This window comes from Gossypium hirsutum, chromosome A13, assembly GCF_007990345.1.
Source record: "Gossypium hirsutum isolate 1008001.06 chromosome A13, Gossypium_hirsutum_v2.1, whole genome shotgun sequence".
Taxonomy (NCBI): Eukaryota; Viridiplantae; Streptophyta; class Magnoliopsida; order Malvales; family Malvaceae; genus Gossypium; species Gossypium hirsutum.
In genome coordinates, this window is record NC_053436.1 from 98,213,198 (window position 1) to 98,285,286 (window position 72,089).

The window sequence follows — 72,089 nt, forward strand, 5'->3', positions numbered from 1 at the left end:
AATAGCCAAGATGATGAAATGATGCCAGCTCTAGTAAAAGGAAAGAGACCTATGAGCCCTGACGTTGTGCAACCACAGTCAAGGGTTAACCTCGATCAGGATCCGCCCTATCCTCTAGGATTTACTCCACCGCATGCCCACGCAACACAAAGAGGGTACGCTCAATGGGAACCTACAGGCCTGGAGCAACGACCTGCGCCACCTACCAATCTGGGGCAAGAAATATTTGTATCAAACCCGAGTGCTAGTCCTGTTGATTCACTCGTTCCATATTTGGACGATCCAGTAGAGATAGCCAGGTTGAAAATGGATGATCATGATTTTCAGAATAAATATAGGAGTTTGGAAGAAAGACTCAAAGCAATAGAAGGTACAGAAGCCTTCTCTGCACTGAGTGCCAAAGAGCTCAACTTGGCGCCCAATCTGGTTCTGCCTCCGAAATTCAAAGTACTAGATTTCAAAAAATACGATGGCACGAGATGTCCAAAGGCGCACCTTGTAATGTTTTGCCGGAAGATGACTGGTTACGTGAATGAAGATAAATTGTTAATACACTATTTTTAGTACAGCTTAGTCGGATCGGCCCTTCGATGGTATAATCAACTTAGTAGAGAAAGAATCTAATCATGGAAAGACTTGGCATCTGCATTTTATGAACAATACAAGCATGTCTCCGACATGGTGCCTGATCAACTAACTCTGCAGATGATGGAAAAGAAGTCAACGGAGACTTTTAGGCAGTACGCGCAAAGATAGAGAGATATCTCGGCCCAAGTGGAGCCTCCACTGACTAAGACTGAGATAACGGTCCTTTCCATCAACACGTTGAAAGCGTTATTCTATGACAAGTTGGTAGGAAGTGCCACAAAGGACTTTGCGAATATTGTGATATCCAGGGAACTTATTGAAAATGCCATAAAAAGTGGAAGGATGGAAGGTTCTGACAGTTTAAGAAGGGCAGCACCCGTAAAGAAAAGAGAGTCAGAAACCCATATGGTAGGAGCTGGAAGCCATTACACTCCAAACTCATATCCAAACCAACCCCGACCTCGAAATTATCCACCTCCGAATTTCTATTATCCTCCTCAAAACCCTTACTACCAAGCACCACCTCCTTCCTATCCCGTATATGCTATGAACAACCAAAGACCCGTCGCCATATTCCCACAAAGCAATGTACCCATTCAAAGCCAACCCAGAAACGAACAAAGGCCAGCAAGACCCAATCCTGAGAAACCGCAATTTACTCCTATTCCTGTGTCGTATGAGGAACTGTACCTAAAACTCTTGGAGAAGCAATTAATATCTCCCCATTACATGGCACCCCTTAAGCCTCCATACCCGAAATGGTACGATCCAAACGCTAGTTGTGCATACCATGCTGGGAACCAGGGGCACTCTACGGAAAACTACCTTGCCTTCAACAGAAGAGTTCAAGGACTCATCGATGCGGGTATTCTGCGATTTGATGGTACTGGTGGTACGGACGGAAACCCATTCCCAAACCACACCGAAAGGAATATGAGCGCAGTGGGAGAGGAGGACAAACGGCAAAATAGAAGATGGGTTTCTGAAATAAGAACACCTCTGCAAAAAATCTGGGAGGTACTAGTTGAAAAGGGGCTGCTCTGTCATCTCAACAGAGTTTTCGAAGGAAGAAATACAAAAAGTCAAAGTTTTTGCAAATTCCATGGTATTGAAGGGCACGACATTCAGTCCTGCGAGGAGTTCAGGAGATTACTGCAAAATATGATGGATAATAAGGAGATAGGGATTTTTTACAAAGGCGAAGAGGCAGATAAATGAGAAATATGCGCCTCTGACAATCAATCGTCAGGTTTCTCGTATAGCGCCAATCGACCGTTAATAATTTATTACGACGCGAAGAAAGAGCCGGTAAAACCAAAGATGATCATTGAAGTACCATCTCTTTTCCCTTACAAGGCCGACAAGACGGTACCGTGGAAATACGATATCAACATCGTCACACCTGAAGGTGAAAAATTCGAAACCACTACTGAAAACGTTGGAGAAGTAGGTCATTTCACTCGCAGTGGGAGATGTTATTCGAAAGATGTCGAACCAGTGAAGAAGAATAGTGATTTGAAATAAAAAAGAAAGGCACCAATGTACGAGGCTGAAGTCGAGCAGGAAACTCCTTCCGTGCAAGAAGCTAAAAAGCCCGTGGATGATGAGGAAGTACAGGAATTCTTGAAATTTATCAAGCACAGTGAATACAATGTGGTGGAACAATTGAATAAGCAACCAGTACAAATCTCGGTTTTATCTCTACTATTAAATTCAGAGGCACACCAGAACGCTTTACTGAAGGTGTTAAATCAAGCTTACGTAGCAAACAACATATCTGTTGAGAAGCTTGATAGGTGGGTGAATAATTTGAACGCAGACAATTTCATCTCTTTTAGTGATGACGAGATACCACCAAACGGTAGAGGCTCAATGAAAGCACTGCATATTACGACTCACTGTAAGGGCTACATAATATCAAACGTGCTCATCGATAATGGGTCGGCACTCAACGTCATGCCTTTGGCCATGCTTTCTAGAATTTTGATGGATCTGTCCTATTTAAGGCTCTGTCATTCCACAGTAAGGGCATTTTATGGGACAAGATGTGAAGTCATAAGAAAGATTGAGATCCCTTTAGAAGTGGGTCCTTACATATATGATGTCGAGTTTCAAGTCATGGACATTACACCCTCATATAACTGCCTTTTGGGAAGACCCTGGATCCATTCTGCTAGAGCAGTCCCATCATCCCTCCATCAAAAGGTGAAAGTTATCATGGATGACTGTTTGGTCACTGTCGAGGGAGAAAAAGACATTGTAGCATCTGTTTCTACCGACGCACCATACATTTAAGTGAGTAAAGATGCTATGGAATGTTCCTTCCGATCCCTTAAATTTGTCAATGCCACATTCGTTGCTGAGGGAAACAGAATTCCCGTGCCAAAAATGTCAAAAAAATACCAGGATAGGTATCAAGATGACTGTGGAAAGAGGAGCCCGAACAAGGAAAGGTTTGGAAAGGTACCTGCAAAGAATAGTCAGGGCTTTAAAGCCAGTACATCACAAAGCTCGATACGGTTTAAGGTTCCAACCAGATGTGCGTCAAAGAAGAAAACAATGGAAGAAATATCAAGAAAGAAAGATCGCGAGAACTTTGGGCTGATAATTGGAATGGGAGCCCATAACGTACCCTCCTTTGTCAAAAACATTTACATCTGCAGGAATGATATACCCCGGGCAAGATAATCCACGAAGCACGATGTTATTAATTAAAAGGGGTCTTCGGAATATTAGTATAAATGTCATTGACAAAGGGGCTGATGCGATTAAAAACATTTCGAGGATACGCCCTTGTCCTCCAGGTTTCAAGTTGAACAATTGGACTGTTGAGGACCTTCTTGTAGTTTATAAGTCTTTAGAGTAATGCTCAAATGTTAACCCTCTATTGTGTCCTTAGATATAATAGAATTCTTTTGTAAGAGCTTGCATTCGCTCTTTATCATTGAAATGAATATCAATGAAGATGCATTTTGTCACGATCTTTCGCATTATCACTAATTTCATAATCATTTTCTCATTTCATAGCCTATCCTTACATTTGCCTCATACCATGCCATAACATTTCGTTTGTTGGTTCCAATACTTGGATGCCCCTCTATAGTTTCCTTTTCCATTCAACTTTCAGGTGCTCAGATATCAACAGCATGAACAAACCCGTTACGAGTCCTGAAATCGATTTTGAGAAGGTTGTTTGTTTAGGAGAATTCGAAGCCGAAAAAAATGCCAAAGACTATGTCTCGTCTCCTGACTTGCTAAGAATAGTGGAACAAGAGGATAAACAGATTTTACCTCATCAAGAATCTGTTGAAACAATAAATTTGGGAACTGAAGAAAGGAAGCAAGATGTGAAGATTGGGACCTCTATTTCGAGGGCACTAGGCATAATTTGATTACTTTGCTCCGCGAGTTCAAAGATGTATTCGCATGGTTATATCAGGACATACCAGGATTGGATGAAGATGTAGTGGTCCATAAGCTCCCATTAAAGCCAGAATGCAAACCCATTCAACAAAAGCTAAGACGGATAATACTTGAGATGTTGTTGAAAATAAAAGAGGAAGTCAATAAACAATTTGATGCTGGCTTCCTACAAGCCTCCAAATATCCAGAATGGGTGGCTAACATAGTCCCGGTACCAAAGAAAGGCGACAAAGTACGAATGTGCGTGGATTATTGTGACCTGAATCAAGCAAGTCCTAAAGATAATTTTCCCTTACCACACATTGATACATTGGTGGATAACACAACAAAACATTCATTGTTTTACTTCATGGATGGATTCTCGGGGTATAATCAGATCAAGATGGCCCCTGAGGATATGGAGAAAACTACATTCGTAACAATGTGGGGAACATTCTGCTACAAGGTGATGCCATTTAGGTTAAAGAATGTTGGGGCAACATATCAGAGGGCTATGGTGACGTTATTTTATGACATGATGCATAAAGAAATAGAGGTCTACATCGACGATATGATTGCTAAATCCCGAGGGGAAGAAGAGCATGTAGTGAACCTCAAGAAGTTGTTCGGAAGGCTGAGAAAGTTTCAACTAAAGCTTAATCCAGCCAAATGTACGTTTGGGGTTACCTCGGGAAAGTTGCTAGGCTTCATTGTCAGTGAAAGAGGTATCGAGGTTGATCCAGATAAAATAAAAGCCATTCAAGAGTTACCACATCCACGCATGTAAAAGGAAGTCAGAGGATTTTTAGGGAGGTTAAATTACATCGCCCGATTCATTGCTCAACTTACCAACCAATGCGACCCAATCTTTCGGCTTCTTCGAAAACATAACCCGGGAGAATGGAATGAGGAATGCCAGGTGGCCTTTGATAAGATAAAACAATATTTGTCTAGTCTTCCAGTGCTAGTACCGCCAACTCCGGGAAGACCATTGATATTGTATTTGACTGTGTTCGAAAATTCAATAGGTTGCGTACTGGGGCAACACGACGAGTCAGGAAAGAAAGAAAAGGCGATATATGTTGTATCATACGATATATGTTGTATCATACGACATGTTCAATAAATATGAGGCAAATTATTCGTCCATTGAAAAATACTGTTGCGCTCTGGTTTGGGTAGCTCAGAGACTCAACCAATATATGTTGTATCATACGACATGGTTAATTTTAAAGCTGGATCCAATAAAGTACATGATGGAATCACCTGCACTCTCAGGAAGAATGGCACGATGGCAGATCCTGCTATCAGAATACGACATTGTCTACGTGAGCCAAAAGTCGATAAAAAGAAGCGCAATAGCTGACTTCTTAGCAACTCGAACAATGGATGAATACGAACCATTGAGATTTGATTTTCTGGATGAAGACTTAATGTGCATTACAGAAAAATAGTGTGAGTTACCAAAAGAGAAGTCATGGAAGATGAGCTTTGATGGTGCATCGAACGCATTGGGGCATGGGATTGGAGCAGTCTTAGTATCGCCAGAGGGGAACCATTATCCACTCACTGCCAGATTAAACTTCTTCTGTACTAATAACATAGCAGAATATGAGGCCTGTATCATGGGACTTCGTGCAGCTATTGAACGAAATGTCAAAATCTTAGAGGTGTACGGGGACTCAGCGTTGGTGATATACCAAATTCGTGGAGATTGGGAAGTGAGAGATTCGAAATTAGTCAAATACAACGACCTAGTGGCAGGACTGATTAAAGAATTCAAAGAAATAACTTTTAATTACTTCCCACGAGAAGAAAACCAATTGGCTGATGCCCTGGCCACTTTGGCTTCAATGTTCAAAGCAAACAGAGAAACAAAAATAATGTCTCTTCAAATGAGCATATATGAAGTCCCTGCATATTGTTTCAGCATTGAAAAGAGCCAGATGGACGGCCATGGTTCCATGATGTCTTAGAATATATCAAGAATCAAAGGTATCCCGAACAAGGAAATGAGAACGACAAAAGAACAATCAGAAGAATGGCAGTGGGATTTGTTCTTGATGGGGACATCCGTACAAAAGAGGAAAAGATCAGGTGCTTTTGAGATGCGTGGATGCTGTTGAAGCCAGAAAAATACTTGAAGGTGTCCATGAGGGAATCTGTGGGACACATGCCAATGGTTTCACTATGGCCAGGAAGATTATGAGACTCGGTTATTACTGGCTGACGATGGAAAGTGACTGCATTAGTTATGCAAGAAAATGCCACAAATGTCAAATTTATGGCGATAAAATTCATGTAGCCCCTTCGCCCCTTTATGTCATGACTTCTCATTGGCCTTTTTCTATGTGGGGCATGGATGTTATAGGACCAATTTCCCCAAAAGCTTCTAATGGACACCGGTTCATTTTTGTGGTTATTGATTACTTTGCAAAATGGATAGAAGCCGCTTCGTTTGCCAATGTGACGAAGACTGCAATTTGTAGGTTTTTGAAAAAGGAAATCATTTGTCGATATGGTTTGCCTGAAAGAATCATTTCAGATAACGGTATAAATCTGAACAACAAGATGATGAAAGAGGTATGTGAACAATTTCAAATAAATCATCATAACTCATCACCCTATCGCCCGAAAATGAACGGGGCTGTTGAAGCGGCCAACAAGAATATTAAGAAGATTATTGGGAAAATGACCGAGACATATAAAGACTGGCACGAGAAGCTACCATTTGCTTTGTATGCATATCGCACATCTGTGCGGACATCTACGGGAGTAACTCCTTTCTCTCTGGTCTATGGAATGGAAGTTGTGTTACCCATCGAAGTTGAGATCCCTTCTCTACGAGTCTTAATGGAGTCGAAATTAGAGGAAGCAGAATGGGTTCGATCTCGATATGACCAGTTAAACCTCATCGAAGAAAAACGTCTAAAGGCAATTTGTCACGGACAGATGTACTAGAAGAGAATGATCGCAGTCCATGACAAGAAAGTATGGCCAAGAGAATTCCACGAAGGAGAACTCGTGCTGAGAAAGATTCTCCCAATACAAAAAGACTTTCGAGGAAAATGGGCACCAAATTGGGAAGGACCATATGTCATAAAGAAGGCATTCTCGGGTGGAGCTTTGATTCTCACTGAAATGGATGGGAAGGAGTTACCTAATCCAGTGAATTCAGATGCTGTGAAGAAATATTATGCCTAAAAAAAAAGAGAGATCAAGGTGAAAACCCGAAAAGGGCGTCTTGATTAACACAAATGATTAAGATGAAAACCCGAAAGGGCGTTCTAACGAAGCAAACCGGGGCTTAAAAAGCAAGGTGTTTTGAACGGTGGGTCAAACAGAGAGGCTACAGTATTTGAAGCATTTCTGAAAGCTCAAAATCTTCTACGCAAGAAGCCATGCTCGAAAAGATTCTTGATTGAGGAACGTGGAAGAGTGCATGCATTGAATATCTAGAGCATTTGTATCCATTGAATGCGATCCATTTTCTCTTTATGACATTTTTTTACTATCATTAGTTAACTTTCTTTGTTTGCTACATTTGAAATAAATAAATATGAGGTACCCCTTTTGTCCCTACCTGACCATTTTCATACATCTCATTATGTGATTTATTTACATGATAAAGAGTGAAATGACATACTCTAAACAAAAGAAATGTTAAGCATTACCTGGATAAGAATTCGATAAGTACAAGAGTCTCAACGCAAGGACAAAGTGCAACCAGGGGCAAAAGAGTGATATTTGAGAAACGTAGATTGTTTGTGAAGCTTGAAGAAGGGTATAAAGCCTGAAGAGAAAGTCAAGAGTCAAAGCAATGAACGCGATCATCAAAAATCGTGACGAAAAAGGACAAACGACAAACATGCCTAAGGCGCATAGCATAATCATGTAGGCATAAAAACATTTAAGACAAACATGTGCATATCATGATAATATCATGCATGGCATATACAGGTACTCCAGTAGAGCAAGAGGATGTGATGATAGTTGTACTGAATCAAAGGAAAAGACACCTGAGTTCCACCAGATGACATGTTTTGGTACTCTGATGTTTGAATTTATGTTTTTCAAAAAATCAACTCATATTGCGAGAGGTGAGTTGAGCCTCAGGACACGCTGAGGTATTTTCAATTTCTATTTTTCAAAAATCAACTCATATTGCGAGAGGTGAGTTGAGCCTCAGGACACGCTGAGGTATTTTCAATTTCTGTTTTTCAATTTATGTTTTTCAAAAATCAATTCATATTGCTAGAGGTAAGTTGAGCGTTGGGTCACATGCCGAGGTATTTTCAATTAATGTTTCAAAAATCAACTCATATTGCGAGAGGTGAGTTAAGCCTCAGGACACACGCTGAGGTATTTTTAATTCCTGTTTTCTAAAAAAAAAAGTCAACTCGTATTGCGAGAGGCGAGTTGAGCCTCGCCTCAGGGCACGCCAAGGTATTTTCAATTTCTGCTTTTCAAAAAAATCAATTCATATTGCGAGAGGTGAGTTGAGCCTCAGGACACGCCGAGGTATTTTCAATTTCTGCTTTTCAAAAAAAATCAACTCATATTGCGAGAGGTGAGTTCAGCCTCAGGACACGCTGAGGTATTTTCAATTTCTATTTTTCAATTTATATTTTTCAAAAATCAACTCATATTGCGAGAGGTGAGTTGAGCCTCGGGTCACATGTCGAGGTATTTTCAAAATCTGCTTTTCAAATTAAGTTTCAAAAAAAAAACAACTCATATTGTGAGAGGTGAGTTGAGCCTTGGCTCACGTGCTGAGCTATTTTCAATTTCTGTTTTTAATGTCTGTTTTTAAAGAGTAAATTCATATTGCGAGAAATGAGTTGAGCTCAGAATCACATACCGAGTAAAGGATAAAGATTGGAGTTAATCGAAAACATAGATTTTGCCTCCTTGAAATTGCAATGAAGCAGGTTGAAGGTACAAGTCTTATCACCCTGAAGTTGTAGCAGAGCCCTAAAGTTACATTGGAGCTGATCGAAGTTGCAGTGTAGCACATTGAAGCTACAGATTTTGCCTTTCTAAAGTTGCAGAAGAAAAGACCACAAACCTTATCTGATTAAAGTGATAGAAGAGTAGATCGAAGCTACAAGGCATATATCAGAAGATGCAGCGGATTGAACCAAAGCTACAAGATGCGGTGAATTAGAATGAGGTTACCTGAAGAAAAGAAGGGCACCAAAGAAGTCAAGACCCAGCAAGACCGGGCAAATTTGGTCTCCCTTAAAAGTCTTTACTCTATTCTCGTTACACGACAATGAGCAAAAAGGGGCAGCTGTATAGCCCAAAAATTTGCCCCGGTTTAAACCCATTTCTATACCCAAAATTTAAACCCCATTTTACAAAACCCACTTTAGACCCAACATGCATCAAACCCATCTACAGTAAATCCACCTAAACTACCAACACAATACAATCAAACCCAATACCCATTAGCCCAAGACCCAACACAGCAAACCCAATACCCAGTAACCCAATACCAAATCCTAAAACAGAAAAAATAAAAAACCCTAATCACCCCACTTGTGCTGCCACTGTCACTAAAGCCTGCAGCACCGCCTCACCGCCCTCGTGCCTCAAGTGGTACCTGCAAGCAATAAATAGGAAAAGACAGTAAAAACAATAGAAACAACTTGAAGACAGGCTATAAAAGCTGAATGTACAAACAATGTTGGGGGGTCGGTTTTCTTTTCTTTGTGAACATCAATAAAAATAAAGGAGTTTCGAAATACGGCGATAGCTTTCAATATAAACATACATAAATCGTGGTTCAAACAACAAAATAGATCCAAGAACTGAATCAGATCAGTGGCAAAAAAGGTGACCCTTTTTTACATATATTTCTTATTTTAGGCATTTGTGTATAGATGAATAAAAGGAAAATAAAAAATAAATAAATAGCAAAAAAAAGAAGAAATTACCTTTTTCGGCCACCGTGCCGGCGACGGATGGTGGTCCGACGATCGGACCGGTGACCAAGCTCCCTACCGGAAATCTCTCTCTCCCCTTTCCCTTTTCTTTTCTTTCTCCTAAGCTGCTAAATGGTTTTTTTTTAAAAAAAATTGGCTTTTGTAGGGACCAAAACGGTGCGTTTTGGTCCCCTTTTAATAAAACGACGTCGTTTTGGTCCCATGTCGGACCGACTATACCCGACCCGCTAGGATTTGCGTGTTTTTATAGCGGAAGGGCTAATTGCGCTTTTGGCCCTTTCGCATTTTCATTATTTTTCAATCAGGTTTTTAGTTATTTTAATTTGGCCCAAAAATACGTCGTGTTTTGCAATTTGGTCTCCCGTGCTGCACTGGGTTTTGACCAGGGGATTTATTGTGCTCTTGGCCCCTCCAGGTTGCACGCATATTGTAATTTCGTCCTTTTCTTTTTATTTTTATTTCAAATCAGCCTTAAAACTTTGGCTTTTATTCAATTTTAGTCCTTTTTAGTTTATTTTTATTTCTTTACTATTAAATTAATTAATTTTGATATTTTTTATCATTATATTTACTATTATTTATTGTTATTGGTATTATTATTATTAATATATGTTTTATTATATACGAAAGAACATACCTTTTTTACTATTTTACATTATTATATTTATTATTTATTTTTAACATATCATTATTTTATTTTCTTTATATCATCATTATACTTAATTTTTGTTTATATATAATATTTTCTCTTTTTACTTTTATATTTACTATTTTCATTATATTTATTCATTACTTATTATTATTATTTATGTATATATATATTTAAAATCCCATGTTACGTATAGACATTTCTAATATGTATTTCTTTAAATGATATTAGTACATATATATTTTAGTACATATATATGTATACTTATGTGAATATTCTTTTAACATGTGCTATATATATATATTTATTCTATATTATGTATGTGTATTTCTAATATTATATTTCGTTTTCATATATATTATGTATATACTTTAGTATCATAGTTATATATTTTTATACGATTTTATGTACATATATTTACATGCATATATTTTCTTTTATATATTATGTATATACATTTTTTAATATTATATATGTATATGTTTATACTATATTAGTTAGTTTTTTATACTATCTTATGTGTACATTTTGAATGCTATGTTATGTATATATTTTAATACTACATTATATATATTTTTATGTTGTATATATATTTCTAATATTGTATATTAAGTATTTCTAATATCCTTATTATTTATATCCATATACATACGTATCTGTATAGCGTATTAATAAGTTCCTTTTATATTGCTATCATTTCTAATGTATATGTATATATCGTATATGTTTTATATATATTATGTATATATTTTCAATATTATTAGTTATATTTTTTTATATACTATTCTATGTACATATTTCCATATCATCTTATGTATATATTCTTAAACATTATTATATGTATATGTATATTTTTAGTACCATATTGTGTATATATTATTATTACATTTATTTTATTCCTACTATATTTATTATTAATATTAGTATATATATTTTATTATTCTTGTATACATATTTTATATATAGTATTATTTTCGTATATCATTATATTTATTATTATACCTATTATTTTCACTATTATCACTCATTATTTTATTTCAATATTATTGTGTATATATTTTTCATATATGTCATGTATATACATTTTTTGATATTTATTTTATATATATGTATATATTTTTATATTATTCTTATTATTATTAATATTAGTATATGTTTTATTATTTATGTATATATCTTTAATACATATAGGTATATGTTTATGTAATATTATTAATAAGTGTTTTCAACATTATTATTATGCATGTATATATTATGTAAATGTTTTAACATTATATTATATATGTATTTTTTATATATTACGTATATATATATACCTTTTTAATGTTGTATTTTATATATATTATGTATATATCTCTAATATTTTACATATTATGTACCTATCTCCAATGCTATTAATGTACTTTTAATACCCATTATTGTGTATATATATATATTTTAATTAATATGGTAATATTGTTTTCCGTCACCATACGTACTATTATATGTTTATGCATATACATTTATTGTTTTATTTCGTGTTTAATACTATTATCATCATGTTTAGTATCGCATATATTGTCATTATTTTTAATATTATTGTCATGTTCATTATTTGCTTCAATGTATTTATAACTCTTTTATTTTTTGTTTCCCGCCCATTTATATCATTTTGCTATTCATTACTTCAAAGATTTTTATTCATGTTTTTTAATTTCAATAAATAAGGCAATGAACCGATTTAACATCAAGTCACTGATTTTATCGCTATGTTGGGTGAAATTCTTCGGCTCGTGTTAAAAACGGGACACCCTTCTAAAAAACCGAAAACTAAAAATTCTCATTTTTCAATCGGATCACGAGTAAATGTCAAATTGAACTCGTATTTTTTTAAATCAAGACGACGCATGTTTAATAAAGATACCAATTTTGGGCGTCGAAAGGGTGCTAATACCTTCCTCGCACGTAACCGACTCCCGAACCCTATTTTTCTCTGGATTTTCGCGTAGACCCAAATTTGGCCTTCATTTTTGTTCAAAAATAAATTTTCTTTTCAAAAAAAAAAAAGATTTATTAGGTGTCCGATCACACCTAAAAAAAGATCGGTGGCGACTCTTTTTTTAATAAAACCGAAAGTCGATTTTTTAAATTTCCAATAAGTCACCTCAATTAGCGACCAAAGCAAAATTTTTACGTCGCTACAACAAGGAAAGGATTATATATATTTATATATATATTTAGACCAATTATTTTAATAGCTTTTCAATATATTAATTGAAAAATCTTATAGAGAGTTATTATTAGATTGATATTAGCCGACAGTTGCTACTTAAATATCGAAAACTTAAATATTGAAAATGACATATTCCGCTTCATAAAATGTATAGTATTAACATTTTTCTTCTAATTTGAATTAATTCCTTTTCAATTTCAACTATCATTCAATTTCTACCCAAACTTTAGAAATATTGAAAAAAAAAATGGGCATCCTTGTAGCTATTGCTGCATTTTGTCATTTTTTAATATTTTTCTAAAACTTTTAATGATTTTTATTTTTTATTATTTTTAGCAACATATCATGCTGTGTTGCGACACGTGATGACTTTAATTAAAAAAAACTAAGGGTCGTTAACTTTAACGTTTAACAATTAAAGTTAACAGTTAATGGGTCTTTTTGATGTATTTTATAATTTTTTTTTCTAATTTTTAATATTTTATTATATTTATTTAAATTTAATAAGTTTATAACTTTAATTGATTTTTATTTTTTATATTTTTTTGCCACATGTCATGCCGTGGTTGTGACACATAGTAGCTTTAACTGAAAAAAAAATAGGGATAGTTAAGTTTCACGGTCAACTATTGAAGTTAATTTTCAAAGGCCCTTTTTGATGCATTTTAGTTAATCAAGTACCCAATTAAGTGCAAAATAAAAAAACAGGGGCTTAATTTCTTTTTTTTTTTTGAAAAAGTTTAAGGGTTTTTACACTCTTAAGCTATTAATTTAAACAAAAATATATATCACACCTCGATTCTTATGGTCATGCTATAAACATTTGTGTATAAAAATGATATCTAAAAATTAGTGGTTGTGTAGTAGTAGAACCTTGCTAGAGACTTGAGTTCGAGTCCTCTTCCTTTAATTTTTTTTTAAATTTTTGGCAAAACCTTGCTTAAATGCCTAAATTACCGCCCCTAGGATTAGAAACCCTAGTATAATACCTAACTAATATTTGTTAATCAGCTCAACTTTCCCCAAATCTTCTTTCCACCATCTATTTCTATTATTTCCCTAGTTCTTACTCTCTTCCTTCTATTTTAAGCTGTTGAATTTCTCTTTGTCGAATTGAAATCGTTAAATGACTTGAAAGTGTTGAATTGTATTAAGTGGGTTGATTTGAGATAGAAATCATATTGAATGTGGTTATTTGATAAATAAGTGAACCGATAAACATAGGATAGGATACTATTGGCATGTTAATAAGTTATATCGCGCGCTGTACGAGATTGATTAATGTTGAGCTGATAATTTTGTTTTATTCTTGTTTACTAAATATACCGAAGTTCAGCATTTGTTATGAACTATCGCATTATATTACAGTGATTTAGGTGTGTTCCAAGGGCGGACGTAAAGCCTTCGGGCTTGGCACTCAATGCTGAGATATGTTTCAGGGGGATGTTAGCCTACGGGTTTAGGTGTGTTCCAAGGGCAGACGTAAAGCCTTCGGGCTTGGCACTCAATGCTGAGATGTGTTTCAGGGGGATGTTAGCCTACGGGCTTAGCACTTAGTGCCCAGGTGTGTTCTCGGATGGTTAGATCATTTGGGTGTTTTGGTGTGTTTGGATGGTTAATCGGGTATCCAAGTCTATTATAACATTTATCGAGTTTATTTTCAATGGTATAATGTAATTGATTGGATTGTTCCATTTGTAATTAAGTTTAAAACTCACCAGTGATTTGATTATGGATGACAGGATTATGATTTATGACTTTTCTATATTTTGTATTAGATAAATTTATTCGGTAAGTCAATTGTTTTTAATCTGTGGAACTAACTAAGTGTAAGTAAGCTTACTTGTGTCTCTTCTATTGTTTTCTTGTACATATGTTCTTGTAGAAATGGGCTATCGGATCGACTCAAAGAATCACACTATCCGGAAATCTTTTGGTATAAGTTTGGGAAAGTTACCTTGGGTTACATGGCATGATTTTATGTTGGTTATTTGTGAAGTTGCTAAACTTAAATGGTGTTAATTTGCCTTTAGTTAGTTCTTTTAGGATACATGTAAATATGTGTTGGTGTAGTATATATGTATGAATGGAACTTATTTGGTATATGTGGTATAAGCTTCTGTTTTTTTTTTAAAATAAAATCTTAACTCAATTACCATCATTTTAAAAACTTAAGCCCTTATACGAGCAATCTTAAAAATTCAACACAATCTTAAATAAAAAACTAGATTCACAAGAACTTGAAGTATATGGCATTGATATTTACAGCCATGTTTTCTCCTGATCATATTACAGTTGCTGGTAATTGTCGAACACTGTCTGCAACAAAATCATGAACTTAAAAGCTGACAAATGAATGGCATAGGCTAAAATGCTATGGGACTTCCATTGCTCCATTACCATTCCAGGAGTTTTTATCTTTTATTTTTTAAAATTTTCTTGCAAAAGCTCTTAAGTAGTTAGTATAGAAAATCAAGTGGCAGGTTCATATCTTCAAACACAATCATATATCTTCCCTTTAATCGGGTTTTTAGCCAACCTCTGATTTTTCACCACTGCAAGCTGCAAAACAAGGATTATTTCGACTTCAAATATCGAGTCAAGCAAACCTGTTAGGCCATCTATTTAAAACTATACATACCTTGAGAGCTTCACATTTAAACCGAGCATTGAAATTGGTGTGAAGAGCCCTACCCATCCCTTCTAAGATAACCTGCATGGCAAAAAGTGCATGGTTTCGTCTTTATTTTCTTTAGCCATTTCCTAATTCTCAAAACCGACGAAGGAATAAAAGGCAAGGCGGTGAAAAGGTATGATCTGAATTAAACACGTACCAGGTTAGCATGTTTGGCTACTGCAGCTAGCTCAGATTAAAATGACGTCTTGGCAGCCGACAGATTAAAATGGAAGATTATCCTAACGATAGTTATCAAATAGAAAGTTTTTTGTTTTGACTCAACAAATGAAAGCGTCTAAATATTATGTTTTAATTTTTTTAGTTAAAGCCACCACGTGTCACAACCACAGCGTGACATGTGGAAAAAAATAAAAAAAAATTAATAAAAGTTATAAAAATCATTAAATTTTGATAAAAATATAAAAATTACTAAAATTTAGAAAAAAAAAGTATAAAAATTGTAAAAGAAAATATAAAAATCATCAAAACTATAAAATATATAGAAATATAAATAAAATTTATAAATTCATAAGAAAATGATAAAAAATGTAAAAAAATATATAAAAATTATCATATCCCATTATTATGTTTCTCCACTACGCTCAAGTCAATCATAATCAACACAACACAATGTTGCCTTGGTTTTGCTTACATTTCTCCTTCTACTTAAGTACATTCAATATTTTCTTTTCGGTTTTGTTTAACAAATCAATTTCTGCCCAAACTTTAGAAATATTTAAAAAAAAAGTGGGCATCCTTGTAGCTATTAATGCATTTTGTCATTTTCTAATAGTTTTCTAAAACTTTTAATGATTTTTATGTTTTTTATTATTTTCCGCCACATGCCATGTTGTGTTGCGACAGGTAATGGCTTAAACTGAAAAAATTGGAGGTCGTTAACTTTAACGTTCAACGATTAAAGTTAACCGTTAAAGGGTCTTTTTTATGTATTTTATAAATTTTTTTCTAATTTTTAATATTTTTATATGTTTATTTAAATTTAATAAATTTTATTATTTTTTATATTTGTTTGCCACATTTCATACCGTAGTTGTGACACGTGGTGGTTTTAACTGAAAAAAATTAGGGACAGTTAACTTTTACAGTCAACTGTTAAAGTTAATTGTCAAAGGCTCTTTTTAATCATTTTATTTGTTCAAGTACCCAATTGAGTGCAAAATGAAAAAAAGAAACTTAATTGCTTTTTTTTCTTTTCTTTTTTTTTTTAAGTTTAAGAGCTTTTACACTCTTAAGTTATTAATTTACACAAAATATATGTCACACCTTGATTCTTATGGTGATGCTATGAACATTTGTGTATAAAAATGATATCTAGACTAGTGGTTGTGTAGTAGTAGAATTTTGCTAGAGACTTTAGTTTGAGTCCTCTTACTTTCATATTTTTTAAATTTCGACAAAACCGTGTTTAAATGCCTAAATTGCCGCCCCTAGGGTTAGAAACCCTAGTATAATACCTAACTAATATTAGTTAATCAGCTCATCTTTCCCCTAATCTTCTTTCCACCATCTTTGTCTATTATTTCCCTATTTCATGCTCCCTTCCTTCTTTTCTTGGCTATTGAATTTCTCTTTGTCAAATTGAAATCATTAAACGACTTGAAAGTGTTGAATTGTAGTAAGTGGGTTGATTTGAAAAAGAAATCATATTGAATGTTGTTATTTGATAAATAAGTAAATCAATGAACGTATGATAGAATACAATTGGCATGCCAATAGGTTATATCGCAAGTTGTACGAGATTGATTGATATTGAGATGATGATTCTGTTGTATTCTTATTTACTGAATATACTGAAGTTCAGCATTTGTTGCAAACTATTGTATTATATTATAGTGATTCAGGTGTGTTCCAGGGGCGAATGTAAAGCCTTCGAGCTTGGCATTCAGTGCCAAGGTGTGTTTCAGAGGGATGTTAGCCTACAGGCTTGGCACTTGTTGCCCAAGTGTGTTCTCGGATGGTTAGCTCATTTGAGCATTTTGGTATGTTTGGACGGTTAACCGTGTATCCGAGTCCGTTATAACATTCATTTGGTTTATTTTCAATGGTATAATGTAACTATTAAATTGTTCCATTTGTAATTAAGTTTAAAACTCACCCGAGATTTGATTATGGATGACATGATTATGATTTATGACTTTTCTGTATTCTGTATTAGATAAATTTATTCGGTAAGTCAATTGTTTTTAATCCGTGGAACTTACTAAGCATAAGTAAGCTTACTTGTGTCTTTTCTATTATTTTCTTGTAGATACGTTCTTGTAGAAACGGGCGATCGGATTGACTCAAAGAATCACACTATCCGGAAATCTTTTGGTAGTTTTTAAATGTTTAACTTGGGTTATATTTAATGTAGTAGGTGAATTGATTTTATGTTGGTTATTTGTGAAGTTGTTAAACTTAAATGGTGTTTGCCTTCAGTTAGTTCTTTTAGGATACATGTAAATATGTGTTGGTGTGGTATATATGTATGACTGGAACTCAATTTGGTATATGTAGTATAAGCTTTATAAAAGGGAGTGAATATGGCAATTAGAATAATAGGTTGAAAGGAGTAGTCTGCATGCTGGATTTTTGGTTTCAATTGACAAGCCTGCTGCTTATTGTAATCTTCAACTTTTAGACGAAAAATAAGCTTTTAACATATGAGTCCGTGGTAAGAGTTTCAATGTCCTATAATTAACCTGCTTTATTTTGCAATACTTATTATCAAAGTAATGCTTATTTGCAAAGAACGTCAGCCGCCAAGTTCAATTGATCGTTCAAAGACAAAGTGCATATACGAAGCTGCCCAGGTAAAGCTATTACAGGAGACTACTTAAACTAGCTTAGCACTGTGTGCACATATGAAGTCCAGGATCAGTTTTTTCTCATTTCTGACAACCTGGCTAGAGTCACTTATGGAAAATTACTAATTAGTCTGAGCTAAGTGGAAAGTTTAGCAGTAGAATGACTGTGCCACATACAAACAAGAAAAACTAGTCATTAGTCTTCATATTGATCACCAATTAAATAAATTACGAGGCTTTACTATCCTTTTTATTTAGCAGCTGAATTATTGATATATGGGCTAGCTGGAAACTTTATTCTGATTCATATTGAACCAATATTTACATATTATTAGTCATGATCAGTTTTAAACCAACGAACTCACCCGTCCTTTAGGAAGCATACCACGAACAGCATGCTCAATGATTCTTTCAGGAATTCTCTGCCGCAGCTGGTTGAATGTTTCCACTTTCATGCCACCTGGTCTTCCTGAATATGCCTTCTGTAGAGCTTCTGGGTCCTTTTCTTCCTAGATACAGCAACTTTTTCAGCATTTAACTATTGAGTTGATATCCAGCACAAATCATTTTTTAGGATTTTTAGACCAAATGATAAACATATTATGATAAACCAGGTAGCATCATTAAACATATTATGAAGAATTTGCTCCGGAACCAACTAATGTGGTGTTATTCATTGCATCTACTAGGAGGCCTCCGGCTATAGCAGCTTGGCGGAGGATGTCGCAATGCTGTGCGTGTAATTAAAGTATCAGGTTATTCACGAGAGTTAGGTGAGATAGTAAGGGTCTCTCCTATCTTAACCAATGGTCGAGGGTTGGATACTCACTCTCGGTATAGAGCAGCTTTAGAACTTGTTGCCAGCATCTACCCCTTAATGGGCTAATAGAATGCAGAGGATTAGTTACTGGACTCGCTCCGATAGATACATTGAGAAATAAAAAAAAACAAAAGTATCATGTTATTGTGATCCATGCATGATGTCAAAGTAGGATAAAATCCCAAATAAAACCAGAAATGATGCCATTTATGCGTGTCCGTAGCATTTATTGTTTTGGTTAACCCCATCTCTGCTCTATTAAATACATGTAACAGCGCCAAATTGAACAGTAAAAAGACAGAGTATAGGTAGATATTCCCAATACTTTTTCCTTTAGAAAAACAGTTAAATTAGTTCTACAAACTATGAACAGTAGCAGCTTGCTCCTTCTTCGAAATACAGTATAATAGTTTATGGTTGGTAAACATGATTTTCAATGGATTTTTGTTTTCTTCTTTAAGGTGGTTTATTTAATTTTTTTATACAAACCTAAAAAGCAAATTATACTGTATTTCATGCACTGTACCAGCATGCACCCAACATAATTACATTGCAAAGGTAACTTAGTCACAGACATTAAAAGAAAAAAGAAACATTCGTAAAAAGAGGCCAAGGCAAATGTACCAACATATTTCCATCAGCGGCGGTGGCGGCATCATTCCTCTTGCCTTGGACTCCCTCGCCATCGCCACCACCATCAGAAAACTGTGCCCACACGCTCTGCCTCTTTATCCCTCCACTGAATTCTTCCTCACTTCCTGCAACGGTCTTGAGTAGCTCTGACTGCAGTGATGGGCGGTTTTCTTTGAGATACTCAAAACCGTCAATAGTCAGAAATTCGACAAAATTAGGCTCTATTCTTGATTCCAGGATTTTCAGTAACTTCTGAAGAGCAAAAAGCCTCACAAAGAGAAAAGAATGGCCACATGAGATGATGTCAATAGTTTTCCTTCTTCCAAATAGTTCAAGTGTTATTATTCCACTTAAATTAGGATGTTAATAGTCTTCCACTTTAGAAGTTCAAATCAATTGTAAGTTCTATAATAGTTATTTATTTTTGTAACAGTTATTCTCGTTCTAATTAATATTTCTATAAATAAAACAAATTGAGTAAACTTAATATTAGCAAATGCATAAAACAATTGTATAATAATCGAGTAAAATTTAAGAATGACAAATTTTGTGAAGAGAATGATAACAATAAAGTAAAACATCAATCCTAAACTCTAATTATACTCTATTGATGGCGAGATCCAAATGTAAGGAGGAAGATCTTTGTGTGAGGACTTGAATTGATAATATTTTTCCAAGCTTCCATCTTTCAAATGAAAAATACCAATATCTCGAGGACCAAATGGCTCATATGTATCCGTATCAATAAAATCATCCGTAAAATATATAGAATTAGGCTGGCCTTCAGGAAAATCCAAAGCTGAAACTGCTAATGTCCTATTATCACCCACAAAGACTATATCTCCATCTATACTCTGTACCTCTTTCTTTTCTAACAATCTACTATTTTCATCATCTAAAATCAGCTTGAAAACTGTGAATTTTTTTATAGAATGAACACTTCTTTCACCAACCTCTTCAAATTTTAAATGTTTATGAATGGAGTATAAATTTCCCATAGATGACCTAACAAGATATGCTCTATGTGAATAATTCTCAAGCCTTAGAATTGTTGGCACGAGTGTGTTCAATTTTGGTGGCTTTGAACTTTCATCATCTTCTACACCATTAACATCGAACCATACAAGATTGTTGTAGTGCCCTATAGCATAGACCAAACCTTTATGGAAAAGAATATCAAGGAAAAGAGATTGATCTTCATCGACGTCCATGTATATCCAATTTTCTTGACAAGGTCTGTAGAAGGCTAATCTTCCATAAACACTATAAATTACAACAACTACAAAATTATTCGGATGTAACAAGGGATCCTCTGATAACACAACCTTTAAAATTTTATATGTGTAGTGCCCACTATCATATGCCATGCTATCAAACTGAGGAAGACGGATGCTAAGATTTTCAAAAGGATTTGAAAGAGTTATATTGAAGCTCTCATCCACTGTGGCTAACCAACCATAACAAGAACCACAGTATCTCCATGTATAAGGCTTGGGGAATTCAATCTCAGCGATTTTTGATTTGGCTTGTAGGCTGTATATTTTTCGCTTTGTGGCGCTCTTTTTGAATGGAATCATCAGCATTGGAACTAGATTTGTGGAGGACCGCCTCTTGATGTCGAGAAAAGTATTGAACAATGAATGCCAATATTTGCTAACAGCACCAAATTGAACCAGACTGATGGGTTCATCTATTTTCTCAAAAACAGTAAGAAGACAGAGTTTTGGTAGATATTCCCAATCTGGCATAGAATTCCCCATACTTGTTCCTTCAGAAAAACAATAGCAGCTTGGTCCCTGCAAATAATTCAAGTCAGGAAATAAAATAAGTGGGTGATGAAACTATGTATTTTTAGCACTTATGGGTATTTAGAGCGTGCAAATATTAGATTTTTAAATTTAGAGCATGCACTTATATGGACTTCAAGTGTTATTTTTCCACTTAAATTAGAATGTTAATAGTCTTTTACTTTTAGAAATTGAAATCAATTGTAAGTTTATTTAAATTATGTTTCTATAATAGTTATTTGCTATTCTTTATTAAAATATTCCTTAATTTGCATATTTTTTTATTTTGTGTTATTATTTCACTGAATTACAATCATCAACTTTTATTTTTAGTGAGTAAAAGATTAAACAATTGTAAGTTAATTTAAATTGGGTTAAGGAAGAGGAGAAATAAGTCTTTAAAACTGCCCATTACAAAACCTCCGTGGCCCCACCCTAAACACATGTTAGGTTCGACGGAATGCCCTATTACGGGCCTGTGCATTGAAATGTCTGATTTCTATTCTGTTTCTTCACCACCGATTCCTCATTCGGTGTTTAAGGAGGCCTTCACGCTCCCCACTTTGCCCTCTCCCATTTTCTCACCTGAAAAAAGCGGACGGACAATCCTTCATCGCAGCTTCAGGTAAAACATTTTCTCCCTCCGTTCCTTCCATATTCCTCTCTTCCAAGTTTTCTGCCCTCTTTTTCTTTCTCTCAAATAGAGTTTTTCTTTTCCTCTCTTCCGTTTCTTTTTCTTGATCTATAAAATTCCATCGATTGTTGGAAAGAGCAAGAGGGTTCTTAGAGAGGGAGTTGAAATCTAAATCGAGAACCGAAAATGTTGAGGGTAAATCGAGTGATAAACCGGGCACGAGCTTCGATTTCAAATTGTCAATACCTCCTAAGTCATGACCCAAAGATTTCCCCTTCACCTCCACAACATTTCGCTTCAAAATCATCCATTCGCTTCTTCGATATTTACAAGGCAATTCTTCCATCTCCCCCCTTTTAACTCTAAAATATTTGACTTTTTAAGTTATAGTTCTTTTTAACTTTTTGTCTGTGTGTGCAGCTTGCAAGCAAGGAAAAAATCGAGAAAGAACGAGCAAGACTGTAAGTTTAAGCTTTGTTTGTTTATTGAAATTTTGTTACGTGCTCTTTTTTCCATGAAATTTAGTATAAATAATTGTTTTAATTTCATTTAGGGTAGTGCTGATGAATTGAATAGAGGATATTTTGATGATATGTCTGAGCTAAAACAACACGGTGTAAGGTATTAACTGGTTTGTTCTTTTTATATACATATAGGATATATCATTTGCAAATCTGTTCAAATTAGTTGAATTGCAACTGATTTCTGAGTAAAATTAATGTTACTTTCTGTAAACATTTTAATTTTTTTTTTCTGGCAGATTGTACTGGAAAATAAGATTCTAATTCCCGGAATTGCAGCAAGGAAGTTTCCTGCCGTGGATGTTATATATTCTGATGGTAGAAAATCAAAGCTGGCGATTGTTTTTGATGCAAGTGGCGTTGATGCTAGCAAGTTGGCTGTCCCTGAAGGATCTTTAGTCTGTCTATCATTTAGAGCAAACTCTCAGGTATGGTTTCCTTTTTCTATGTTTGTTTTGGATTAAATTTATGTATTTCTTAATGATGTTATAAATCTTCCATTTTTATCATGATAAGAGAATGTTGAATAGATAGTGCATTGCTGTAAAACTGTGATAAGAGGCATATCAGCGGCTCCATGGCAATGGAGGGGTTAGCATTAAATTGCAGTCATGAAAACAACAAAAACATGAGAAACAAAGATGTTGGTTGCTAACTTTTCTTTTCTCTTGTTTCTGGTTATTGTTGTTGATGATGCATTTTAACTCCTTTTCCTTGTCAGGCTATGGTCGATTCTTGGAGCAAGCCTTTTTATGACGCCTTTAGTGAGTCCAAGAGCGTGCAGCTATATGAGGTTCTATGTTTTTGCTATTTAACTTTTCATTACTTTTTGGCATGTGTGGTGAATCAACTATTATCAGTTTTCTGTTGCTAGAAAGAACGTAGTTACATGCATCTGTAGTCAATAATAATAACAAACAAATAAAACAGCGAACAAGAATAGAAGATAACCATGCTGGTATGACTTATGAGTTATGACCATCCTAGTTGAGCTTATAGCTCATCAGATCAGCCTATAATTAATAATGCAGTTGTCCTTTTATTTACTGTATTTGAATGGAAATTCTTGGCAGCTGATTTTATGTTTTATATAAGTTATTTGTTAAAAGACTCGTGTTTGGAAATTATTATGTGTTGCTAAATGATAATATATTTGCTGTTATCATGTATCTTTTATAGACTCTTGGCCCTTATGCTTGAATCCCATTAAACGACTGCTTCTTTGATTTATGAGGAAATCTAGTGATGGAGCGAAGGATGCTCTTCAGAGGCATATTGTTTAATCATTTGGTGATCATTATTACTTCCGAAAGGAACTTAAGATACTGAACCTTCTAACTGGATAATCAAAAGTTTCTTATATCCTAATCAATAACATAACTAATATTCATACAGTTCTGTTTTGTTAGTCTGAGAAGATGCTTTTTCACTTGTTTGAAGGTATATTTTCCTGCTTGACAAATTTGGTAGAATAAGATGGCAGGGCTTTGGTTTGGCAAAGTAAAGCTTTCGAGCTTGGCACTCAGTGCCAAGGTGTGTTTCAGAGGGATGTTAGCCTACAGGCTTGGCACTTGGTGCCCAGGTGTGTTCTCGGATGGTTAGCTCATTTGAGCGTTTTGATATGTTTGGATGGTTAACCGTGTATCCGAGTCCGTTATAATTCATTTGGTTTATTTTCAATGGTATAACGTAATTGATTGGATTGTTCCATTTGTAATTAAGTTTAAAACTCACCCGAGATTTGATTATGGATGACATGATTATGATTTATGACTTTTCTGTATTCTGTATTAGATAAATTTATTCGGTAAGTCAATTGTATTTAATCCGTGGAACTTACTAAGCATAAATAAGCTTACTTGTGTCTTTTCTATTGTTTTCTTGTAGATACGTTCTTGTAGAAACGGGCGATCGGATTGACTCAAAGAATCACACTATCCGGAAATCTTTTGGTAGTTTTTAAATGTTTAACTTGGGTTATATGCAATGTAGTAGGTGAATTGATTTTATGTTGGTTATTTGTGAAGTTGTTAAACTTAAATGGTAATTGCCTTCAGTTAGTTCTTTTAGGATACATGTAAATATGTGTTGGTGTGGTATATATGTATGACTGGAACTTAATTTGGTATATGTGGTATAAGCTTTATAAAAGAGAGTGAATATGGCAATTAGAATAATAGGTTGAAAGGAGTAGTGCTTCGAGATGGGGCTGCATGCTGGATTTTTGGTTTCAATTGACAAGCCTGCTGCTTATTGTAATCTTCAACTTTTAGACGAAAAATAAGCTTTTAAATTCTCTCATATGAGTCCGTGGTAAGAGTTTCAATGTCCAACCATTAAATTTAAGAAAAGAAGAATATTAGTGTGAATCATTTGATTAACATATCAAAGTTGGTTCAAACATCAACCAGCTACAAGATTACAGATTAAAGCAACTGAAACCTAAAGCATTAAATTCCCACGAGTTTAGCATTCCACTTAACAACATAATGAAACTTATACCCCAAAAACACGAGAAAATGGAAATCAACATTGCTTGCTCTCTCTCCCTCTCGCTCCCAATATCCTGACCCTGCTTTAAGTTCGTTTATCTCTGCTTCTGCACCCTTTTGTCCCGTATAGGCAGCTCAATAGGCTTCTGAGCCTCATGTGGATGATCAGCGCCCTTGTAAACCTTCAGGTGGTTAAACAATGCTCTACCAAGCTGAAAATGACAGTTCAGTGTAGAGCTTAGCAATAATTAATAAAAACCATGCACCTTTTTTGAAGAAACACCAAAATTCTTGCCTGAATAAGTAAACACCTCTTGAAGAGAATGAAGCCAATGGATTGAATGCAAAAGCCGACATAATTCATGGATACTTAATAACTTGATATATATATATTGTTTCATTTTCTCTCAGAATGTGCCTATAATTAACCTGCTTTATTTTGCAATACTTATTATCAAAGTAATGCTTATTTGCAAAGAACCTCAACCGCCAAGTTCAATTGATCGTTCTAAGACAAAGTGCATATACGAAGCTGCCCAGGTAAAGCTATTACAGGAGACTACTTAAACTAGCTTAGCACTGTGTGCACATATGAAGTCCAGGATCAGTTTTTTCTCATTTCTGACAACCTGGCTAGAGTCACTTATGGAAAAGTAGTAATTAGTCTGAGCCAAGTGGAAAGTTTAGCAGTAGAATGACTATGCCACATACAAACAAGAAAAACTAGTCATTAGTCTTCATATTGATCACCAATTAAATAAATTACGAGGCTTTATTATCCTTTTTATTTAGCAGCTGAATTATTGATATATGGGCTAGCTGGAAACTTTATTCTGATTCATATTGAACCCATATTTACTTATTATTAGTCATGAGTTTTAAACCAACGAACTCACCCGTCCTTTAGGAAGCATACCACGAACAGCATGCTCAATGATTCTTTCAGGAATTCTCTGCTGCAGCTGGTTGAATGTTTCCACTTTCATGCCGCCTGGTCTTCCTGAATGCCTTCTGTAGAGCTTCTGGGTCCTTTTCTTCCCAGATACAGCAACTTTTTCAGCATTCACCTATTGAGTTGATATCCAGCCCAAATCTTTTTTTAGGATTTTTAGATCAAATGATAAACATATTATGATAAACCAGGCAGTATCATTAAAGCTCCCTCCCCTAAATGGCCAAATTAGTAAAGTTTTTAGCAACGATATCGGTTTCACAACTGAAGAAATATCGAGAGGTCATGGAGTGGAAAACAACTTATATCATGTTTCAATCAAATCAACTACTTATAATATGTAAGAGGATACAACATAAAAACCCCTAACTAAGATCTATAGACTTGCATTACTATTAGCAAATGCAATAAGGCCAAAGAGCTTCGACAATGTAAAGGAACAATCATATCCAAAATGAAAAGAAAAAAGCATTTTAGAGAGAAATTGTAACATGTAAAAAGCAAACAGCATTTTCTACATGATTAAACCTCTTTCCAACATCTAGCCAATGGCAAAGAATAACATAAACAAGTGTTCATAAAGAAAACAACTAAAAAATAGTCTTAAACAAGAAACCTAATGACCACAAAGACTACATACCACTATCACAAAAGCACCCATATCGACACTAGGAGTATAAGTGGGCAAATTCTTTCCACGAATATGCACAGCAATTGTTGATGCCAGTCTTCCCAGAATTTTGTCAGTTGCATCAACAATATACCATGTTTTTTCATTATTAATGTGGTCTTTAGCTTTGGGATACCATGTGTTGTTCCAAATGTCCTGCATGCAAAAAAGAACATGATTCAAATTAAGTAGGCAACAAGGGAGAAAAGCAGAAATATCATCATAAACATAGTAAGAAGCAGATAAATTATACACAATGTTACAGAATTTGAATGCAATCTCACATTAATATTTGTAAAGAAAAGGAAAAAGATGCAATGTAAAGAGAAATCACATCGCATACTCAGAACATAACTATTTAATTAAAATAAAACAATACCCAATTTTACAAAAAGCACAAAGTTTTACCATATCTTGTTAAAAATTCAAAGTTCAAACCAACAACAATCCCAATTTTAAGATCAAAATTGAAGGGAGGAAAACACCAATTTTCACGAAAAGAACCTTGAAAAAGAAAAAATTTAAGAAAGGAAATGAAATAGAAAAAGAGACAGAGAGGCATTACAGGGCCATCAGCCTCGGATTCCTCGAACATCCAACGTTGGTTTTCAGGGACAAGAGATAGGTCCCGGCAGCAAACCTTGAAATCCCGTTTGGAGAAAGACAAGGTTGTTGTCCGAGCATAAGAAGGTTTGGACAATGCCACTACAGGGAAGAACCCAAGAAATGAGCTTTGGTTACTGGGACTAGTCCTTTTCAATGAAGCAAAGGAAGGCCTCTCTGAAGAAGAAGAAGAAGAGAAGATGACTGAGGTTGAAGCACAAAGGAGTGCCATTTTCTTTGGTTTCTCTTCCTCTGGTTCACTCACTCTTGGTGTTTTCAGTTAACTACTTGCTCAAATTGGATAAGATGGCCTTTATTTTCCGAAGTTTTTCCTCCATTTTTCTTTTTCAGCAGCAAAAGTAAACTGTAAAATCTCTTCGTTATCGTTATTTAGCTTGAACTGGACCAGAGTAGGTTCGGGCCGCATGTTATCTGTATTCAACGAAGTAAAGCCCAAACCTTCAATATTGAATTTAACTAATTTTTCTATGCATGTATTAACTAAAATAATATTATAATTTTTTTATAAAACTAGTAATACTATAAGAAATTAATTTAAATATAATATTTCTGGAATAAAAACCATTAAAACTAATAAATAATATTTTTGGGGTCAAATGTAATATATAAGATATATTGGTATATAAATCATAAGGCTAGTGTACTAAAACTACACTTTATTTAAACAAGCTATTAAATTTTTTTTAGTTACATCCCTAACCTATGACTTTTATTCATAAAATTCCTTGATTTTAATATTAATGTAAAAATATTTTGAATTTCAAGCTCTTAATTTGATTTCTTATTGATACAATAAAAATTATATACACTTTAACGTCAACATGAAATTTAAAAGAGTAATCAAAGTTTTCAAAAGAATGATTAAGTATGTTATATATATAAGAACTTTCAAAAAATTTTAAAAATTTAATATTAATTTTTATTTAATAAGCCATTCTCGTCCAATTCATATCAATTTAAAATTTTAAAACATTTTTAATTTAACATTAAAATCAAGGACTTTCATAAGTAAAAATCATAGGTTAGGGATTATTTAACTATAAAAATTGTATAAAGACTTGTTTAAACAAAAGTATAATAGTTTAAGGGCTTGTTTAGTATATTAGCCTAATGATAACATAGGGAATCAATAATTTGTTTTTGTAAAAAATATTAATTTATTATTTTTAAATTAACTTAAATGTTATGGATGGATTGATGTTAATTTTTTTAAATATTAGAATATAAAAAATTGATTTTATAATTTCAATTATTTTTATGCATAATTCAAAGTATTTATTTTCAAAAAATATTAAATCCTTTTTAAAAAATAGTGATTTTTACTAATATAGTTTGTACATAAGTGTTTAAATAACTGTTAAAAAACCGGATTTTAAAAGCTAATATTACTCTTAAAATGTAATTGAATTATGTTGGTAGAAGACTATTTTTCTTAAAGCATTTTTAGTTGAAAAAAGGTGATATATATATATATATATATAACAGAAACTAATGTTTTTTTTTTAATTTTGAATTTATTTTTTAAAAATTTAAATTTGACATTATGCGGATGTTAAAAAATTCATGTTCGAGTTCCACCATTTGCAATCGAGATGTGTGGATATTTCGTTGTGCATTATATTAATTAAATTCTACATCGAATATATATTTATTCTTGTCTTACACTGATTTTGTATTAGTGAAACTTTTAAAAATTTGTTAAGAATATTTTAATAAATATTTAAAACGATTTGGTTAAAATATGTTTAATTTATTTTTAAAATAGTATTTTAAAGGGTAATTTAAATTTTTACACTGTTTTAAAACTGATATAAGTTTTTAAGGTAGTTATGTTTTAAAATAATATAGGTTTAGAGAGGTCCTTCATACCAATCTCTATTCAACTTGGTCACTATAATTGAGACAACCATGGTCAGAAACGTGTGTTTGATGAAGAAGAAATAACGGATTGCTTGATAGAAAGACAATCAAATGAGAATTTGAGTTATAAGAAAAAAAAATCTCTACTATGTTAACTGCATTTACCAAGTTGTAATTTTTTTTCGAGAATTTATATAATTCGGTCCATTAATAAATTTCATTAAATTAGTTAGTGTTAAAAGAGTTTTGTAATTTGGGCTATACACTATTTTATAGGAAAAGTCAAATTTATGATTTAGGGCCAAAAGGAAGGGATTTAGGAGGTGATTTTTTCCACCCATTAATTGAATTGATAGGAGGGAGCAGTTGTTTCCTGCTCATTTTCACGTAAGAACATCCACAAATTCTCTCCCAAATTTCCATCAAATTTAATCAATCAATGATAAGTAAGTGAGATTCTACTTATTTTCTTCGTCAATCAAGATAGTTGAATCAAAATTTTCATCTCTTTTCACGTCAAACTCAAGGTAGGTAGGAAGAGTTAGATTTATTGATGGAATCTGGTGATGTTATTAGTTGTAAATTGATATCAAATCATTACAACTCAGATTTGTGAAGTTTGGATTGGGTTTTGATAGGATGGAGGTGAGTTTCGTTATATCAAATGCATTTACATTAGTCGATTTAGGATTTTTAGTGTTAAATTATTATTAATTTTATTAAAATTTTTTGTTTTGATTGTGTTTGTGAAGTGAAAAAAGTGACCGAAAGTTCAAAGGAAGATAAAAGCTTTGGAAGATTAGTACATTTTGGTTTGTGCTCTCTTATTTTATGAAATGTCCTATATTTTTTTTCCTAAATTACTATCTCTGAATTCTGATTGTTGGGTTGTTAATTAAACTAGCTTAATGGTGATTATGATGGTCGATTGAAACTTTGGTGTGTATGTAATAATTAGCTTGTGGTAGATTGTTAAATGTGAGTTATATTGTTTATGTTGGAAATTTATGTGATAATGACGAAATAATCTTACTAAATAATTTTGAAAAGTTTTAAGTATAATAGATATGTTATAAGATATATAGAGTTATTTAAAGATTGTGTTATGCGAGTTAATTTAGTGTACTCGAGAGACTTGTGTTATAGTGCTTTGCACATTTTTAATATTTAACATACACTGAAGATTTGTTATTGTGTACTTTACTGTTACACTTTGCACATCACTCTTTCAGAGAATTGGATAGATATTTGTGTATATGGATTATATTTTCATATTCAGTTAATTGGAGTCAAGATTAAAATAAATTTATTAATTCAATTCGACAATAAATCTACTAATGGAAATTGTTATGTTATAAGATGAAAATAATAATGCATATAAATTGTAATAGAGTGAAAGGATGGAATTTGGTATAAGTTGAACGCATGATGCAATGATAAATCCACTAATGGAATTTGTACAACATTTATGCTATAAGATGAAAGTAATTATGTATATTACTTGTAATAGAATGAAAGGATGGAATTTGTTATAAGTTGAATGTATGATGCAATGGTATACTACTTGACATTAATGATTGTATTTATTGGATATTGAATTGATGTATGTTGTTGAATGATATGTTCATTTTATTGTTAAAAAATTAAATAAGCATAATTGAGTTTAAGGAAAGTTCAATATGAAGATTTGTTGTTTCGTAAGCAAATTTTAAGTAATTTGAGACTCTCCAATCTATTGTTTTTTTTTTAATAAATTTCTCTTATTTTTAGATTTGGCATGTACTTAAGACCAATATGTTATAAGTCTAGAGGTTTATTTTGTGTTAAATATTAATAATATTACTTGTGACCTTATGGTATATTTTGTTGACACTTTTGGTTGTTTATGATGTTCTTATTTCAAATTTATGTCGAGGATTAATTTATATGCATTATGCATATGTAAAAGGAAAGTTCTTATGGAATACTAAAGTGGTTAAATTTTGATTTAGATGTTGAATCAATTTAAAATTTTATGTTTTATTTTTAAGTTTGTATATGATTAATATGTTGGCCATTATTTTGGCTTTATGTCTAATATGCTTGGGTGCATTTTAGAGCAAGTTGGAATGATTTAGTGTCTTATTTTTGCTACTAGGTATAAGTCTTGAGAAATCACAAATAGTTTAAGCTTAATCATTACATTTATAGAATGGTTGAACAAGTATTGCGATATGGTAATGAAGTCTCGAGAGATCTAAAATAATAGTTAAATTTGATTGTAGGAGAGGCAAGTCTCAAGACAACAAATCATGTATCAAGACCTAGCATGTAGATTTTATAATTTGGATTTCCAATTGACATTTTAAGACCTGTTTGAACTTTTTCTTTGTTTGTTATGATCAATGGTTGCTTGAATTGTTTAGTTGTATAAATAAAACTTGAGTTCAAATCTAAATTGATCGGATTGTCTTAGCAACCAATGTGACGCTCCTTGCTGATCGGACTTCCAGGGGCTGTATTTATTTCTATTTAGTTTAATACTTAAATTTTTTTTAAAATTTTAAATCTGTTCATATACAAATAAAATTTGAAGTTATATATGGTATGTTTGTACAAAATCAATCATTCCAATATTATTGTTAATAACAATATTTAATTAATATTATTGTGGTGTTAATGGATGCTGTAAACAAACCTGAGAGAAAAAGAATAAACCGGACTTCCTTAAGGCAATTCTTGATTCTCTCCATGTCCATTTTTTATCCAAAATTGTCATTAAATTTTCAAATAAATCATTTTTTTACTGTATAACATAAGAATGATGGCTGCGAACCCATGTTTTTAAGATAAAATATATTGTATATATATAATTTAACAATATATTTCATTTTTTTAGAATATATGTTACCATATACTATACGTAATGCAAATTAAACATGTAAAAGTACAAAATAAATCAAATCTGCACTCAATATATAGTAAAATATATGTTAATTATATATATATATTACCGTATATCTATTAAGTGCAAATTAAAATTAATAAATGTTATCATATATGCTACCATAGTTTTGCACTAAATCATATATAATATATATGGTAATATATATACACCGTATACACATACATTACTATATATAAATATAGGGTAAACTATAAAAATAGTTATTAAATCATTGTTTTCGTTGTATTTTGATCAGTAAACTATTAATTTTTTTTTATTTTCTAAACTTTTCAAAATAAAATTTTATGGCCACTCAAAGCTAATTTGGGCTTTTTTATTATCTAATAACATATTTAGTCCCCATTTTTTTACACATTATATCAATTTGATTCTAAATATAGAACATTCAACAAATATAACCCTCAATGTTTACAAACTGTTATTTTAGTTTGAATTATAAAAAATTCACATAACTTTATTTATAATTAAATAATCTATTTCCCTTAATTTTATCTTCTGTTTTGAAGCTGGAGATGACAACTTAAGCTCATTGTTTTCTATTAAGCGTATTGAATTTTGTTGTTTGGTAATTTTTTTATTATAAGCTCGTTGGTTGTAGCCTGTGTTAAAGACTTGTAATCAACTTTGCTTCATCAATTGTAACGTTTTAAATATCACTACTATATGGTGTTCTTTTCATTCTTGTTTTTTCCCCCTTTTTCATGTGTTGGGTTGATAAACAGGGTATACAAAAACAGTTTATGCCAAAGACGATGTTAAGAATTTTATATTGGAGTAGGATAAGATTATAAAATTTTGAAACTTAAAGCTAAGATTTTTCGGTTAAGAAGCTTAAATTATTAATTTTTGTAAAGGGCTATAAATTAATTTATTGAGTTTTTTTAGAATTAGAACTAAAATGACAAATTTTGTAAACATTGAATATTAAATTTATTGAATATTTTATATTTAGAATCAAATTAATATGATGTGTAAACATTAAAAGGCTAAATTTTTAATTAGACCTATAAAAAAGTCCAAATTAACTTTGAGTGATCAAAATATTTAATTTCAAAAAGTTTAATAACTAAATAGAAAAAATTAATAATTTAATAAACAAAATAAAACGAAATAAATAATTAAGTGATTATTTTTATAGTTTATATATGGTAAAATATATAAATTGATTTCATATATGTTACCATATATAGAGTGTATGTATTACCATATATGAAAGCATATACGTGATATGTATGGCAAAATATATTAATTGATTTTAGATATATGATAAATACATAGTAACATATATTAATTAATATGGACACATGCTAATCAGCTGGAAATACCACTAATATGCTGCCACATAAGTCTATATATGATATAACAATATCAAATAAAAAAGAGTTCAAACCTTTTTATTGACATTTAAAAATCAACTAAATTATAGATGGAGTTACAAAAACATTAGCATTTAAATTTGTAGTTAATAATAGTTTCAATTTTAATCCCTAAACAACTCTTATCTCAAATATTTTTGTTTAAAATTCTCACTACTGAGATAACAATTTTTATTTATTTTCATCATTTTTTTTATTTAAGTACCAAGAATAATGACTAAGGAATCCGTTACTACTATTTTAGACATACCATAGAATGAGGGATGAGAATCAGTGTCCATTTTACCTTTTTGGCCAAAAATAGGTTCATATATTTGTTAATTTAGTAAAAATTATATTAAACTATTTCCCTATAACTACTTATAGTTCCTCTTTAATCCATATGTAAGAAGAGGATACATTTTAGCACACTCGAATCCACATTCTTCTATATTAACAATAATATTCATACTAATCGAACTAAACAATTACACTATTACACTTGAGTAAAATGGCAATGCAGTTTTAAGTAACCATTAAAGCTATTAGCAACCAATGGCAGTGATGGAGGTATCTTTATGTAATCTTACAGCTGTAAATTGCCTTCTACCAAACTAAAACCATAGGCCCTTCACGTAGTAAGATTGCTTAAGCATTAATGGAGAAAACAACCAAATTTGATGATTAAAACCACCTCGTTTTCAACGCCCAAGACCACAGAATCCTCTCTTTAACAAGTACTCATTCAGCCTCACAAACTCACCTTTAATTATCTCTCATTAAACATGTCGTCTCCTTCGCATCCTATTGTCCTCACCAGCTCCCTTAATGGTCCCATTACTGCCTTCGATGCTGTCTCTGGTGTCCCTCTTTGTCACTTCTCTGGCAGCAGGTCTCCTTACCATGGTCTTGCCCTTGTTGGCAACTCATTCATTGCTACTTCTCATATATCTGCTGAGACTTCTTCAGCCTCTATTCATCTCTACAATTGGTGGTCTTCAACAGCTCTGGACAATTTTCTTGTTCCAGAACCTGTTGCACCCTTGTCAGCTACCCTTGATGGCTTGTATTTGTTTGCTGGTGGCCTTTCAGGTTCTGTACATGCTCTCTCAGTTCCTTCAGGGGAGATACTCGCATCATATTCAGCACATAACAAGCCTGTTTCCTGCCTCAAAATAAGTGAAGATGGGTCACTATTGATATCTGGTGGTGATGATGGTACAATTTCTTTTGTTCCAATCTTTCAAATCATCGAGGCATCACCTGATAAGAGCTCCACCAGCTTGATGTTGCAGAGATTTGTTGCACATGATGGCTCAGTGACAGCAATAGACTCTATTATGGCACAGTGCAACTCTACCATAATATCAAGCTCGTTGGATTGCACGATTAAGATTTGGGGATTGTTGGATGGAACAAAGTTAAGAACAGTGACATTCCCATGTGCCATTATGGGGATAGCATTGGATCAAATAAGGAAAGAATTTTTTGCTGCAAGCTCTGATGGATTCATCTACAAGGGATCAATAAATGCTGGAAGCAAAAAGCATGTGAATCAAACACAGGAGTTCATTAGATGGGCTCAAAAGCATGAGAGTGGGATTGTATCTTTAGTTATGGTGAGTGAGACAAACAATTTGGTATCTGCTTCAGAAGATGGGAAGGTTTATATATGGGAGATTGAAACAGGTGAGGCCATTATGGGACTTGATAATGATGTAGGGAGCATTAGTGATATGGTGGTAGCTAATGGTATGGAGCGAGGCTTAAAATTTGGTAAAAAGGCTGACAACTTTTATGATGGATATAGTGGATTATGCAGGGTGGAGCTGAGCAGGTCACTAAAGGACACTTTGGACATAGAAGATGTGTTGAGGGTGGCTACAAAAGACCGAAGCAGAGCCATTGATATGCTTGAGTCAGCAATTTCAGCGTATGAAAGGTTGCTAGAGCTCATTCTCAAGGAAGCCAAGAAAGGACCTAGTAGCAGCAAAAGTGGAAACGAAAAACATAGCCTCTAATACAATATATATATTGCCTCTAAATTCTTCTATGCAAAGTAAAATGAAGACAAATGCAGTTTGTTCGAATATGCCTTTCCCCTTTCTGTTCTTTTTTTTTCTTGGTATGTGCAACTGCTTTTTTACCTATTGAAATCATGATTTAAATATTGGAGATAATGGTTATTTTGTGATCTAGTTTAATTTTCTCCATCATTGATATTTACAGCATCGGAAACACATCCCTGATGAAAATTTAAATCCAAATTTGAACCAAGTAAATGTTGCATGATTATTATGCAATTGCAAATAAATGGTAGAACAAGTTGGTGAAGAGAAGATGAATGTTTCATCTCTCCACTCACACTGCTATTTATACATTGTAATTTAAATTTAATTAACTTAATTTTTAACTATTAAATATGTTTAATTTATTAATTAAGCTTACTTAATAGAAGATAAGTGGATGATATCAAATTCCACTTATTCATAAAACTTTAATGGTTAAATAACCATTAAGGTCTTTGCATAATTGTTAATTGGATTTCCAAGCATTTTTTAAATTAAAACTTAATATCAATTATACTTTTACAATTTAGTCTCAAAATTTCTAAGTTAAAGACGACGTTGGGTCGTCTCAAGATAAATTAAATACGAGTGACGAAGACGAGTACCTATTCTAGTTTGTGCTTTCATGAGTTAAATTTAAATTATATATACGGATTATTGCAATTAGCTGAGGGAATGAATTTACTTGTCTCATTAATAGGTAAGTGTGAAATTCTTGTACCTTGTGTTTTATTTGTATTTGTGTTTTAGGGAGAAATTGTGATAGTTTTAAGGTATGTTTGAGTTAACGGTAATGCAGTGGCGCTCAGAGACCCACAGATCTTATTTCCTATGTGGGGAGTGCATAATCAACTTAAAAGATGCCAGATTGCAACTTGAGCTCCCAGTTTACTCTGCTCTTATACTCAAACTCGTTTTCAATAGGACTTCCAGCATGAGCAGATAATACATAAGAGAAAACCATAGGAGTTGGTGTGCCTTTAGAGCTCTCCATGCGACTCCTATGCAACAAGTTAAGGATATACTTACGTTAGCTGAGAAACAACCCTGAAGAGTTATAGGCTACCTCTATACCCAAAAAATAATTCAACTGTCCCAAAGCTTTAAGAGAAAACCTCGAATCTAAAGAATCCACAAACTCATCAATGCTTGGTTGATGGTTGCTTGTAACTATAATGTCATCCACATAGACAAGTACATAAGAAGAACCTCACCAGTATGCTTTATAAAAAGCAAAGCATCAGACTTCGCCAAAGTAAAACCAACTGCAACCAGATGATCTCTTATTTTGTTGAACCAAGCCCGAGGAGCCTATTTAAGATCATACAATACTTTCTTGAGTTTATACACCAATGGTACACATTCGCTTTGTTGTTCAATCCCTAGAGGTTGAGTCATGTAAATCTCTTCAAATAAGTCACCATTGTAAAAGGCATTGTTTATGTCAACTTGCCACAACTTCCAGCCAAATGTAACAGCAAGCGACAGAACCACCCAAATTGTTGTAGGCTTCACAACTGGACAAAATGTTTCATCAATTGAAAATGGTTCACGATCAACCAATTCAGCAACATAATCTTTGGTTTAAAAATCCCACGTTTCGATCTTGTTTGCATGGGATGTAAGTTGATAGGTGCAAGAAAAGGAGGAAAAAAATACACAGGTACCATAGGAGGACGTAAATCCTCATACAAACCAAGTAAAGCACCACCATCCTACTCTATAGCCATATTATTAGGATCTGACTCTGCACGAGAAATGAACCTGTTAGAAGACATCCGGCTTTGATTAACAAGTGTTTCCACATCAGCATAAACACCTCCACCAGAACTATACAAACACCCCGTAACACTTTTATCTGAACTAACTGAGGACTAAACATATACTTGTTGAGATAAGATTGGAACATCTGACCTTTGATGCTCTATCAATGAGGTGTCATTGATACAAAACGACCCTATCTTGTCAAATAAATAACAATCTTCATAAAAAACTACATGCTAAGACACAAAAATTCGGCCATTCTTATCAAGACATTTGTAACCCTTATAAATAGAACTAAACCCAATATAAGTGCAAGGTCAAGAACGAAATTACAGCTTATGCTTATTGTAAGGCCGCAGGTACGAGTAACAACAATAACCAAAAACCTTAAGTTGCATGTAATCTGGTGTTAAATGATACAACTTCTCATAAGGAGACTTACCTTGAAAAGTTGGTGGTAGAAGCCTATTTATTACGTAAGCAGCATGCAAGAATGCATGGCTCCAGAAATGCATGGGCAATAAGGCTTGTACAAGCAGTATAAGACCAGTCTCTACCAAATGACTGTGTTTTCTCTCAGTAATACCATTCTGTTCAAACGTATGTGGGCAAGTGATCCGATGTTGTATACCCTACTGAGAAAGCACCTTAGTCAACGATCTATACTCACCACCCTAGTCACATTGAAACTTTTTAATCTTGCAACCAAATTGAACACCTACAAACTTATGAAACTAAATAAATTTGTCAACCACCTCATCTTTTGTCTTCAACAGATAAATCCATGTAAAATGACTATATGCATCGACAAAAGAAAGATAATAAAGACAAACTTCTAACTGCAATAGAGCTAACCCCCATAGATCAGAAAGAACAAGATCAAAAGGGAACGAGTACACAGTTTGAGAAACAAGAAAAACTAGCTTATGAGACTTCCTAGACTGACACAATGCACAGACCATTAACAGAACATATTTATTCAATGCAATATTACAACTTTTAAGTACTTGAGTAAGTGTTATATTACATGGATGACCTAGCCTTTTGTGCTACAAGTCAAAACCAAGAGTGTCAATCATAGCCAAATGCACGAGCGGTTGTCCAAGTTGAGAACCGACTGAACCTAAAATACCTTCATGATGTGTTGGCAGAGCAAAATGATACAACCCTTTATGAACATGTCCCACCAACAAAACCATCCATGTCTTGATTGTAACATCCCCTACCCGTATTCGTTGTCGGAATAGGATATGAGGCATTGCCGGAGTTTACGAATTAATTTTTTTTAAACTCAATATAACCCTTTATAGATATCTAACCTTTCCTGCAATTTTAAACCGAGACCAATCCATATCAACCAATCCAATTCAACATACTTTCAAGATAGATTCATACATATTCATAAGATAGCCTCATCACATACCAAAACCAGAATTTGTTAGCCATACCAATGGCTTACTTTACATTCATTACACCTTAACTTTTACTTTATTAACTTATACATGCCATTGATTTCCAAAATAAATTTTCTTGATATACCAAAATATTGAGGTTGATAGTGTGATGTGTCTCCGACCAAATTCGACCTCCAAGCTTTTAATACTACAAAACAGGGAAAAAGGAAACAAGGTAAGCACGTTGTGCTTAGTAAGCTCATGTAACAAGAATTATACTTACCTAATATTTTCAATACAATACAACAAATATTCATACATCCATTCAATTTACCATTTACCTATCACACACAAACTCAACCAAAACATTAATCAAATAGCATTATATAAGTTCAATACAAAGATTAATGATTGATGAGCTTATCAGTTCCATGTTTTCTATTACCCTTATTATTTCCCATATTTATCCCGTTGAATTCCTTGGAATTTCGATGGATTTTCAGAGGTACACTTTTAGTGTACAATTTCGGGTCCGTCAATTCATATTTATGTGCGCACATTTTCATTTCAGACAGCACACTCCCGTGAACCTTATTCTTACAGCGAGATTACCAGTCTAGGCTAAATCCTCTGTAATATAAACTCATAGAGTATTGTTGGGATTACCAGTCCAGGCTAAATCCCCTGCAACGACAATTACTCTAATGAGCTTGGATTTGAATTAACAATCCAGGCTAAATTTAGACCCTAATTTGGATTAACCGTCCAGGCTAAATCCATTTTACACATATTCTTTGGGAGGGCTATATCAGGATAGGATCACCCGTCTGGTCTAGATCCTCTTTACAGTCAATTCCTTTTCAGAGATCCATCGAATTTTCCTTTCATTCAACCGAGATTTCTTCCCCTTTTTATCAAATATATCAATGTTTCATCAATTTTCATATAATGAACATTCAAATCATATTCACATCAATAACATACATTTCAAGCATTTAAGAATATAATTCAAGTTACACAAACTTACCTCAATACTTGCTCGTATGCAAAAATCTACTAATCCTGAACTTTTTTCTTTCCTCGATCTAGATTCATATTTGAATTTTATAGATCTAAATAAATAAATTTAATTATCAATTTAATACATTTGATGTTCATATGTAACATTCTCTATAATTCCACTATTATTTATAGGTCATTCAAAGCTGTCTACTTGAGCCGTAGTCACTAAATTATTTATATATCAATCTAAAAAACTCAAAATTAAGATCTTCTAATTTTCAATGAAACTAGACTCGCATATCTTCTTACCATAAAATTTTCAGAATTTTTGGTTTAACCAATAAGTACTATTTATTCTTTAAAGTCATCCCTATTCTGCTATCTGAAAGTTTCAACCATTCTTCACTAAAAGTTAATTATCTCTTAGTACAAGATTTGGATGGTGTTTCCGTTTGTTTCTCTGAAAATAGAATCATTAAGGATTCTAAAAATATAAATTTAAGCCCATAATTATTTTTGTATAATTGTTTATGATTTTCAAAAGTCAGAACAGGGGAACTCAAATTTATTCTGACCTTGTCTCACAAAATTTATTATATCTCATGATTTACAATTTTATTTCTTACATCGTTTCTTCTATGAGAAACTAGACTCAATAAGATTTAATTCCATATTTTGTTCATCCTCTAATTTTATTTCCACAATTTATGGTAATTTTTCAAAGTTAGCCTACTGCTGCTGTTCAAAACTGTTTTAGTGCAAGATGTTTATTACCATTTTCCCCCTAAGCTTTTAATAAATGATAATTTCGTCCCTACTCAATTAACCTCTCAATTGAGCTGATTTTTCTTAATTAACACTTTATTCTATCACTTTAAACTACTTTATAACCTTAGACTTTAATTCCAAACTTTTTCACAATTAGGTCCTAAAAATTAATTTCTATTGAAATTACCTAATAAAATCATCGTATAAACAAATTGAAGCTTAAATTTCATTCTATTTCATCATAAACTTACAGTACTCAACCATGGTGACTTTAAATCTCATCCATGAAATCAAAAACTAATGAATTTAATAGTAAAACCTAGTTGTAAAAGTTTTAAAAACACAAAAATTATAAGAAAAAGGCAAGGATTAACTCACTTGGTGCAAAATTTATGAAAGACCAACTTGAATAAACCCTTAGGATGTTTTTGGGTGATGATAATGAAGAAAATACGAAGAGAATTCTAGATATTCCAATTTGGTCCCATTTTTATTTTAGTAAATTTTGTTATTTTCCCATTTTGCCTTTATTTCACCAATTCTCCTATTTTTTCTCAACTCATGCCGCCCAAAATATCTCCTTTTGGGCTTATTTGCAATTTATGTCCTTCCTCATTTAATAGTTGAGCTATTTAATCCTTCTAGTAACTTTTACACCCTTTTCAATTTAGTATTTTTCATTTAATTGACTACCCAAACATTAAAATTTCCTAATGAAATTTTAATACCACATTACTAACATTTCATAAAGATTTATAAAAATATTTTGGACTCGGTTTACGAGGTCAAGGTCCCGATACCTTGTTTTTACCCAATTTCTTCAATAATATCTTTTTCTAACTAACCACTAAATCAGTAAAAATTTTCTATTGATATTTTCATACGATTTTCCTATCATATCAATATTCATGCAAAAATATTAAAATAAATTTCTCTTTAAATCAGATTTGTGGTTACCAAACCATTGTTCCGATAACCTTGAATTTAAGCCATTACAACTCTCCCCCCCTTTTAAGGATTTTCGTCCTCGAAAATCTTACCAGTAAAGAGGTTCGGGTAATGTTTTCTCATTGTCTCCTCTAGTTCCCATGTCGCTTCCTCAATCCCATGCTTTTTCCATAATACTTTCACCAAATTTATCTTTTTATTTCTGAGCTCCTTTATCTCTCGAGCCAAAATCTTAACTGGTTCTTATCAAGTTCCGGTGGTAATGCCAATCGATAAGCAATTGGTTCAGTTCTTTCTATGATTTCATATGGCCCGATAAATCTTGGACTCAATTTACCCTTTCGACCAAACCGGAGAACTTTCTTCGAAGGAGACACTTTCAGGAATACCTTATCACCGACTTGAAATTCAATCTTTTTTCGTTTAAGACCGGCATATGATTTTTGACGATCGGAAGCTGCTTTTAGACTATCCCAAATAACCTTTACTTTTCTTCTGTTTACCGGATCAAATCAACCCCATGTATCATCTTTTCATTGAGCTCTGTCCAATATAACGATGTTCTACATTTTCTACCATACAAAGCTTCATACGGAGCCATTTTAATACTGGACTAATAACTATTATTGTAAGCAAATTCGATCAAAGGTAGATACCTTTTCCAATTACCTTCAAACTCTAGTATACAACATCTGAGCATATCTTCCAATGCCTGAATTACATGCTTAGATTGGCCATCTGTCTGAGGATGAAATACAGTGCTAAAATACAACTGAGTACCCAAGGCTTCTTGCGATTTGTCCTAGAAACGAGATGTAAACCGGGGATCTCTATCCAATATAATGGAGACAGGCACTCCATATAGCCTGACAATCTCAGATATGTACAATTCAGCCAGTTTATCTAAAGAATAAACCATACGTACCGAAATAAAGTGCACTGACTTTGTCAATCAGTTAACAATCACCCAAATGGCATCTTTTTTCTTCAGAGACAATGGTAACCCCAATACAAAATCCATAGTGATTCTTTCCCATTTCCATTCCGGTATAGTGATGGGCTGAAATAACCCCGAAGGTACCTGATGTTCAGCTTTAACCTGCTGACATACCAAACACCTTGATACAAACTCAGAGATATCACATTTCATATCTAACCACCAGTACATCTTTTTCAGATCATTATACATTTTATTACTTCCCGGATGTACAGACATAGTACCGCAGTGAGCCTCGTGTAAAATCTTCTGTATGAGCTCTGAACTCTGAGGTACACATACCCTACCTTTGAATAACAAACAACCATCAATCCCAACCTGAAATTCAGAATCAGTACCTGACTCATATTGTACCCGTTTAGCCTGTAACTTTTCATCATTTTTCTAAGCCTCATAGATTTGTTGTAGAAACACTGGTCTAGCTTTCAATTCAGCTATAACTAAACCATCATCAGACAATGATAACCTGGTATTCATAACTATCAAAGCAATAAAGATTTCTAACTTAAAGCATCAGCTACAACATTAGCCTTACCTGGATGGTAATCAATAATCAAATTATAGTCCTTTATCAATTCAAGCCACCTGCGTTGTCTCAAATTCAAATCTTTCTGCGTCATCAAATATTTTAGGCTTTTATGATAAGTATAAATATGGAATTTCTCACTATACAAGTAATGCCGCCATATCTTCAACGCAAATACAATAACAACTAATTCAAGATCATGTACTGGGTAATTTCATTCATGTGGTTTAAGTTGTCTTGAAGCATAGACTATTACTTTACCTTCTTGCATCAAGACACAACCTAAACCATTTAATGAAGCATCACTATAAATAACAAATTCTTTACCCGGTTCAGGCTGCACTAGTACAGGTGCTTCCGTTAGTAGATCTTTCAATCGGTTGAAACTCTGTGACATTCATCAGTCCACTCAAACTTTACATCTTTCTGCAATAATCGAGTCATCAGAGAAGCTATCATAGACAATGTCTGTAAAAATCTCCGATAATAACCAGCTAAACCCAAGAAACTTCTAACTTTGGATTCATTCTTTGGTGGACTCCAATTGACAATGGCTGAGATTTTACTCGAATCTACCCTGATGCCTTCAGCGGATACAATATGTCCGAGAAAACCCACTTCTCAAAGCTAAAATTCACATTTATTGAATTTAACATATAGCTGCTTCTCTCGTAGAATTTGTAATACAATTCTCAAATGTTTTGCATGTTCTTTTTCATCCCGAGAATAAACCAAAATATCATCAATGAATACTACCACAAATCTGTCTAAGTACGATCTGAATATTCGGTTCATCAAATCCATAAATACTGCAGGTGCATTAGTTAGCCCAAACGACATAACCAAAAACTCATAATGCCCGTACCTGGTTCTGAAGCTGTTTTTGGCACATCTGACTCCTTTACCCGTAGCTGATAATAACCCGATAGGAGATCAATCTTTGAAAACATGGTAGCACCTTTTAGCTGATCAAATAAATCATCAATCTGGGGTAACAGGTACTTATTCTTTATGGTTACTTTATTAAACTACCAGTAGTCGATACACAGTCTTAAAGACTCGTCCTTCTTTTTCACAAACAGAACCAGAGTACCCCAAGGTGAATGACTCGGTCGGACAAAACCCCTATCAAAAAGTTCTTGCAACTGTGTCTTTAACTCCTTTAATTCTGTAGGACCCATACGATACGGAGCTATTGAGATCGGAGTAGTTCCCAAAATTAGATCTATAGAAAATTTCATTTCTCTTTCTGGTGGTAACCCCGGTAATTTCTCTGGAAACATATCAGAAAATTCACATACCACTGGCATTGCCTGTATCTTTGACTCAGATACTTTGGTGTCGAGTACATAAGCCAAGTAAGCATCATACCCTTTTTTGACATACCTCTCTGCTGCCATTACTGAAATTACATCAGATAACCCTTCTATCTGATCAGATTTAACCCACAATAACTCACCATTCTGACATTTTAGTACAATATATTTCTGTCTACAATTTACTACTGCATCATGCTGGGTTAGCCAATCCATGCTCAATATCATGTCAATTCATCAAATGGCAGTAACATTAAATCAACCAGGAAACAATAACCTCTTACCATCAGTGGACAATTTTTACAAATTTTATCCACTAACACAAACTGGCCTAAGGGGTTCAAAACTTTAACCACAAATTCAGTAGGTTCAACAGATAAATTTTTAACAAATGCAAGTTTAACACACACACACACACACACACACACATATATATATGAATACGTAGAACTAGGATCAATCAATGCAAAAATATCAGTATCAAGTAAAGAAAATGTACTAGTAATAACATCAGGTGCTGAGGCATCTTCTTTGGCACAGATGGCATATGTCCTAGCAGGTGCTTGTGCTTCAGACCTACCTGCAGTATCTTTCGTAGCTCCTCGGCTACCACTGACATTACCGGATGGTCAAGGTGATCTACCCCTCGAAATTGGATTACTCAGCTTCAATATCTATTCAGCTTTTTTTTCACCCCTTTCTGGACAATCTCTGAGGAAATGGTCGAGAGAACCACATCGGTAACAAGCCCCACTCTTTAATCGGCATTCACCAAAATGGGTTTCATTACAATACTGGCATCTCGGCTTAGGGTACCAACACTACCAACACTGGTCACTGATGGAGTAGAAGGTCTTAGATTAGTACGTTGAGAACCTAGCTCTCTACCCAAATACCCAGTGGCTAAGGTAGAATGATCTTGGTATTTCTTCAATTTCTTTGAAGCAGAAAATTAAGATTTTCCCATCGGTCTTTTACTAAAAATGCGACCTTCCTTCTCAGCCTGTTTCTTCTCTTTGCTCAATTTTTTTGCTTTATAAGCTCTCTATGCCAATGTAGCAAACTCTCGAATTTCAAGAATTTCGATCAGTAGCTTAATATCTTCATTCAATCCTTCTTTGATTTGTTTGCACATTTCGGCTTCTGACTGTACCTATTCCCGAGCATATTTACTCAATCGAACAAATTTTCTTTCATACTCAGATACTAATCTGTTACCCTGTTTCAGCTTAAAAAATTATTTTCTCTTCTTATCGAAGAACCTCTGGCTGATATTTTTCTTTCTAAACTCGGTCTGAAAGAATTCCTATGTAATTTCTTCTTTTGGAGCAACTGAAACTTTAGTATTCCACCAATGGTAAGCTGTGTCTTTTAGCAGTGAGACGGCACATTTTAGACATTCTTTGGTGTGTAGGATAATTTCTCCAAAACCCGAGTAGTATTCTTTAACCAGAATTCAGCCCGTTCGGAAACATCATCAACTGCTGCTCGAAATTCTTCGGCCCCATATTTTTGAATTTTATCTACCAAAGCTTTCTTTTTTCTAACAGATTCAGTACCTGTACCCTGTGGGATCTCAGGAACCGGTAGAGAAGCAGGAGAGGGAGCTTGAGCTTGTCGCATTATAGGGTTAGTTCTTAAGTATTGACTAAACCATTCATTCATCGGTTGAAAGAAGGCTCGTTTTGCCTCCTCACCTTGGCCCTCAGATATGGGCCTTGTACTACTAGTAACTTTGGCTTCCCTCTGTGCCCGTTCTGGAGTGGGAGCATGACTCCCAGCTTCCTCAGATTGAGCTCGGTCAGCAGGCATTTACTATAAGAAAAACACATTTAAATGGTCAAGAGATATCACACTATCAATAATAATTTAAATGACATGTATAGCTAATCCTGTATTTGCTACGTCGGTCCTAGAATCGGCTAAACCGTATCTCTGATACCAACAAATGTAACATCCCCTACCCGTATTCATTGCCGAAATAAGGTACGAGGCATTACCGGAGTTTACGAATTAATTTTTTTTTAAACTCAATATAACCCCTTTATAGATATCTAACCTTCCTTGCAATTTTAAACCGAGACCAATCTATATCAACCAATCCAATTCAACATATTTTCAAGATATATTCATGCATATTCATAAGATAGCCTCATCACATACCAAAACCAGGATTTGTTAGTCATACCAATGGCTTACTTTACATTCATTACACCTTAACTTTTACTTTATTAACTTACATTCATTACACCTTAGCTTATACTTTATTAACTTATACATGCCATTGATTTCCAAAATAAAGTTTCTTGATATACCAAAATATTGAGGTTGATAGTGTGATGTGTCTCTGACCGAATCCGACCTCCGAGCTCTTAATACTACAAAATATTGTCAGGATTACCAGTCCAGGCTAAATGTCCTGCAACGACAATTACTCTAATGAGCTTGGATCTGAATTACCAGTCCAGGCTAAATTCAGACCCTAATTCGGATTACCCGTCCGGGCTAAATCCATTTTACACATATTCTTCGGGAGGGCAATATCAGGATATGATCACCCGTCCGGGCTAGATCCTCTTTACCGTCAATTCCTTTTCAGAGATCCATCGAATTTTCCTTTCATTCAACCGAGATTTCTTCCCCTTTTTATCAAATATATCAATGTTTCATCAATTTTCATATAATGAACATTCAAATCATATTCACCTCAATAACATACATTTCAAGCATTTAAGAATATAATTCAAGTTACACGAACTTACCTCGATACTTGCTCGTATACAAAAATCTACTAATCCCGAACTTTTTTCTTTCCTCGATCTAGATTTGTATTTGAATTTTCTGGATCTAAATAAATAAATTTAATTATCAATTTAATACATTTGATGTTCATATGTAACATTCTCTATAATTCCACTATTATTTATAGTTCATTCAAAGCTTTCTACTTGAGCTGTAGTCACTAAATTATTTATATCTCAAGCTACAGAACTAAAAATTAAGATCTGCTAATTTTCCCTGAAACTAAACTCACGTAACTTCTTACCATAAAGTTTTCAGAATTTTTGGTTTAACCAATAAGTCCAGTTTATTCTTTAAAGTCACCCCTGTTCTGCTATCTGACGATTTCGACCATTCTTCACTAAAAATTAATTATCTCTTAGTACAAAATTTGGATGGTGTTTCCGTTTATTTTTCTTGAAAATAAACTCATTAAGGATTCTAAACATATAAATTTAAGCCCATAATTATATTTCTCTAATGTTTTATGATTTTCAAAAGTTAGAATAGGGGAACCCGAATTCATTCTGACCTTGTCTCACAAAATTTATTATATTTCACTATTTACAATTCTATTTCTTACACCGTTTCTTCTATGAGAAACTAGACTCAATAAGATTTAATTCCATATTTTGTCCATCCTCTAATTTGATTTTCCATAATTTATGATGATTTTTCAAATTTAGCCTACTGCTGATGTCCAAAACTGTTTTAGTGCAAGATGTTTATTACCATTTTCCCCTAAGCTTTTAATAAATGGTAATTTCGTCCCTACTCAATTAACCTCTCAATTGAGTTGATTTTTCTCAATTAATACTTTATTCTATCACTTTAAACTACTTTACAACCTTTGGGAATCAGAATTTTAGCACTAGACTTTCATTCTAAACTTTTTCACAATTAGGTCTTAAAAATCAATTTCTATTGAAATTACCTAATAAAATCATCGCATAAACAAATTAGAGCTTAAATTTCATGCTATTTCATCATAAAATTACAGTACTCAACCATGGTGACTTTAAATTTCATCCATGAAATCAAAAACTAATGAATTTAATAGTAGGACCTAGTTGTAAAAGTCTTAAAAACACAAAAATTACAAGAAAAAGGCAAATATTAACTCACTTGGTGCAAAATTTATGAAATACCAGCTTGAATAAACCCTTAGGATGTTTTTGACTGATGATAATGAAGAAAATATGAAGAGAATTCTAGATATTCCAATTTGGTCCCATTTTTATTTTAGTAAATTTTGTTATTTTTCCATTTTTTCCTTATTTCACCAATTCCAAAATATCTCCTTTTGGGATTATTTGCAATTTATGTCCCTCCTCATTTAACAATTGAGCTATTTAATCCTTCTAGAACTTTTACACCCTTTTTAATTTAGTCCTTTTGATTTAATTAACTACATAAACATTAAAATTTCCTAACGAAATTTTAATACCACATTACAAACATTTCATAAAAATTTTAAAAAATATTTTTTTCTCAGTTTTACGAGGTCTAGGTCTCGATACCTTGTTTTTACACAATTTCTTCAGTAATTTCTTTTTCTAACTAACCACTAAATCAGTAAAATTTTTCTATTGATATTTTCATCCAATTTTCATATCATATCAATATTCAGGAAAAAATATTAAAATAAATTTCTCTTTAAATCGGATTTGTGGTTACAAAACCACTATTCCGATTACCTTGAATTTAGGCCATTACGTTGATGTCCTTCACAAAACAATGATAGGGATGAAATTCAAAATATACCTTGTTATCTTTTGCAAGATGAGCTACAGAAATAAAATTTTTGCATACATTTGGAGCATGTAAAACACGTTTGAGATGTAACAATCTATTACTGGTGGCAATCGAGGACATCTTTACGTGAGTTATAGGAATAGAAACCCCATTACCCATCAATAGTTGACTTGTACCTGTATATTTAGTGGAATGACTAAGAGTAGAAAGATCTTTAGTAACATGGTTCGTAGCTCCGAACTCAGGATACCACATCTGGTCATCACTGTTGGTTGAAGGCATTAAAACATTACCCCTTGAGTGCCTGCTACCTCTTTAAGAGCTAGGACATACATTACAACAACAATGTGCCTCACAACTAGTCGTGATCTGTCTTGGAGCAACAAGTTGATGATGAATCATTGCCATTGAATGATTTTCATCAAAAACACTGGAAAACTTTCGTCAAAGCTGTAATAAAACTTTTGGCAATGTGTCCAACTTTACCACACAACTGGCATTAGAGTCGATTGTTTGAAAAATGACCCCTAAAGCCTCTACCTCAATGGAAACCTATATTGCATTGAAAGCCTCTCTATATGCCTGTTTGTTCCTTTAATAGCCATTGTTATAATCAGAACCCTTGGTCCAATCACCCTCATCACGATCTTGTTTACTAGCTATGTTAGCTTGTACGGGAACACTATTCAAGAACTCAAGTTGTCAAGCTTCATAATCAAGAAACATCTCAGTCAACAAATCAAGCGACACACCAGTAGCTAAAGCTACTACCCAAACTAATTCATACTCAACTAGCAACCCTAGAAGAATGATGCTAACCATTTCTTGATTTGAAATCAAACAACCCGCTGCAACCAACATATCACACATGAACTTGATTTTAGATAAATATTTTTTAATAGACAAATGACCCTTTTTCTATGAATACAACGCATGTCGCATACTGGAGAGTTTCATCACTAGTACAAGCACTAGTAAAATAGACTAGAATTTCATCACTAACAGTTAAAAGTAACCAAGAAGCCAATAGATTGCCTTATTGCACATGTAAAACATAATCAAAATTTTCCATTAATCTCCCATCTTTATCCACAACAAATTGTGCTGGTACACTAAAAATACCCAAAACAAACCCATACACACCGTATCCTTAAAGAATCAACATAATTTGGTGCTTCTATAAAAGAAAATTATGCTCACCAAGCTTTACTATATCGTGTTTAGGAAACTACTGAAGACGTCTACCAACAATAGAAGTGACTAAGCCTGAATCTTGACAAGGAATATTTATATGTTCACCACTAGCATTGGAGTAACTTTGTTCAACCACCTCAAACACCATGAAAATTAATAATTTTGCAGAAAAAAATCAGCAACAAAACCTTGAACAACTCTGATACCATGAAGAGAAATATTGTAATAGCCCATTTTTAGTCAAATCAGAACAGTGGTTTTGAGACTACAAATCTGATGCTGAAATATTTATTTTATTATTATTTTGAGGTCTACAGGATGATAGTATAATTGTGTAAAATTTTTGTTTAGAAATTTTATTGTTTGAATGCTTATTTTGATAAAAATGACTAAATCGCGTAAGGTATAAAAGAAATGTGCTAATAGCTAAAAGCACTAAATGGCTATGAAATTGAATAGTGAAGGTCCTTATGTGATAAATAACCCATTAATATGTTAATGGATTATAGTGGCTTGGTATTTTGAGTAATTATCAAAGTTTTTAAAGGTTATAATAGTAATTTGGTAATTATATGATAATTTAATTAAAACAAAATCAATTTATTCTTCATTCATCTCTTCTAGACGAATTTAGAAACAAAAACACCATTAAAGGAGCTTCAAACTTTAGGCTAAGGTTCATCCATGCATGTAAGTCATTTTTTACTCGGTTTTTAATGATTTCTATGCTTTGAGATCGTCACAACTTAGTTTAGCTAGCCCGGGGGTTAATTTGCAAAACTATTGAGTTTTTTGAATGTTTCCATTGATGTATATGCTAGGATTTTGATGTTTGATGATACAAAATGGATAGTTGTTGCTAAATAAACAACATTTGTTAAGTGATTTTTTGATAAAAATGTCAATTAGGGACTTATTTGAAAAATGTGTAAATTTTATGGTTGATTTGTGAATTAAATAGAAAATATGGACTATTAGGGTCCCTATGAAATTCGGCTAGCATGAGAAAGAGCTTAATTGCATGAATTTGTGATTTTACGAAAAAAGGACTAAATTGTAAAAATGTCAAAATAATGGGGGGAAATGTAATTTTTCCATAATGTGAAATATGGATTGATTTGAGTAGATTTCTGATTAAATGAGTTAATTTTTATTACATTTAGATCAAGAAAGGTGAAATACGGATTTAGATCGGGGAAAGAACGAGATTTTGTAATAATCGACTTAATTTGTCATTTTTGCATTCAAGGTAAGTTCGTATATAATAAGCATTGTTATAATTGTGTTTAAAATGCTTTGATAATGCATAAATTCTGAATTACGAGTTTTCGGTGATATTCGACGAAGATTCAACATTGGAAATCCCGGTTGAACCTTAGGAATTGAATAGGATACAAATGACATGTCATTAGGGTTTATATTGAGTTGGCTTAGGGCCATGATATTAGCACTTCGGGTGCGAGTTACACTGATTTGGCTTCGGTCCATGATATCAGTACTTTCAGCACAAGTTACCTTGATTTGGCTTTGGGCCATGATTTTAGCACTTAGGGTGCGAGACTCCAGAGTATTCAACTTTTATTCCAAATGGTTCAACGGGTATATTGAAGATATGAGATGATAAAAGATGTTCTTGTATCGGTACAGGTATGTAAGAAATTTAATTTAATATTGAGATTATGGAATTGATGAGTTCCTTGGTAAGTTATGTGAATGGAATATTGATAGGTTTGAAAATTAATTGAACTGTTGTACATTGCTTTCCATTATGTGAATGGTAAATGATTAGTGAGATTAGCTTATTATTTTCATACTAGCTTACTAAGATATATAGCTTACTTTTTGGAATTTTTCGTGTCTTATAGTGATTTCAAGCTAGCTCAGATTCGGGAATCGTTTGAGATCGTTTCACACTATCCAACTATCACTCGGTACTTTTGAATTAAGTTTTGGGTCATATGGCATGTATAGGGACTTTGGTCATTTTGATATATGTGTTGATATGATTTTGGCCATTTGTGTTGGCTTGTAAATGTTAAAAGTTTGATCTTGTATATAGCCATATAAGTTGGCTTGTTGTGGTTGAATTGGTTGTGAATATATAAGTGATAATGCCTTGTATGATGTGGTTTATGATTGCTTGAAAAATGGTTGATTGTGGTTGAATAGCTTAGGTATCAAATGGTTGAGATTTGGTTCATTGAAATGCCAGTGAATCTAAGTAAAATAAGGCATATATGAAAGTAGTCATATTGATGATTTGTGAGTGTTAGTTTGGTATGATTTGAATTAGAAAATTATGATATTTTAAGTATGTTAGATGTTGATATTGAAATGGTATGTTTTGGCCTTGGTTGTGGTTGCTTTGGATGCCTATATATGCCTTGATTATTGCCATTTGGGGTTGTGTAGAGGTGAGTATTCTTGGGTGGCTAGATGGCTTGGTAGATAGCCTATTTTTGTTTACACGGGCGTGTGGTTGGCTGTGTGGTGCAAGTTAGTATACTCCCTAATTTTGGCACGGCTTGGACACGGGCGTGTGTGGGCATTTCGAAGGGTACACGGGCATGTGGTCTGACTATGTGAGCCAAGTCAGAGAGTTACACGGGGTAAGACACGGGCTGGGACATGGCCATGTGATCCCATTTTGAATGCCCACACAGCCTGAGACACAGGTGTGTCTCTTGGCCGTGTGAGAGACACGGCCAGGGCACATGGGCGTGTGACCCCTGTACTTCAAAATTTTCTAAGTTTTTCTATGAATTCCCTAATTTGTCGATTTAATCCCGAACCACTTCAAATGTATGATTTAGGCCTTGTAGGTTCATAATAGGGACAATATGATTGATAGAATGATGATTATAAGAAATTGGAAATGTATGTGAAATGAATGTTTAAATTGTTTTGTATGACCGATAATGCTCCATAACCCTATTCTAGCATTGAATACGGGTGAAGGGTGTTACAAATATCACAAAAGTTTTATTAAACCATTATGAAAATAAAAGAAACCAGGCACACGTATTTAAACACCTTTGCTAACTATTATTAACCTACTAACTACTTCCTAACTAACTAACTGCTAACTACCTAACCATTAAAGTTAGGCTGACTATTCCTTAATATAGCACTACAATGGCTAACACCCGTATGTATTTTTTTAAATACCTTTAAAAAAATACGGGTATTCCATGATTTTAAAAAAGAAGAAAAGAAAAACTATTATTTTAATAGGTGTTGTCGTTGAAGTGGCAGCACCAATTCAAAATTTTACAAATAGCAGCAAAGTTTATTCATCAAAAGAACAAAGAAATTTGCAAACAAATAATTCTACTAAATTGCTTGGGAAACCAAACAAGTTTTTGCAGGATACAGAAACTTAAATGAAATTAATTAAAACTGAAACTTCATAGAACAAGTAAAGGCATTAACTCCTTAAGTAGAAAAAAGATATGTCACCTATGATTTTAACATAGGGTATATTTTACAAAGATCATAAAATCCTACATTCCTTACTCCTCACTAACCTATCGCCCTTAACCAAGAAGAAAGATCAGAAAAACAGAGAAGGAGAGCAATGTTATCAAAAGTGTGGACTTATATTTAAAAGTCTTAGGGTTCCCCATTTCCTCAGGCAAAAAAAGAAAAAATTAAAATTTTGAACTAGTGTTGGCCACTTCAACGCTGACAACTATTAAAATATCTTTTTTCTTTTTTCTTTTTAAAATCATGGAATATACATATTTTTAAAAAAAATACATATGGCTGGCAACCATTGCAGTTAAGGGTGAGCAAAATTTGATTCGACTCGAAAAATTAAAAAAAAATCAAATTTAAATTATCCAAATCGAGTTATTCGAGTTAATCGAATCAACTTGAATTTGTTTTTTAAATTTTAAGTTTCAAATTCGAGTCGAATTGAATTTTTAAATTCCAATAAGTTGAATACAAACTATATAATTTTAAATTTATATTTATATTCCCCACTCTCCAAGCCCAAAGCCCAAACCCACCCTATTCCCCCAACAAAAGCTCGTCTGTCATTTTCCCAATTTCCCAAGCCAGCCCAACTATCCCTATTTCACCAAAAGTTAAGATTCCATCCCATTTTCTTCTCCAATTCAATTCAAACCTGAAACTCCCAAATCTCAAATCCAAAATTTATTCTTCTTCAAAAAAAAAAAACCATAATTTAAACCTTCCATTCTTCTTCTTCTACACCAGTTTATTCAAACCCCCAAATTAAAATCCTTACAATGACGAATCCAAGAAGAAAACTTTAAAGAAAAATATTTAAAAAAATTTACATAAAAATAAACAACACCAAAAGTAATTTTTTAAATTTAACTCAAACAAATATATTTGATTCGAATTTAATCTCGCTCGACTCGATTAGTAAAAATTTTAAATCGAGTTAGGATGATGAAATAGGATTCGAAAACTTGATTAATTTGAAAATTTTCTATTTGGTTCGATCGAATGCTCACCCCTAATTGCGGTTCCGACACCAAGATTAATATTTTTTAAAACCCCCCAACAATCAGCAACCAATGATGGGGGAACGATTGACTTGGGTGTCGACACTGTCTTTCACTATTCATTTCAAGTCATTCTTGTCATTGTTTTTGAAATTAAGTCATTTTTGTAAATATTTATTTTTTAGGGGTTAGTTTAATAAAAAAAAAGCTGACAGTAGCATGATGATGATAGGTTGGAACTTTTTCAAATCAAGGTACTGGTGTATTATTCTAGTTATTTTGCCAAGGATTATCCCTTTAAAATAGGAAAAAGAATGGGTTTGAACTAGAATTTGCAATGAAGAAAGAAGCAATGAAGCTAGAGCTTACAAGTCTGCTGATGAAGAGCAGAATGCAAATGAATTCCTCAAAATCTATGCATGGAAGAAAGAAAGTGTATTATTTAATATGTTTAATTATTTCATATATATATATTAAGAGTTTATATATATGATTTTTTATAATTTCTTTTTATTTTTATATATTTTTAATAAATTTTAAAAATAATTAAACAATTCTTACAACTTTTTCGTTATAATTTTTACAAATTATTAAATATTTTTTATAATTTTAATAAATTTGAAAAATTATTTTTTATAATATTTATTTTTTTTACATTTTTATAATATTATTATTAATTTCAACTAATTTCTTTTCAGTATTTTTTGTAATTTTATTTTTATTATTTATATGTTTTCCTAGATTATATATATTTTCAAAATTTTTATATATTTATTTTATTTTTTATAATTTTTAATGTTTATATACATTTGGTAAAAAAATCTACTTATTTTCTATAAAAAAAGATGCCACGTGGTGTGATTGGTCATGTTATCCTTTTTTAATGTTTGCTAAAAATATTAACTAAAATATATAATGGATGCATACTTTAAGTACTAAATTAGGAATAAAGTGTACTTTAGATATTAAATTTAATTAAAAAAAGAAAAAGATTTAAACACTAAAATGGAAAAATGAGTACACTTCAAGAGTCAAATAATGAATTAAGCCTAATAATAATAACAATAACTTTTATGTAATTTCAAGATTTAAAAGTTGGTGAAATTCTAACACAGGTTGAATTAAAACGCTCGAAGTCAAATTCCGCATTGAAATCGGATCATTATATTCGTTTAAAGCCAATAATGCAGCTGATTGTGTTGCTACCCATGTTTTGAAGGGGATGTGCAGTTTGGGATGGCTAGTTCTTCCCCCCATCCTCTTTGATGCAGATTCATCATAAGGATGGCTTGCCTGCTCCTCATTCTTTTGCTTTGTTGTAATGGTTTTTGTGTTGACAGTGGTTTTGATGTATTTGTTTTGAATTGTGTTTTTTGTTTTTTTGAAGTAATGAGATATGAATTTCATTTTTGGCCAAAAAAAAACGAAGTGGTTTTATATCTCCATTCGTCCTTATAAAATGAAAATTTTTGAATTAGACTAGGAATATCTATCAGTATAATTCTAGAGAAAATAGATGAACCCATCAGCTTGGTTCAATTTGGTACTGTTAGTAGATATTGACATTCAGTGTTCAATACTTTCCTCAACATCAAAAGGCGATCACCTACAAGCCAAATCAAAGGTATCTGAGATTGAATTTCCCAAGCTTTCTACAGGGAGATGCTCTGGTTCTTGTTATGGTTGATTAACTACCATCGATCACAACTTGGTTGTAATTCTTTCAAACCCTTTTAAAAAGGTAAGTAGCATCTATTCTTGTTGAGGTTCATTAGCTACCATTGACCACAAAGTGGTTATATAACTCTTTCAATCCCTTTTAAAAAGTTAAGTAGCACCGATCTTCCTCGGCTTGATCCTGAAATCGCAAAATTAAATATAGAGGATTATTCATATAAAATTCAAAAGGTTATGTTATCTAATGATCCTTTGTTGTATCCGAATAATTATGTTGTTGGAATAATCTAAAGTATTTATCGTAAATTAGCCTTGTACAAATCTTGGGAAAAAGATTGGATATACATTGACAAAAATCAAACGCTTTTCACTGATATTGTTTTTTTTATAAAAGTTTGGTTTATGTTATTCGACAATGGAACAATATTGCGCCATTCGATATTAATGGCATTTGAAGATTATGGAAGTTCAAAGTCACCGAACCTACACATGGCGAAAGATAAAAAGGTAGAGGATTGTTTGGATCAAGCCTACCTTGTTAAATCATCTATGGTGAATTTATACTCTACGTGGATTTGGAAGAGGTGCATGAGACACATGCACACTCTGCACGAGACACATGCACACTGTGCACAAAATTTCAAGGTTTTAAAGTTGGTTTTAGTGATGAAAATGGTGAATTCTTAAAGAAGAAAGAGGTAAAGAGTACGAATGGTGGTATAGCGTTTGTGGGTGATAATGCGAGCTTAACAGTTTTAGCCTTAAAAGTTTTTTTAAGGTCAACTTAATTTATATATTTTACTAATGATTATTTTGATGTAGTATTCCATGAGCCATTTGATCTTCAAGATATTGATATTTTTCATTTGAAAAACAAAACTTTGAAAATTATTACCAATTTAAATCTCTACATAAGAATCTCCCTCCATATATTTGTATCCAACCACCTAGTTTAAAATTTTTGTGACTATAGTTTATTCTTGTTATTATTATTATTTAAGATCATTAGACAAGTTTTGAAAACCAATTCATCGGAAATTTATAAAAATTCTTCCAACGCCGAAAGAAATGAGATTTTATTATTTTTTTCCTTTTAAAAAATAAATTAATATTTAAGTTATTTTATCTAAATAACATTTCATCTAAAGAAAAATTATTTAGAGTAAAATGACTAGTTTGATGGTAGGAGAGCTTTAAACAAGTTTGATGGTTCCTGAAACTTAGGTGGCATTGGCGAAGTGGGTTTGGAGAAAAAAGAGACACTACTACAGGAAATTTAGCTTTTAGTGGCATTTTTAGTGGCGTTTGAACTAAAAACGCCACTAAATTTATACATTAGTGGCGCTAAATAGAGAACGCCTCAAAAGGTTCGAGCTGTAGCGGCATTTGAAACAAAAACGCCGCTAAAATATTCTAAAATTTTTCAAAACAACGCCTTTTAACTACAAGGAAAAAAAATTTAATGGCTTTTTTTCCGTAAACACCACAAAGGTGTTACGTTAGTGGCGTTTGTCACAAACGCTGCAAATTTGCAATACCAATACACATTTGCATTAAACAACGACATTCATAAAAGGGAATTAAATTTTTAGTGGCGTTTTGGAATAAAACGCTGCAAAGGTGAGACATTAATGGCACTTTACATAAACACCGGAAAATTGCAATAGCAAATCGACTTAAACGATGTCGTTTCTTTACAGAGCAATAAATTTTTAGTGGTGTTTTTAATAAACACCGTAAAATTGAGATACCAATTTGTCCTAAACAACACGTTTCAATACAGGGAATTAAATTTTTAGTGGCGTTTTGGAAGAAAACACCGTAAAAGTGATACACTAGTGGCGTTTTTCATAGACGCTATAAAATTTGTAACACCCCTAACCTATATCTGACGCCGGAATAGGGTTAGGAGGCATTACCAGATAATACACCTTATTCACATACATTTATACATTCATAATCAAAATCCATACAAATCATGCACAATGTCCCTTTTAAGGCTCTACGAGACTTTAAAACATGCTTAAAAGTGGTTCGGGACTAAACCGATAACATTTGCAAACTTAGGGAAACTTCTAAAATTTTATTTGATTTAAGGGTCACATGCCCGTGTGAACAGGACATGTGCTTCACGCGGCCACCAGACACACCCATGTAACAGGCCATGTGAAAACAGGACATACATACTGCCTTGTACCACATGACCGAAGACACGTCCGTGTGCCATGGCTGTGGGAAAATTGAAAGGGTTACTAACTTGGGTCACATGGCCGACCACACGCCCGTGTGTCTAGCCCGTGTACCCTCCGAAATGGCCACACACGCCCATGTGCCAAGGCTGCGTGCCTCATACGGCCACTAGACACGTCCGTGTGTCTAAGCCGTGCTCAAGACTGACTTGAATTTCTAATTATTCCCAGGGGACCCACGGCTGTATACCAAGGCCATGTGTCACACACGGTCGAGCCACATGCCCGTGTGCTCAGCCGTGTGGAGTGAAAATAGACTTGGTTTAAGTCACATTTCTCACCCTCCTCAAGCATCCCTAAACCACATCAAATTGCATCATTTCTGTACATATATAGGCAGCCAAAACATGCCAATTCACATATATATCATGCCATCTATCATCAACCATTTCAATTACTCAATTTCACATTCAAAGCATACCAAATCAACATGTCATAACCATCAAGCTCACATAAAACCTAAATGAATTTTCTCACCTTTCTATCAACCAAATCATACTTCTCAAACATACCAATTCATCATCCACAAATCATACCAAAATTATACCATTCCTCGAGCATTAGTACATCAACTAATAACTAATCAGATGAGAAACCACTTAGCTATATCAACAACCATGGAAAATATGCCAAAACACATGGTAACTTATATATTTAACATATAGCACTTATCAAACACTTAATTTAAGCCAACTTAAATGACCATACGTACCAACATTTACATCATTAGCAAGCCAAATCTCATGGCTATAATCATAACTCAAAACATTCCAAGATGACACTAGCCTATACATGCCATATACCATATATACAAAGCTCTAAAAGTACCAACAAGTAGTTGATAGTGTGATGATGGTTCCCAATGACCCCCAATGTCCGAGCTAGCTTCGAAAATCTATAAAATATGGAAAGAACACACAAAGTAAGCTTTAAAAGCTTAGTAAGCCATATACAAATTAAGCTATCATATGAACCTTTGCATATCAATTCAACTATGCTAAACATAACTAATCACACACAAGTTCACAAACTTTTCTCATTGAACACATATTCAATATCTTAATCAAACTCATCATTTACTTCACTTCTCAATACTCGTATGAATCTCGTATGTACCTGAGTCACTTAGCTCATTCACATATTCTTTCTCAACTCGACCTTGCCCGTTGGACCATTCAGAATCGTTAAGGATACTCAAAAATCACATAAGCTGGTACAATGCCATATCTCATATATGGTCTTACATGATATCACATATCGATGTCACTGTTCTAGACAGGGTCTTACACGAAATCAATTAACGATGCCAATGTCCTAGACATGGTCTTACACGTAATCTCAATACAATGCCAATGTCCCAGACATGGTCTTACATGTAATCACAATTCGATAACCTAATGTCCTATTCTATTCCTAAGGTTCGTACGGAACTTTCGGATATCGAAACTTCATCCTTTCTTACTCGTAATTACTCTTTTAACATTCACAACAATTCAATGGCAAGTAAACACATATAATTCAATTTAAAGACATTTATTTGCATATGAACTTACCTCGTATTCGGGATAAACGGACTGGATCAACTATTCATCAACTTTTGATTTTCCCCGATCTAAATCTGTTTTCTTTCATTCTTGATCAATATACATTCAAAATTAACTCTTTTATTCATCAACACATTCAATTTAGTCCATAACACATATTTGGGCATTTTGCACTTTGGCCCTAAACTTTCACATTTCTTACAATTTAGTCTCTATTTCATAAATACACAAATTTCAAAAAATTCAATATGGTCCATGCTTAGCCAACTTCTCTATAGCTTCATAACAGCTCGTATTTTTATTTATTTCACACTTTTAACCACAACATTTTAAATTTTTTCAATTTAATCCCTAATTGACATTCTTACTCAAAATCACTTTACAAAACATGTATATCAAACACCAAGCTTTCATAATTTATCATCAAACATCCAAAAACACATGAATTCATCAATGGAAACTTTCAAAATCATCAATACTTTCAAATTTTGAGGCATGGGCTAACTAGTACTCAAAGTAACGATCACAAAAACATAGAAATCATCAAAAACCAAGCTCAAAACATACCTCAATCAAGCTAGAGAAGTGCCGAATGTTTGAGTCCTAAAATGACTTCTTATTTATTCTATTTTCAGTGCAAAAGATAAACAAAATGACCACCATTTTATTTTGTTTTAATTATATTAACCTTAATAACTAAATGACTATTTTAACCTTAATTAAAACATTAACAAAACATTTAATGGTTGGCCATTTATGTCAAATTCTACTAATCATGGTCTAATTAAATCATAAGGACCTCCTATTTAAAAAGCCATAGCAAATAGACACCTTTATCATATAGAATGCAAATTTTGCATTCTACGCGATAAAGTCCTTTTTCTCAAATTGAGCTATTAAACGATAAAAATAGTTCACGAAATTTTCACACATACATATTCACATGCTATAAACACCAAAAATAATATTAAAATAATTTTACAATCTCAAATTTGTGGTTTCAAAGCCACTATTTTGATTTAGCTAAAACCGGACTGTTCCAACTCTCCCCCTTTAGGGATTTTTGTCCTCGAAAATCTTACTGGTGAATAGGTTTGGATATTGCTTTCTCATAGCATCTTCGGGTTCCCACGTAGCTTCTTCAACCCCGTGTCGATGCCACAATACTTTCACTAATGCAATTTTCTTATTTCTCAACTATTTGATCTCACGAGCTAGAATTTGGATCGGTTCTTCACTATACGATAAATCTGGTTGAATTTCAACCTCATTCAGGGAAATGACATGTGAAGGGTAGGATTGGATCGGTATTGTCGAAGCATCGATACATGAAATACATTATGAATCTTTTCTAACTCAGACGACAATGCTAGCCGATAAGCAACTGGTCCAACTCATTCGATAATCTCATATGGTCCGATGAACCACGGACTCAATTTTCCTTTCCAACCAAATCGTATTATCTTTTCCACGACGATACTTTCAAAAACACTCTATCTTCGATCTAAAACTCAATATCTTTCCGTTTCAAATCCACATAAGGTTTTTGTCGATCCGAAGCTGCTTTTAGACTATCACGAATTACTTTCACTTTTTCTTACGTTTCTCTAATCTTATTTTTACTAAGTTTAGTCCAGTACAACGGTTTTCTACATTTATGACCATATAAAGCTTCGTATGGTGCCATTTTAATACTCGATTGAAAACTCTTGTTACACGTGAATTCAATCAACGGCAAATACTTTTCCCATATACCTTCGAACTCAAGAATGCAACATCTCAATATATCCTCGAGTATTTGAATAACTCGCTTAGATTGACCATCTATTTGTGGGTGAAATGCGGTACTAAAATGTAGTTTTGTACCTAGTGTATCTTGCAATTTCTTCTAAAACCTCAATGTGAATCTTGAATCTCTATCTGAAATAATAGAAACAGGTACTCCATGTAATCTCACAACCTCGGAGATATACAACTCAGCTAATTTTTCAAGTGAATAGCCTGTTCGTACCAGAATGAAATGAGTCGATTTTGTCAACCTGTCAACAACAACCCAGATTGCATTTTTTTACTCAGAGATAGGGGTAAATCCGAAACAAAATCCATAGTCACTCTATCTCATTTCCTAGCTACTTTATCCCATTTCCACTCAAGAATCATAATAGGTTGCAATAAACCTGACTGCACTTGATGTTCAGTTTTTACTTGCTGACAAATCAAACATTTTGAAAAAAATTCTGAAATATCATGTTTCATACCATGCCACTAACAGAGCTATTTCAAATTGTTATACATTTTTGTGCTTCCCAGAGGAATAGATAAACGACTACTATGTGCTTTGTTCAAAATCATCTGAATCAACTCTGAATTCCTTGGAACACATATTCGGCCTCTGAATCTTAAACAATTATCTAAATCTGCTTGAAACTCTAAATTAGGGCTCGAATCACACTGAGCTCATTTTGCTAACATTTCATTATCAACTTTTTCAGCATCACAAATCTGCTGTAAAAACAATGGTCTCGCTTTCGACTCAGCTACAATTGTGCCGTCATCAGATAGAGCCAATTGATTATTCATTGCACGTAGAACAAACAAAGATTTCTGGCTTAAAGCATCAGCAACAACATTTTCTTTTCCCGGATGGAAGTTAATCACTAACTCGTAATCTTTTAACAATTCTAGCCATCTCCCTTGTCGCAAAGTTAAATCTTTCTAAGTCATCAGATATTTCAAACTCTTGTGATCTGAATAAACATGACATCTTTCACCGAATAGATAATGACACCAAATCTTCAATGCAAACACAATGGCCGCTAACTCTAAATCATGCATCGAGTAATTCTTTTTATGCGGCTTTAACTATTTGAAGGCATAAACTATAACTTTGTCTTCCTGCATCAAAACACAGCCCAGACCATTTAATGATGCATCACTATAGATCACAAATTCTTTACCCGATTTTGGCTGTTACTAACACTGGAGCTTCAGTCAAAAGAGTTTTTAGCTGATCAAAACTTTTCTGACATTTTTCGGACCATTCAAACTTTACGTTTTTCTGAAGTAATCTCATCAATGGAGTCGTAATCATCGAAAAGCCTTTCACAAATTGTCTATAATATCCAGCCAGTCCCAGAAAACTGTGGACTTCGAATACATTTATTAGAGGCTTCCAATCCATTATTTCAGAAATCTTGCTCGGATCGACTCGAATACCCGATACTAACACAATATGCCCCAAAAAACCAACCTCGCACAACCAAAATTCACATTTACTGAACCTTGCATATAACTGTTTATCACGAAGAGTTTGCAATACAATTCTCAATTGCTCGGCATGCTCAGTTTCATCACTCGAATAAATCAAAACATCATCTATGAACACAACAAAAAATCGATCTAGTTACAGTCTGAAAATCCAGTTCATTAAGTCCATAAAGACAGCAAGTGCATTCGTTAGTCCAAAAGGCATAATAAAAAATTCATATTGACCATACCTCGTTCTAAATGTAATCTTTGGCACATCAGAATCTCTAACTCACAATTGGTAATAGCCTGATCTCCAATATATCTTTGAAAACACTGTAGCCCCTTTCAATTGGTCAAACAAATCGTCAATTCGCGGTAGAGGATATTTGTTCTTGATCGTCACTTTGTTAAGCTATCGGTAGTCTATACACATTCTCATCGTGCCATCTTTTTTTTCACAAACAACACAGGAGCACCCTAGGGCGAGGAACTTGGTATTGCAAAACATCTATCGGTTAATTCTTGCAATTAAGTTTTTAATTCTTTTAACTTGTCGGTGTCATTCTATATGGAGCTATTTATATCGGTGTTGTACCCAAAATTAACTTAATACCAAATTCAATCTCTCGAATCGGTGGTAAACCCGGTAACTCTTTAGGAAACACATCCAGATACTCACACACAATTGGTATTGATTCAATCTTCTTTTCAGTCACTTTCGTATCAAGCACATAAGCCAAGTAAGCTTTGTAACCCTTTTTCACATATTTTTGAGCCAACATCAATGAAATCACTGTTGGCAAGCCATTCAGATCATGTGACTCAATTCGAATAATCTCATTATTCTGACATCTCAGATCAATCGTCTTTCGTTTGTAATTCACAATAGCATCATGCAACTTTAGCCAGTCCATACCTAGAATTATATCAAATTCGTCAAATGGCAACAACATCAAGTTGACCGGAAAACAAAAATCTCGAATCATTAACGGGCAGTTCTTGCACACTTTATCAACCAACACACACTTGCCTAAGAGGTTCGATACTCTAATTACAAATTCAGTAGACGCTACAGGCAAAGTCTTACTAGATACTAAATTCACACATACATATGAATGGGTTGATCTTAGATCTATCAATGCAATAACTTTAGTATCATAGAGAGTAAAAGTACCAGTAATGACGTCTAGAGATGACGCTTCTTCACAAGCGCGAATAGCGTAGGTTCGTGCAGGTGCTCTAGCATCAGATCTCGCAGCAGTGTCTCGTGTCACACCTCTACCACCACTCACATTTCTCGTGTTTTTGGGTGGTCTACCTATAACTGCAGTGTTACTCGACCTCATATTCTGTACCCTATCTTGTTCAGCCAACTCCAGACAATCACAGATAAAATGATCCAATGATCCACATTTAAAACAAGCCCTATCATTCAATCTACAATCGTCGGGATGCCATTTACCATAATGTTTACATTCAAGTTGATTTTGTCTCACACTGTCAGTACTAGCAACAGATGTAGCTTGAGCTTTAGATCTCACAAGTTGCTTTTCACGATCTCTGTTTGAATGTCCCAAAGATGCATTGGAACGATTAAACGAGTCTCGAAATTTCTTCGATGCAGACTGATAAGATTTACTAGTTGATCTTTTCCTTGAATCTCTTGCTTCAAAATTAGCTTTTCTTTTTTCTTTACTGAGATCATTGGCGTTACAAGCCTTCTCAACTAGTACGACAAATTCCTTCAATTCAAGTATCCCAACTAACAGCTTTATATCCTTATTCAACCCGTTAACAAATCTTTTGCATATGATCTCTTCAGTAGATACATATGCCCGAGCATACTTACTCAAACGTACATATCCTCTTTCATTTTTTGTCACAGTCATTCGGCCATGTTTCAATTCCAGAAACTCTTTATGTTTCTAATCAAGAAATCTTTGACTTATGTACTTTTTTCAGAACTCAGTCTGAAAGAATTCTCAGGTACCCGTTCTCTAGGAACCACCGATGTCAACATTTTCCAGATATGCATTATCTTTAAGCAAATATACTACACATTTGATATATTCTTCTGGAGTACTGGACAATTCCTTGAATACTCTGATCGTATTCTCAAGCAAAAACTCAGCTCTCTCAGCATCATTATCAACTGTAGCCCGAAACTCTTCACCCTCGTATTTACGAATCTTATCAACAGGTGTCTTACTTAATCGAATCGAATCTATCACTTGTGGCACAACTAGAACTTGTTGAGGAACAGGTGGGGTGGAGGTTGTTGAGCAGCAGAATTCGTTTGAATAAATTCTGTGAACCATTCATTCATCATTTGGAAAAAGGCTTGTTTAGCCTCTCCTTCATGACTACTCGATATAGGTCTAAAGTCTGATGGCGCTGCCCCTCTTGCAGGAGTGGGCGCATTACTTTCTACATCATCAGCTAATGCTCGATCGGGATCCATTTCCTTTATAAAAACACATTTCAACTGTCAAGAATCATCACACTATCGCAGTTTATATATATGGCATGCATAGTTAGACTCTCACACATTATGTTGTCCTAGAATCAACTAAATCGTAGCTTTGATACCAATAAATGTAACATCCCTAACCCGTATCCGACACCGGAATAGAGTTACGAGGCATTACCAGAAAATACACCTTATTCACATACATTTATACATTCATAATCAAAATACATACAAATCATGCACAATGTCCCTTATAAGGCTCTACGAGACCTAAAAACATGCTTAGAAGTGGTTCGGGACTAAACCGATAACATTTGCAAACTTAAGGAAACTTATAAAAATTTTTTATTTAAGGGTCACACGCCCGTGTGAACAGGCCGTCTACTTCACACAGCCACCAGACACACCCGTATAACAGGCTGTGTGAAAACAGGGTGTACATACTGTCTTGTACCACACGGCTGGAGATACGTCTGTGTGCCAAAGCTGTGGAAAAACTAGAGGGGTTACTGACTTAGGTTACACGGCCGACCACACGCCCGTGTGTCTAGCCCATGTACCCTTCAAAATAGACACACACGCCCATGTGCCAAGGTTGCATGCCTTACACGGCCACTAGACACGCCCGTGTGTCTAGGCCGTGGTCAAGACTGACTTGAATTTCTAATTATTCCCCAGGGGAAACACGGCAGTGTACCAAGGCCATGTGTCACACACAGTCGAGTCACACACTCGTGTGCTCAGTCGTGTGGAGTGAAAATAGACTTGGTTTAAGTCACATTTCTCACCCTCCTCAAGCATACCTAAACCACTTCAAATTGCATCATTTCTATACATATATAGGCAGCCAAAACATGCCAATTCACACACATATCATGCCATCTATCATCAACCATTTCAATTACTCAATTTTACATTCAAAACATACAAAATCAACATGCCATAACCATCAAACTCACATAAAACCTAAATGAATTTTCTCACCTTTCTATTAACCAAATCATACTTCTCAAACATACCTATTCATCATCCACAAATCATACCAAAATTATACCATTCCTCAAGCATTAATACATCAACTAATAACTAACCGAATGAGCAACCACTTAGCCAAATCAACAACCATGGAAAATATGGCCATACATACCAACATTTACATCATTAGCAAGTCAAATCTCATGGCTATAATCATAACTCAAAACATACCAAGATGACACTAGCTTATACATGCCATATACCATATATACAAAGCTCCAAAAGTACCAACAAGTAGTTAATAGTGTGATGATGGTTCCCAATGACCCCCGATGTCTGAGCTAGCTTCAAAAATCTATAAAACATGGAAAGAACACACAAAGTAAGCTTTAAAAGCTTAGTAAGCCACATACAAATTAAGCTATCATATGAACCTTTGCATATCAATTCAAATATGCTAAATATAACTAATCACACACAAGTTCACAAACCTTTCTCATTGAACACATATTTAATATCTTAATCAAATTCATAATTTACTGCACTTCTCAATACTCGTATGAATCTCGTATGTACCTGAGTCACTTAGCTCATTCACATATTCTTTCTCAACTTGACCTTGCCCGTTGAACCATTCAGAATCGTTAAGGATACTCAGAAATCACATAAGTTCGTACAATGCCATATCTCATATATAGTCTTACATGTTATCACATATCGATGCCATTGTCCCAGACAAGGTCTTACATGAAATCAACTAATGATGCCAAATCCCAGACATAGTCTTACACGTAATCTCAATACAATACCAATGTCCCAGACATGGTCTTACATGTAATCACAATTCAATAACCTAATGTCTTATTCTATTCCTAAGGTTCGTACGGAACTTTTGGATATCGAAACTTCATCGTTTCTTGCTCGTAATTACTTATTCAACATTCATAACAATTCAATGGCAAGTAAACACATATAATTCAATTTTAAGACATTTATTTGCCTATGAACTTACCTCGCATTTGGGATAAACGGACTGGATCAACAATTCGTCAACTTTTGATTTTCCCTTATCTAAATCCATTTTCTTTCGTTCTTGATCTATATACATTCAAAATTAACTCTTTTGTTCATCAACACATTCAATTTAGTCCATAAACACATATTTGGGAATTTTTGCACTTTGGCCCTAAACTTTCACATTTCTTACAATTTAGTCCCTATTTCATAAATACACAAATTTCAAAAAATTCAATATCGTCCATGCTTAGCCGAATTCTTTATAGCTTCATAGCAGCCCATATTTTCATTTATTTTACACTTTTAACCACAACATTTCACATTTTCTCAATTTAATTCCTAATTGACATTTTTACTCAAAATCACTTTACAAAACATGTATATCAAACACCAAGCTTTCATAATTTATCATCAAACATCCAAAAACACATGAATTCATCAATGGAAACTTTCAAAAATTGACGTATGGGCTAGCTAGTACTCAAAGCAACAATCACAAAAATATAAAAATCATCAAAAATCGAGCTCAAAATAGACCTCAATCAAGCAAAAGAAGTGCCGAATGTTTGAGCCCTAAAATGACTTCTTATTTCTTCTATTTTCGGTGCAAAAAGATGAACAAAATGACCACTATTTTGTTTTGTTTTAATTATATTAACGTTAATAACCAAATTACTATTTTAACCTTAATTAAAACATTAACAAAACATTTAATGGTTGGTCATTTTTGTCAAATTCCGCTAATCATGGTCTAATTACATCATAAGGACCTCCCATTTAAAAACCCATAGCAAATAGACACCTTAATCATATAGAATGCAACTTTCTTTATCATATAGAATGCAACTTTTGCATCTTACGCGATTAAGTCCTTTTTCTCAAATTGAGCTATTAAACGATAAAATTAGCTCACGAAATTTTCACACACATATATATTCACTTGCTATAAACACCAAAAATAATATTAAAATAATTTTACAATCTTGAATTTGTGGTTCTGAAACCACTGTTCTGATTTAACTAAAATCGAGTTGTTACAAAATTGAAATACCAAATAGACTTAAATGGCGTCGTTTCACTACAGACAGTATATTTTTAGTGGTGTTTTTGGAATAAAATGCCACAAATATGAACTATAAATTTCACTTAAATGGCGTAGTTTCATTGCAGAGCATTAAATTTTTGTGGCATTTTTTTACAACAAATACCGCAAATGTTATACATTGGTGGCGTTTTTACTAGAAACGCCACAAAGGTTATGCATTAGTGGCGTTTTTCATAAACGCCGCAAAATTGCAATACCAATTTGACTTAGACGACGTCGTTTTGTTAGCCCCGAAAATCCTTTAGTTTTTTCCCAAATCAAATTTCCCTGAAATTTTTCAAAAAACCCTTTATTTATTCCCCAAATTCTTTTCCCCAATTTCCCCAAATCGTTTAGTTTTTGATAAAAATACCATAATAAAAAATGTTATTTTAGGGTTTAAGATTTAAGGCTTAGAGTTAATGGTTTAGGGTTTTGTGTTTAATTGGTATGTTATTGAGTTTATGGTATATGGTTTTGGGTTTATGGCCTATGGTTAAGGGTTTAAGGTTTAAAGTTTTGGGGTTTTAAAGTTTTAAAGTTTAGGGTTTTAAGGTTTTAAGGTTTATGGGTGTTACTAAAAATGAGAAGAAATCATTTTATTATAAGGTTTAGGTAATCAATAGGATTATTTTCTTAATAACTTTTGTACATTGTAAAATATATATTATTAAATTAATATCAAAAGCATAATAAAGTAAAAAAAGGAGAGAGAAATTCATTATTTCCATAAAAATCCACCTCTTGGTAATTTTGAATTTGGGAAGTTAAGCAGATTGAGTCTTAGCTCAATTAGTGTGAGCATTTTTGTCTATAAAAGAGATCATGGGTTTGAGTATGTTGAAATATATTATCCTCCTGTTTACGAGTTGGGGAGGAATTATGAGTAGTTGTAGACATAATATAAACAAAGAATTTGATAAGTTAAATTTTATCAAAATCAATTTGGATAAATTCTATCAGTTGCACAAGAAATTAAACTCGTGGATACAATCTCTTCGTAAGGAAGTTTGGTTTCATTTTTTAAAATTATTTTCATACAGAATTATAAAATTTTACAAATTAAATATATTGTTTGGAACAAAACAAATGTAATTTAAAGGAATTTAAGAAATAATTAAACTATAATTAATAGTTGTATCAAAGGCATTAGCGGTGTTTATGATACAAATGCCGCAAAAGGTATGATACAAATGCCGTAAAATATCATTTTACTAATCCAGAAAGGTGCCGCTTTAAGTGGCCTTTTTAGTGGCATTAGTGGTGCTATGTTAAAAACGCCGCAAAAGATCAATCTTTAGCGGCGCTAGGTTAAAAACGCCGCAAACCGTCATTTTTGAGTTAAACGAAACTATGTCGTTTTGCTCTCATCTATTGCATCCCAGCCATATACTCGAAACCCTAATTTTTTCCCCCTAAAATATTTTCCCCAATCTATCAAATTTCTCCAAACCCTAAATTTTCCCCAAACCAAAATCAGAACCCATCCACTGCAGCGCCTTCGACCTGAGCCTCTACTGCATAGCCGTTGAGTGTCCCCCCTGTTGTGTCGCTATCTTTTGTAGCAAGCAAACAGTAAGGTTTTTCCGTTATACACTCTTCTGCTGCATCACTGACTTTATAAGAGTCAAATTTTGATTTGGGGTTTAGAAATAGGGGAAAATGGAGTGGTTTTGGTTTAGGTTTTGGAGGTTTGGAAATAGGGGAAAATAGAGGGTCGTAAGTGGTTTTGGAAACAGAGTGGGAGAAGAAGTAAGAGAATGAGTGTCTGGAGGGTTCGAGTGTGGACATCAAAGGAGCTTTAGCATTGTTGTGGAAGAAGGAAAATTGGTGGGTAATGCCAGTCCTGGAAATGGAAAACAGAACTTGAAAGAGGAAGAGGGTGATTTTTAGAAGTAACAAATCAAATAGGGATTTTTAGTTTAGACTGTTTACATTTTCAGCCAAAGAATATGAGTAATATATTTTGTCCATGATTTGATTGTTAGTAGGAAAATAGATTAGTAGTTGATTATTGCTTCTTTTCCAGAAATTCATTGTTGTGCATTGGCTTAATTTATTTTTTAGCCTTAATTTGGTAATAGTTTTTAACGATTGTAATATTCTTTTTCCATATTAGTTCATTAAGTCTCAACATGAAAATAATTGAGGCGTTTAGCTCAAAATAGAGAAGCTGCAAAGAAAAGCTGTCTTAGAAAGAAGGTAACATAAAAAAGACATATATACAATGTGAATAAACACATACATATATAATTAATCAATTGAGTGCTTAAATAGGCATATGTTCAACAACTAGAGTCGAGTAGAATAAAGCTAACTCAAGTTGAACAAGAACTTCAGAGAGCACGATCTTATGTTATTATTTTTTGTATACTATATTGATTACGAATTATAGATATTTATTGTTTCAAGTTAAATCTGTTTGGAGCTTTAATTTGCTATTTGCTACTAATTCTTAGTGAAGTTACATGCAAAAATGCTTATTTTACCTTACAAAATACTATGTATATAATATTTGTAACTAAAATTAATATTATATTTGTATCTAAAATTAATATTATATTATAAAATACTGTTTATCCAATGTTTTTTTTTCACACTTATTATTTTTTCCTCCATTTATATATATAATTTTTTTTCTCTCCTTTGGTCTTTTTGAGGAACTATAAAAGAAAGGTTGTCTTTCTAGATTCTCTCCACCTTCCTTGCTTTTTGGTACAGATATTTAACCCATATAATAATCATAATCAATTCTTTACTAAACTCAAAAAAATCCAACTTTATTACATTTATTAATCTTAATCTGATGAGTAAAATTAAAATTAAAATTAAACCCAAACAAACATGAATCTATTTATGTGGTAAAAAAATTTCCAAAAGAGGTTAAAAAATAAGTTTAGAGTTGATCAAAATTTGTACTATTTTATGAGCAGACAAGAAGACTGTTCCCATTAATAAATGCCCTTCAGCATCACACATAACTATGGCATTAGCTTTCTTTATATCTTTTTTTTTCCGATTACTGCCGTAGTTTTTGTTGATTTTGATTGGTTGATCCTCTCTGTTCTACTTTTAACATCCAACAAAGGTTTTTTATTAATAAAATATACTTTTAACACCCTTAGAGACTTGTTTGACATGGGCAATGGAAGTAGAGATGACATCGGCGAAAGATCAGAAACTTTGCCTTTTTCAGAACAAAACTTAAATGAAAATATCCCTAGTACTAGTACACAATTTCAATGGGTTCGCCA

The 72,089-nt window shown here is 33.4% G+C and overlaps 4 protein-coding genes and 1 long non-coding RNA gene across 5 annotated transcripts; 3 read left to right on the top strand and 2 right to left on the bottom strand.

Moving 5' to 3' along the window:
* Nucleotides 1–20,209: 20,209 nt before the first annotated feature.
* LOC121212505 (putative F-box protein At5g55150) lies at nucleotides 20,210–21,590 on the bottom strand. The gene has a single exon (XM_041085381.1). It carries the CDS (start codon nucleotides 21,494–21,496, stop codon nucleotides 20,330–20,332), a length of 1,167 nt encoding a protein of 388 aa, XP_040941315.1. The 5' UTR covers nucleotides 21,497–21,590; the 3' UTR covers nucleotides 20,210–20,329.
* Nucleotides 21,591–21,641: 51 nt separating this feature from the next.
* Nucleotides 21,642–24,178, top strand: LOC107894398 (uncharacterized). Its single transcript, XM_016819673.2, has 5 exons — nucleotides 21,642–21,662; nucleotides 21,974–22,148; nucleotides 22,578–22,618; nucleotides 22,918–23,106; nucleotides 23,400–24,178. Exons 1-5 carry the CDS (start codon nucleotides 21,642–21,644, stop codon nucleotides 23,550–23,552), a joined length of 579 nt encoding a protein of 192 aa, XP_016675162.1. The 3' UTR covers nucleotides 23,553–24,178.
* An 859-nt stretch (nucleotides 24,179–25,037) lies between these two features.
* LOC107895312 (50S ribosomal protein L13, chloroplastic) lies at nucleotides 25,038–27,802 on the bottom strand. The gene is made up of 4 exons (XM_016820620.2): nucleotides 27,358–27,802; nucleotides 26,763–26,948; nucleotides 26,067–26,237; nucleotides 25,038–25,382 (listed from the first exon to the last, which is right to left on the bottom strand). The coding sequence occupies exons 1-4, from the start codon at nucleotides 27,625–27,627 to the stop codon at nucleotides 25,266–25,268; spliced, it is 744 nt and encodes a 247-aa protein (XP_016676109.1). The 5' UTR covers nucleotides 27,628–27,802; the 3' UTR covers nucleotides 25,038–25,265.
* A 1,845-nt stretch (nucleotides 27,803–29,647) lies between these two features.
* LOC121212506 (uncharacterized) lies at nucleotides 29,648–30,210 on the top strand. Its single transcript, XR_005907770.1, has 2 exons — nucleotides 29,648–29,921; nucleotides 30,029–30,210. It is a non-coding gene; the product is annotated as an uncharacterized lncRNA (long non-coding RNA).
* Nucleotides 30,211–34,345: 4,135 nt separating this feature from the next.
* On the top strand, nucleotides 34,346–35,668 carry LOC107895311 (protein ROOT INITIATION DEFECTIVE 3). Its single transcript, XM_016820619.2, has one exon. The coding sequence runs from the start codon at nucleotides 34,364–34,366 to the stop codon at nucleotides 35,597–35,599; it is 1,236 nt and encodes a 411-aa protein (XP_016676108.1). The 5' UTR covers nucleotides 34,346–34,363; the 3' UTR covers nucleotides 35,600–35,668.
* The last annotated feature ends 36,421 nt before the right edge of the window (nucleotides 35,669–72,089 follow it).

Bases quoted from the DNA above. Each gene is read 5' to 3' on its own strand.
- LOC121212505 (XM_041085381.1), bottom strand. From the start codon at position 21,496: ATGGGGAATTCTATGCCAGATTGGGAATATCTACCAAAACTCTGTCTT.
- LOC107894398 (XM_016819673.2), top strand. From the start codon at position 21,642: ATGCACTTATATGGACTTCAA. The intron at 22,149-22,577 runs GTAAAACATTTT...CTGTGTGTGCAG, and splicing joins ATCCTTCATCGCAGCTTCAG to CTTGCAAGCAAGGAAAAAAT. The intron at 23,107-23,399 runs GTATGGTTTCCT...TTTCCTTGTCAG, and splicing joins CATTTAGAGCAAACTCTCAG to GCTATGGTCGATTCTTGGAG.
- LOC107895312 (XM_016820620.2), bottom strand. From the start codon at position 27,627: ATGGCACTCCTTTGTGCTTCAACCTCAGTCATCTTCTCTTCTTCTTCT. The intron at 26,949-27,357 runs GTAATGCCTCTC...TTTTGCATGCAG, and splicing joins AATCCGAGGCTGATGGCCCT to GACATTTGGAACAACACATG. The intron at 26,238-26,762 runs GTATGTAGTCTT...TCAACTCAATAG, and splicing joins TGGGTGCTTTTGTGATAGTG to GTGAATGCTGAAAAAGTTGC.
- LOC107895311 (XM_016820619.2), top strand. From the start codon at position 34,364: ATGTCGTCTCCTTCGCATCCTATTGTCCTCACCAGCTCCCTTAATGGT.